General features: G+C 32.0%; 1 protein-coding gene and 1 long non-coding RNA gene across 3 annotated transcripts; one reads left to right on the top strand and one right to left on the bottom strand.

Annotated features, from left to right (window-relative positions):
• The first annotated feature begins 27,181 nt into the window (after positions 1 to 27,181).
• On the top strand, positions 27,182 to 27,925 carry LOC105774363 (uncharacterized). The gene is made up of 2 exons (XR_001127330.2): positions 27,182 to 27,318; positions 27,640 to 27,925. It is a non-coding gene; the product is annotated as an uncharacterized LOC105774363 (long non-coding RNA).
• Positions 27,926 to 36,911: 8,986 nt separating this feature from the next.
• LOC105774362 (very-long-chain aldehyde decarbonylase CER1) lies at positions 36,912 to 42,661 on the bottom strand. Of its 2 annotated transcripts, none has more exons than XM_012596849.2 (10): positions 42,333 to 42,661; positions 42,001 to 42,224; positions 41,656 to 41,888; positions 41,073 to 41,292; positions 38,584 to 38,959; positions 38,365 to 38,472; positions 38,028 to 38,228; positions 37,738 to 37,839; positions 37,472 to 37,645; positions 36,912 to 37,346 (listed from the first exon to the last, which is right to left on the bottom strand). In XM_012596849.2, the coding sequence occupies exons 1-10, from the start codon at positions 42,531 to 42,533 to the stop codon at positions 37,170 to 37,172; spliced, it is 2,016 nt and encodes a 671-aa protein (XP_012452303.1). In that variant the 5' UTR covers positions 42,534 to 42,661; the 3' UTR covers positions 36,912 to 37,169. The 2 variants fall into 2 exon arrangements, with proteins under 2 accessions (XP_012452303.1, XP_052488468.1); XM_052632508.1 differs by having other exon boundaries at positions 42,001 to 42,196; positions 42,333 to 42,656.
• Between the last annotated feature and the right edge of the window lie 29,428 nt (positions 42,662 to 72,089).

The raw sequence follows: 72,089 nt of genomic DNA, 5'->3' as shown, positions 1-72,089 counted from the left end.
TCAGGAAGTTAGAGAATTTTTCGAGAAATTTCAAAACTTGTCTTAGGTGTAAGGGACACATGCCCCTGTGGCCAGGCCGTGTGGGCATTCAATGTGAGGCACACGGCCGTATCCCAGCTCGTGTCCATTCTCATTTAACTCTCTGACTTGGGTCACATGGCTAGTCATACACCCGTGTGCTAGGCCGTGTGGACAATTTAATTTTCAAAAATTAGGTGCAGGGGGCACACGGCCAAACCACGTGCCCGTGTGTATGGTCGTGTGTCACACACGACTGAGACACACGCTCGTGTAGACGAAAAATAGGCCATTTTCAGGCCACTTTTCTCACCCAATTTGTCTTTCACCTACAACATCATCCAAACACAATCACAAGCCAATTCATAACCCTCAAATCAATGTTAATACCAAGTTTTATGCATGATATATTATCTCATATGTGCAAGTGTTTAAACTTACGAAAAACACATTTATGCTTACAAGCATACTTTATCAATTATGCTAATTCAAAAACCATTCATCTATAGATTTGTATACTTCCCATCATATTACCATTTGATCACACATCAAAATTTATAAGGCTTTATATAATTGCATCAAAATATGCCTTACACTAGCCATTCCAATGGCTAGTTACAACCAAAATATTTCATCATTATGCCTAACTTAGCTTATACATGCCATTATACCAAAAGTTAGCTTGCTTTATATACCGAGAAGTCCAAGGGATAGTGTGATGTGTCTTCGACCAAGTTCCAACCTTCACGAGCTTCCGAGTACTATAAAACAGAGGAAAGAATAAACCGAATAAGCATTTAATGCTTAGTAAGTTCTTACGGAATTTAACTTACCATTCATATTCATTTAAAGTAACATAGATAATACATCCAATACAATATAATAAATAACCTAAACACACAAACATCATCATCAAACATGTTAGTTACATAATTCATATTAATACCAAGAAATATAGAAGAGCACATCACTGTCTCATTTCCACATACATGTATTTATCATTTCATGTTTCCAAGGAACATGTACATATCATATTTTTTCATAACAAGTATTCTCATAGTATTTCATTTTGAATTCATATTGTCATTTACCGGAACGTTACTCGTTGAATCATTTAAAATATCGATGGATACATGGGCAGTACACAGAAAGTTTACAATATGGTAAATCCGTCAACTCATATTCAGGAGTGCTTATAAAAGCACATAAACGGGAAGCTGATCTGGGCTAAAAAAGGAAGCTCATAAGAGCTATATTTAGGAAGCTCAAGTGAGCCATTAATGGGCAGCTCCAAAGAGCCATTTATCGGGGAGCTCTAGATAGCCATATATATGAAAGTTCAAGTGAGCAATATCGAAAAGCTTTCAAAGAGCCAATTAACGGGAAACTGACGAAGAGCCTATGATCAGGAAGCTCATAAGAGCTAAGGTGTATCCACAACACATGTAGGATCACAACCTATTGGGATGCTCCGAAGAGCTTTAAAGGGAAGCTCGCAAAAACCATATAACAAGAAGCTCACAAGAGCTAATAATGGGATGCTCTTTCGAGCTATGGTATGCCTGCAACATATATGAGACCACAACCAATATAAGAGCCCTGTATCCAATCGATTTTCATGTATTCAAACGAGATTTCATATTTATCACGCATTGTCGGATTTATAATTAATTTCATAACATATCAATGATACAACTCACATTTACAAAATTTCATTCAAGCATGTAAATTTACACAATTTAGTTACACGAACTTACCTCGACACTTGTTCGTATACAAAATTTCATTCAAGCATGTAAATTTACTAATCGATACTTTTTGTTTTCCTTGATCCAATTCCGTACTAAGTCTATCCAGATATATACGAGTAAATTTAACTCAATTTAATGAAATTCATATTCAATTCAATCAAATTCATATTTTAGGAAAAAGTACCATTTTGCCCCTATACTTTTAATTAATTTTTAATTAATTTCAATTTCATCCCTAGGCTCAAAAAATGAAATTCATGCAATTTAATCCTTATTCCAAGCCTAGCCGAATTTTTCATATAACAATAACAGTCCATGTATTTCACAAAAATTAGAAATTTTCCATGAATTTTACATTTTTTCAATTTAGTCCCTAAATCACAATTTCATGAAAATTTCCTTTACAAAAGTTGTTTATCAATCAACAACCTTTCATTTTCTACCATAAATTTCAAAATTTCAGCATACTCCTCCATGGAAAATTTTTAATACTTTGATAACTTTACAAATTGATCCCCAAAATAGATAGATTAGGTTATTACGATTTCGGAAATGTATAAATTACTAAAAATGGGACATGATTACTTACCCAATTAAGCTTGCCTAAAGTTCTCTCTCTTAGCTAGGGTTTCTATAGAAAATTTTGGGGAAGATGATGATATAAAATGATATTTTGTCTTTTAATTTAATTATCATATTTTATTCTTCCACTTTCCAATTTAGTCATTTTCTTTTCTTAAATTTCCATGGATGAATCATCATAAATATCTACTAACTTCTTTTAATGGTCTATTTTCCTTATAAGGACCTCAAAATTTGAATTCCATAGCTATTTAATCCCTCTAGCTATTAGAATTTAACTTTTGCATTTCATGCAATTTAGTCCTTACTAACAATTAAACATGAAATCGATAAAATTTTCTTATCAAAATTTTCATACTTCTTTCCTATCATAATGCAGACCATGCAATAATGTTAAAATAAACTTTTTTGTGGTCCTGAAACCACTATTCCGATTTTACTGAAAAATGGGCTGTTACACTAAAGGTTTTATCGATCCGAAAGATGCTTGAAAGATATGCAAACTACAAAGATTCATTTATGGATTGAAGCAAGCTTCTCAAATTTAGAATCTTCATTTTAATGATGCAATCAAAGAGTTTGGTTTTTTCAAAAATGAAGATGAGCCTTGTATTTATAAAAAAACTTACTGGGACCACTATTGCATTCCTAGTACTGCATATAGATGACATATTTATCATAGGAAATGACATACCTACCCTACAGTCTATTAAGACATGGTTAGAAAGTTGTTTTCCTATGAAGGATTTGGGTGAGGCTACATACATCTTAGGAGTCACAATCTATAGAGATAGATCAAGACGACTCCTAGGAATAAGCTAAAGAACATACATACATAAAGTAGTGAAAATGTTCAGCATGAAAGAATCTAAGAGAGAATTCTTACCTATGAGACATGGTATTTCACTCTCAAAGGAAATGTGTCATTCAACTCCACAAGAGAGAAAACGTATGAGTAAGATTTCATATGCTTCGACTATTGGGTCTATCATGTATGCCATATTATGTACTTGTCCAGACGTATCGTATTCTTTAAGTATGACGAGTCGATACCAAGTAGATCCCGATGAATGTCATTGGGTTGCAGTTAAAAATATCATTAAGTAATTGAAAAATACTAATGATACATTCATTATATATGGAGATGAGAAAAAGCTAAGTGTAAAAGGTTACACTGATGCTAGCTTCCAAACAGATAAGGATGATTCATGATTGCAATCGAGTTTTTTGTTTTGCCTTAATGGGGGCGTTGTGAGTTGGAAAAGTTCAAATCAAGATACAATAGCTAATTCTACAACTAAGACCAATTACATTGGAGTTAGTGAAGCTGCAAAAGAGGATGTTTGGATCAAAAAGTTCATATTTGAAATAGAGGTCTTGCCTAGCATATCAAATGCTATAAAACTTTGTTGTGACAACAACGAATTCATTACATAGGCAAAGAAACCCAGATCTCACCAACGATCCAAACACATACTTAAGCGTTTTCATCTCATTTGAGAAATGATTGATCAAGGATATGTGGAAATATGCAAAGTACCAACAGATGACAACATCGCTGATCCACTGAAGACGCCTCTGACACAACAGAATTATGATTGTCACACTAAGTCTCTTGGTATTAGATATATGATTGATTGGTCTTAGTGCTAGTGGGAGATTGTTAGAGTATGCCTAAAAACCAATCGTGAGATTATTGTAATTACATAATTATTTTACCTTGTTGTTAATATAAGATATTTCCATTGTTATTTCAGTTTCTTTTTCTGTGTGTATAAACAAATTGATTAATAATAAAGTCATGAGAATAATATGATTATTCTTAAAAAGTCCTTAGTTAAATATTATTGTGGGCTTGGGCAATAATAATACATTGAGACTAATGTGTAATTGATTAATGACAAAGTGTTGTCATTGACATAAGAATGTCAAAATCAATACATGAGTATGTGTTAGTGAACAACATATTGGACTGACCCACTGTGAGTATGTTTGTTGAATTATTATATAATAGTTATAATATTACTCATAGTGATAACTATGTATATGATCCTCAAACTTGAGATCATCATTGTTTTAACATCGTAAGTCATATATTTTGATGCAGTCAAATGTCTACCATAACAGGTTGTACTATAAAGATTGATGTTGGATATACCACAATCCATGTAGTGGGATATGATTGATCAAGATAAGATTTGTCCTTCCTATATTATGGGAGTAATATCTTGGGCCACTTGATGAAGTGAGACTAGAAATGCATGGTCATGCTCAAATAAGTTGACATGAGATATTACACTTATTTGTTTAACGTAGTCTACTCAAAATATTAAGAAATGTGATATTGGACTATACAAGTGTGAATATTCTATGACTTGTGTCCAATCTAGATATAAAAGATAAAATGATATAATACATGAAAAATTTATCACAGAAAGGTTCTGTCGAATCAAGACTGCTTGTAACTTGGGTAGTAATGATGCATTGCTAGATGCCACTCATTACTTGTAACATTAGAAATGTTCTAATATTACTACTAACATTACAAGAACCTATAAGGTCACACCCTATGGTTAAAGCCAATAGATTTCACGCAAAATACAATGGGTGTATACCATCCTACATACATCAATGGCAGACAGTATCGCATGGCAGACATGACTCACAACTACTTTCCAAGAGTTAATATTTATGGAAGTTAATATTCTTTTGGAAAGAATATAAAATTTTAATACCATCCATAATTTTCTCTAGAAGTAAAAGTGAATTATTCTATTTTTATTATAAGTGATAAATAAAAGGAATAAGATATCTGATAATGTAAGGAAGGGACTAAGAAAAATTCAAAAGGTCTAGCAGCCATTTTTTGAATTCTATCTAAGAAGGTTCATAGGGTTTTGTTGTTTGTGCTTGACTGGAAGGACTAAGTAGGGGCCAAGATGATTCTATTACGGCTTGGAATCGACATGGTGAAGGAAAGCAGATCCTAAAGGTATATTTTCCACTCCTTTCCAGCCCGATTCGTTCCTCATACATGGATCATTGGTTGATGATCACTGGAATATTTTTTTCCATTACGCTATAGAGCATACCGGCAGTAACAATCTGTTTTTCAGTGGTGTCAAAAACAGTGGTTTTAGGACGACAAATCCGACGAATAAGTTCATGTTATTATTTAATAATTTGAGTCAATTATAATATTATATTGAACTTTAGCTTAATATTTTATTTTTATAAATTGAACGAATAAATAAATATAAGTGGTACAGTCCAAAGGTCAAGTGGTTTTTAAAAATGAGGTATTGGGACCTCATTTTTATTAAATATTTACAGAGTCATATTATAGGTGAATAGAAGTTTGGTCCGGTAACTTTGACGATTGGTTGCTTAATTAAGGTAAAAGGACTAAATTATAAAAGACACAAAAGTGAATTGTTATAGATCTAAAATACTAAAGGGACAAAAATGGTGATTAAACCATGGTCAAAAAGTCCAAGAGGTGGTGACATGATTAAATCCACTAACTTTTGGGTTATTTATTCATTAAGTCCTAATTAGTTTAAGGTTAAATTGAAATAAAGTTTGTTTAGTTGGAATTTAAAATAATTGAATGACCAATTGGGTAATTGGACCCTCCTTAAATGGCCAAATGGTAGGAATTATGTGGAATTCTCTAGATTGGGTTAAATTGCAATTAAATCCTAATTAATTAAGGATTTACTAATTAGTCTATTTTTCGGTACTATCAAAAAGGTGGTTTTGGGGCCACAAATTTGATGTGTCGGCCTGTAATATTTACGAGATCATTAGTGTTGTGTTAAATTTTGATTATGAAATTTTATCATTTAGATAGTTAATTAATTAAAAAGGATTAGATCGTAAAAGTTGCAAAAGTTGATTAAAATTGGTTAAAAGGTCTACATTATTAAATTGAGGGTGCTTTAAAGGTAAATATACCATATGGGTATTAATTGGATGGTATAAGTTCTAAAAATTCATGAACTTTTGTTTGTTTTTAATGGGTAAAGTAGTAAATTGTAAATATTAAGTAAATAAAAGCATAAAGTTAAAGAATAAGTCACCACTTTCATATTTTCTTCTTGGGGAAGCACCGAATAACCATGGCTAGGTGTTTTGACCTTTGGCTAAGCTTGTCTTTCAATTTGGTAAGCCGATTTTAACCGGTTTCTTGTAATTTTTATATTTTTGATATCGTTGCAATTAGGTCCAGTTAAACCGTATCTCCGTTTTCAAAACAGTTAAAGATTATGGATTGTGCCATTGATGAGTTTTGGATATTCTTAAAGTTTTATGATAAATTATTAAGCTTGATTGTTAAATAAGACTATTTTGTAAAGTATTTTTTTTAGTAATTTTAATGTTAAAGGACTAAAATGTTAAAGTGATAAAATTACAAGGACTTCATGTGAAATAACAAAATTATTGGCTGTAATGAGACATTATACAAATCAGCCAAACTTGGAATTGATTGAAAATGGTTAATTTGCAAGTTTTGGGCTTAAGGACTAAATGCATAAAAGTAAAATGTTTGGGGTAATTTTGTAAAAATTTCAAAAGACTTAATTGTATAAAGTGAGTTAATTTCACTATTGGTATTAATTAATTGAATGAAATTATTATTCTAGATTAAGAACATGTTGAAAATCGAGAAAAAAAGTTGCCAAATAGTCATTGTACCTTAATTGTTGTTGCGAATTAGTCATGTAAATTCGTTCAGTTTAAATTTAGTAAATTTTTAAATGTATTATATGAACCTAATTTCATAATTTTAGATTATATTGATGTGTGTAATTGAAAATGGAAATAATGAATTGATACAACGTCAATCATTAATTGAGATATTTTGAACCGTTACTGCAAATCAGTCCTGTAAGTTTGTAACTTGGTTAATTCAATTAATTACTATTTCAATTAATTATTATCTATTTGTGTATATATGTGAATCAAATTTGCTGGCTTGAATGAAACGGATAAGACCATAGTTGAAAGGCACTATGGCACTATACTAGAATTGAATAAGACCATAGTTGAAAGAAACTATGGCATCATATCGGAAAAGAGTAAGACCATAGCTGAAAGATGTTAAGGTATCATACCATAGCTGAAAGACGTTAAGGTATCATGATTTTAACGAGCAAGACCATAGTTGAAAGACTTTATGGTATCACGATTTTAACGAGTAAGACGATAACTGAAAGACGTTATGACATCACGATTCTAACGAGTAAGACCATAGTTGAAAGATGTTATAGCATCATGAATCAAACGAATAAGACCATGATTGAAAGACACTATGACATCTTTCAAACATTTGCTATTCATGAAATATGTTTCAGGTGAGATATGTATAATAAGATTGAATGTGTTGACTAGTATAATTTGTAATGAATATTTATGCCTTGGTATGATTATATGCTATATATGTATATAAATATGTTAACTAATAATGTTTCTGATGTTTAAGGAATTAAATAGATATATGAGTATTTGTCGAGTAGTCAATGTTATTCTATTTGGTTCATCGGGCTTTATTAAAAAGTGGAAATTGATTTGTATTATTATACTGAGCATTTCTCACTTATTGTGAGTTGTGATTGATAGAAATTATAATAATAACCTCATTGACCGGAACTCTGTTTATTAATCTTGTATTTGAATTATTATTATGTTTGATTCCGTAAGCTTTACCGTTTAATCTACGAACTTACTAAGCTTTACGAAAGCTTACTTGTGTTATTTGTCCTATTTCTTATAGATACGTTTTGTGGATCATGAGATCGGGTCAGCTCGAAGAATCACACTATCCGGAGATCATTTGGTAGCTTTTGAATACAGCTTGGCTTATATGGCATGTAATAGGAAAATTTGATTATGTTTGTAAAGGTTCATAAGTACTTATTGGTGTTGTTGTTAATGTGCATATGATGATGTGGTATGAGTAGCTAAGTGAGATGTGCATACTTGATTCCATGGTATAGCATTTTGAGATAGAAAATAAGTTAATTGAATGTGCTTGTAGCTTGTATACTTAGTTAAGGAAATGGATTTTGTAAGTACTTGAAATATGGTGTCACTGATGGCACATTGGTTAGATCTTAGGATGATTGTTTTAGCATGTTTTGAGTGTTATTGAAATGCATTTTGAAGTCTTATAATATTGTGTTGAGTATTGGTTTAGGTACCTAAATATTTGGATGTGAATTAAGTATGTTTTGGGTAATTTTTGGGTACAAATGGCCTAGGACATGGGCTGTCACACAGCTGTGTGTCACACACGGGCAATCCACACGGGCGTGTGCCTTGAACGTGTTAGGTGCAGTTTTCACACGGGATGGCACATGGCCTGCGACACGGTCGTGTGACCCAACATCAAATTGAACATGACCTGCGACACTGTTGTGTGAGGGTATTTCAAATTTTACATGGGCTAGCATACGGCCTGCGACACAGCCGTGTGAAATTATTTTAAATGGTACACAGTTTGTCACACACAACCATGTGAGCCCTTTTTTTCAAAATTTTTAGTTTTTTCTCTGAACATTCTGATTTACTACGAATTGGTCCCTGATTGTTCCTAAACTAATTTTAAGGCCTGTTAGGCTCATTTTAAGGCCCATAAATGTACGTATTACTCCGATCTGAATTATTATGAAATTTTGTTAATTAAATTGGCAAATTGATACTATCTATTATTGATTGTTCTGGATTGTACGGTAATACATCGTAACCCTAATCTAGCAACAGGTACGGGCTATGGGTGTTACACCGACAATCCAACATTGTGAACGTCATTGGGCATACTATGTTAGTACATCCGAATCTCTTTGAAAGGTTGAGTATCTTATGAGCATTTAAGCTTAATAACTAGCGTAATTCTTGTATATTGTTGTGATTATAGTTGGAACTCACTGAGTGCGCTCGAACTTACTTTATTATTTTCCTTCTCATGCAAATTGAGTAGAAATGGGTCTGAAGAAAGGGGCTACGCCAGAGTTGCTGTTGCTAGTGAGCTACTTAATTATTTTTTGAATCATGCATGACCGTCTGGGCGAGTGGCATATAGAACTGTTGTGCAACCAACTTGGTAATAATTTACATCTTCAGTCAACTCACTATTTTTAAAAGAAATTCTACGTACTATTGGGAAATATGTTAAATATTATTGTTTATGATATCATCTTTAAGACGTATACTCCAAACTATTTTAAATGATATTTAACTTCTAGTGATGCACTTGAAACTTTTGTATGGGAAATAACTCACCTTGCATTTTACATAATCATGTCGACTTTTATAAGGTTTCCGCCAAATGTTTGTTTAAACTATGTTTTGATTTACTTGGCATAATGTTGATTTGATTGTTTTGTTATTGTTATACTAGGGCTAACCCCAATTTAGGGGTATACGCTGAGACCCCAAAGCTATAAAAATCTCAAGTGTTTTTATCAAACTCAAATGATTGTAAGTTGTGACATACCATACCCAAATCCGGTGATCGGGTCGGGCGTGGGTGTTATAAAGACCATAACTAAAAGATGTTGTGGCATCATGATAGAAATTTTTAAGACCATAGTTGAAAGACGCTATGACATCCTTTGATAGTCTATCAGGACAGTAAACACGAGGTTATATCGTGTAAGACCAAAGTTGAAAGATGCCATGACATCGTAGATAGTTCGCCAGGACAATAAACACGAGATAGTCTGCTAGAAAATAAACACGAGATAGTCCACCAAGATAGTAAACATGGGGAAATTCGTTAGGACAATTAAGGGTCCTCAGACATAGGGAAAATTAAGGGCAGTTATGTCCATCGAGGTTATACAGGGCTAAGCTATCTAGGTTGGTAAAAAAAAAAGTCCATCAAGAACTAACCTAGGGCGAACAATCCCCTAGAAAATAGAAAAGATAAGAATTTGAAATCGAGAAAATAAAGGTTAGACAACCAATGATCGACATTGGGTCTCCCATTCAAGGTTGTGAGGGAAAAAAATTTGGTTGAGGTGCATCCAGGTCCGTGTTCCTAAATAACCTCTACTCTGAAGAAAATAAGTGTATACTACAAATGGAGGAGAAGTTAGTCAACTGTGAGATGCAAGGAAAAAAAGGCAAAGCAAACGCCTCATTGATATAATATGCTAAATGTTAGGGTTGACCAGAGAGTGGGAAAAAAATCCTTTAAACCTTCAATCCCTTAGTTTTGAATTTTTTTTTATATATGTCCAATTATACAAAATCTCACTAAGTTCAATTAAATTTATAAATGGTTTGCTTAATTTCAGGATAAAGTTGTCGTCGGAACCCGAGTAGAGGGCTGAGTCAGACTCCGTCGACCTGCAGAAAATAGGGAGTGGTAGTCGTAACATGTGTATGAGGGGTGCTCCTAGAGGTTATGCCTCGGGGATTTAGCCTAGCCATAAAATTTTCAAGTTTTATAGCCAAAATAGTGAATAAAGTTGTTTAGCATCGATTTTAAAAGATGTATGGGCTAGTATAAACTATTGTGTATTGTTAATTTTTCGAAAACATATTTAAAAAAATAATAATATTGGTCAGTTATTCAGAATTCGTTTCATCTAGGATCCAGACTCGGTAAGCGGGTCGGGTATGAGTGTTACAAATGCCATCCAAACACATGTAGCATAAAATGGTGAAATTCACCATTAACTTCACTCCCAATAAGCAGTTATGTAGCTTTTCATTTATGTGACAGTTCTGGAATTTTCAGAGCAGCTTATTATCTTTAGAAGCATTCCAACACTTACAATAAATAACCTTTGATATTCTAGACCACCTGCCTTTTTTATGCGATAACTACCACCCATTGGGACAATCTACGAATGGTCTCTAGGTAGGGCACTTTATAACCTACCCCTTGAATGGGGAGGGGGAATTGTTATATCTCTACTCACCTCGGACACATGGCATCACAAGAACCTAACTGGGAAGCACCCATAAATGGTCATCCACCTTATACTATTCAGTTGGTCACGATGTGACCGACCATGAGAAGATCACTCGTTCTTAGCCACCCTCTAGTAGTGGACCTTCTATTAGGTCATTCACTATTAAAAGGTATGCACTCATCAAGAGGAGACCACTATGGGACCACTGAGGCCAAACAACCTCATACTACCTCTGTAAAGGGAATGCCAAAGTTGTACTACCCTTGACGACAACCAGTGTGCAACAGCCTTGCCATCTGGTCGACCACATGTTTGCCATACCTAGAGGTTGTTAGTGATGTGGTGTAACTGGATAGGAACTCCCCGCCTATAAAAATCCCAAGACACGATAATAAATGGATCTTCTCCCTTTTCAACAACCCTAGCAATATACCTTAGCACACAACCTCCTCTTTCTTTCCTTATTTCCCTTCCTCCTTTCCTCCTCCTTCTTCCTTACTTTAGCTCTCTACCTATCATTGGTGAACAAGTGCTTATCAAACTCATTAACTTAATATGATATTGGTCAATAACGTTATTGATTTTTTTTTTTGTATCGGTTGGTACGTACTATTCCTATATCAAATCGGTACCAAATAGTTTTAAGTTTAGTTCTGATCAAACTTTCGATGTGTTTTGACCGTTTTGATGTATTTCAACATGTTTCAATTAATATTGACTTCTACTAGTGTGTATCAGTTAGTGTTAATTGGTAAAAGATTTTAATATTTTAAAGGAATTTTTAATTTTTTTCTTAACTATTTTTAATTTTTATAATTATATTTAAACATAAAATATAATCATTTAATTAAATTATTGAAATTTATTAATAATTTTAAAATTTATATTTACATAAAATATATTTACAGTATATTTACAAATATATATATATATATATATATATATATATAAATAAGCCGAAATATACTTATTTTCAATTACTTATTCTGGATGAAAATTTGTGGTAAGGGTACACAAAAGTATTTATACTTATAAACTATTAAGTTTGACTGGAAAATCCGAAGATCATTGTTGGATATAGATTCTTATACTTTTGAGATTGCCCTATTCCTTTTTATCATGTTGAAATGAAATTCATTTTTCTTTCTCTTTTTATATATACTTTAAAATTATTTAATTTCTTTAAATATTAATATTATTATAAATTCTTATAATATATGTTTTTTTTTATATAAAACCTAAAACTATCCGTAACCATAGTTTATTAGATGAGTAAGTCATAAGCACCAATGAGTAAAAGAGAGGATGCAGAGTGAGTTGACTCACCCATTTTGGCATTACATGATCCGAGTGGGGATTGCGAGCAGAAGCTGAGGCTGGCCCTTCGCCCACTCTCTCACCATGTGGGCCTCTTTCTCCCTTTCTCACAACCTCCTTTCTAATAAATTCCTTTTGCTTTTCTCCCTGTCTATTTCAACAAAATTCAAAATAATATTATTACCACTAATAATTTATATTGTTATGCTTTTCTCTATATTTGATTATATCACATCAATAAAAAAAATATTTAAATGATATGATGAAAATGAATAGTATTTACAAAAAAAAGAAAGATAATTGTCAACTGAACCATAGTAGAAAGATAGTATTTACATAAAAATAATAATTATCAACTTAATCATAGTATACTGATAAGTATGAATTATCTAATGTGAAATAAGAATAAAAATAAGAAAGTAGTAAAGATGAAGTTTTGACGTAGTTGAATTTGTGGTGGGGGCAGATATGTAGTATTTGAAAATTATGGGTTGGTTGGTTGGTTCCTTCCTACTTTTTTTTCTCTCTTGGGGATAACCCCACAACCAAATAAATAAAATGATGAGTGAATCTCTTTGAGAGAGCCCCACCTCCGCAAAAGTCACTCAATTATAATTCACAGCACATATCTCAATTACACACCCACTTTTCTATTCACCTTTTTAATGTTTATTACTGTATATATCTGTATGACATTAGAGAATTAGATAGTGTTGATGTGAATATTGTCTATTATTTGCTTTGGAAGTAAAGACGATCTTTAATAGTCTTGTTTTCTAGAAAAAATAATGTATTTTGATAGAGAAAAGTATTTTCTTGCTTTATAGAGTCATAGTTTAGTTTGTTTTTTTACTTTGTTTTCATTTTTCTTTATTTAGTTGGTATCTGAATTTAAAATCTGTCATATATATTATTTTAATTTATTAATATCATTAATTTTTAAAGATTAACATATAATTTGTTCCTTGAATTTCGTTGATATCTGAATTTATCAAAAAATTATATATTTATCAATTAATTTAAGTCTCATCACATGTCATCAACAAATTGACTACCAATACCATCACGTCAATACAAACTAATAGTATTAATACTGAAAATACCAACCTAAATGACAAAATATAAGTTTCAAATACCAAATTATTTTATAAATGATATTTTGTAGTTACATATATTATTTTTTTTCATCTATAAGGCTTCAAATCGATATTATTTTTAAGAGATATTAAAGACTAGCTCTTTTAGTTAAAGATTCCACAATTACTACTTTCCATGTTAGCTCCTAGCATAACCAGTCAGCAGTCCCCCACCATAAATGAATTATAGAGATGGTGAGCATTGCCATTTAGCAACAAAAGAAAATTTGAAAGATTGAAACTTGAAAAAAAGCAAAATGGCACTCATTCTTCATTTTCATCATTCATGATTCAGGCAAACTGCCAACAGTACTGCTCCCACATGGGGGATGTGTTGTGCTGTGGCCATCATTATTATCCTCTTTTTACTTTTAAGCATTTACAGTCTGCTATCTGCAATTTGCTACATTTACCAATTATGTATGTATTCATTCGTGCCATCCAATTCCAATAAACCCAAATTTTCCTCTTAATTTGTGTTTCATCATGGTTGTTTGAAGCTTGCTTTTGAAATTTGCAGATTATTATAATTCTATTTGTTGACGAAAAACTCTTTTTATTAGCTACTCGTACAGTCGTACGTACACTCCTTTTTTTCACATATATAGGCAACTATAGACTTTTTTTTTTCTTATTTGTTGATCACTTGCAAAGACTCCATTGTGAGGTTTGCATCATTCTTATAAGCAGTTTTTTTTTTGGTCAACTTCTTATAAGCAGGTTAGCATATAAAATAACCCCAAAAGCATTAGCCATTTTCTCCTAGGTCTTGGCTACATCATCACTGCATTATATAAATCTTAATTTGCTGATAAGAAACTGGAATTAATTGAATAAGGCAGCCTGTGTTGCACATGCATAGCATTGCGTGTGCACATGTATACATTTATATATAGAAATAGAAACATCGGGGTAAAAGTATCAGAAAATCCTTGTATTTAGGGACAGGTTGTATTTCGATCTTCTACTAAAAGAATGAGTAAATTAATCCTTATCCATTTTGAAACGTGCAAATTAGCTCATCCGTTAAATTTTTTCCTATTAAATGAGGACATGATATATGTTAGAAAATTATTTTTGTATGGGGAAACTATAAAAATGGTCACCCAACTATATCTTTTGTTCTATTTTGATCACACAACTATTAATTTTTTCAATTTAGTCACTAAACTTTTCAAATTAAATATTATAGTCACTTTAAGTTGATGTAGGCTTTTTATTGGTCTAGTAACAAAATTAGCCCTCTAATTTTTACACATTCTATAATTTGATCCTATATATAAAAATTCAACAAAATTAGCCCTCATTATTTACTAAATTTGTCATTTTAGTTTTAATTCTGAAAAATAAATAAATTTGGACCTAAAGATTTATAAAATTTTCAATTTAGTCCTAACTCTAAAAATTTTAAAAAATATATTTTTTTTAAAAACTCATTTTTAGTCCTTTATAACCCATCGACTAACTACTAATGGCAATAGGACATGAGAGGCAGGGGCAGTTGTTTTCCTGTCCCGATCCCAATCCGATGCTCTACTGCTATGCCTCAACCCGACCCCGAATTTAGAAAAAAAACTAACCTACTCCGAACACAAACCTAAAATTAAGTGTAATCGACTCCAATTTGATCTGACTTGACTTTTTTTTTTAATTTTTTGTAAAAATATGATTAATTATATTTTAAAAAATGAAAGGTTTTGGCACCATTTCTTATTAGATTTTTTTAATTATTTATTTTTGGAGTTGTGTGCTAATGTATATTTAATAATTATTACAACATAGAAGAAAAAAGAAGGAAGAAAGGTTCCTTTAATAAATTATTAATTTAAGAAGATAGAAAATAGGAAAAATAACCTTATAGGGATGAAAGGGGACTAATACGGTGGTAGAATGAGATTTGTAGTGATAAATTTTAGGGATTTTTAATTTAATTAATGTTAAATATGTATAAAGGGTAATTTCGTAAATATTTTAGGGCGAGGAGGGACGATTTCATTCTAAACTCGAGCCCGACCCGACTCGACTATTTTTAAAAATTGATTTGCCTCAACCTCAACTTTAAGAAAAAAACCCGACCCCTATCGGGTCGGATCGACTTGAAACTCGTCAGATTCAGATTTTTTTGTCATCCTTACGGCTAACCCATGTGAGATATTAAAATAATAAAAAAGTACCTTATTTCAAGTCACTTGTAGAAGAGCTTTAAAAAGTTGGGATAAAACACAAAAAAATTTAAGATCTAAAAGAAAATAAATGCATTAAAAACATTATCTGTTTGAGTAATAATCCAACCAATTATAATAGATAGGTTCCAAATCAATTGTTTGGTCTACTATGAAGCCTAAATTATAGTAAAAGAAATTGTTGCAAGTGACTTGAAAAGAGGGTACTCTTTTTCTTATTTTAATATTTAATATATTAAATAATTTTCTTTATAATTTCTTTGTTTGGATAAGACTTCCAATTTTGTTAAGATTATTGATGGTGTTGGTGAATCTATTGTACATTTCTTTGGTGCACTCATTTGACTTTATTTTGAATAGATCATGGTTAAGTGTGAGTAAGTCAATTTTTGATTCCTTAACTTAGCCATTTCCTTCATGGGTGGTGACTAGCTTACCCAAATCTCTTTGACACTTTGAGATTAGTATACATGGTTGTACTCATTTGGCTTCAATGAACAAAAAAGAGTTTGTATGACCTTTGCATGGAGTTGAGCATTCTTTTTACCACTCATCCCAATCATTTTCATCTTCAACCATTTTCAAATCATAGTATGAGATTATCCTCCAAACATGATAATCATTTGCTTGAATGATTATTTGCACAAACTTGGATTCAAGATAAAAGTTATAGAGAGAAAATTCTTGGAAGGGATTATTCTAGAAAATTTCTAGAGATATTTTTCTGATTTAAAACTTGACCCAAATGTTTAGAAAAATTACAAAATTACCCCACTGGTAATTTTTGTGAATTTTTTTTGATTCGAAGCTAGCCCACACTCGGTAGACGTGAGCTTGGGGATAGCGGAGAAGACTACTCGGTCGAAGTGCTCATCTTAGACGAATCGAAAATGTACACTCTTGATTAAGTGTTTATTACTTTAGATATCACAACCAATATCTTGTTTTGGAAAAAATTTTAAAACTCTGGTTTTTGCCTAAATTTATTTTCCGCTGCGTTTTTCAAACCCGTTTTTCCAAGAATGTTTAGGTTTATGTATTAATACAAGCTGTCTTTCCGTACTACAATCCGACCACCTAATACCGCTTAGTATTGGTTAAACATTTAGACAACCAATGAGCAACATTTGTTTCCATTTTGTTTTGCGTGCAGAACCACATTAGGACAATTATACAAAGTATATTAATGTAATCAATGATTTTGTTTTATTAATCAATTTGTTTGAAAAAATTTCAAGTGTATATTGACGAAAATAATACACTTAGGGCACCAGATCCAACAAAGAAAGGGTGAATTGAGATTTTAAAATATCTTCTCTAAAAGATAAGATAGGGTAGATAAGCTTGCATAGTCATTTTAGAGTGATTTTGCCCCAATTCCCTACCTCCACTACCTTATATTTCCACTACTAATGACTACCCAATTCACTACTATGAATTGTTACCTTTTAAGAAAAATGTATAACCTTTACAATCCCCCTTTTTTTGCTAATGATTAGATATAACCTTTCCCTCTAATTTTCCAAGGTTAAACTACAACCTGTTTAGTTTTTGTGGCTCAACTAGAAACACTCCTAATTCACAATTGGTTAAGTAAAGTTAACAAATATAACCTCTAAAAGGTAATTATTTGGAAATTTTGGCTCAATAAAAACTTAAAGAAAAAGGGTTTTACTATTGAGCACTAGAAACTATGTACAAGAGAATAATGAAAAATGAAGAACTAAGGTTCACATTTAGTCTTGTTATGATCAACAAATTTTTTTATCATTATGGTCAAGATGATGGAATTTCAATGTGGAAAATAACTTTCTACCCTCTTAGCTCACTAACAAGGTTCAATTTACCTAGGATGAAGGGTATGACTTCAAAATTTGAGGCAACATATGTTGCATTATAGGCCATAGCTGCTGGAGTTTAGCTACCAAACAAGCTGAGCATGGTAGTTAATAAGAGGATGGTAGCATTACTGTATAAGGTAGTTTCCTTTATTCTTGTTGATCTTGGTTTACTAATTTATGAAATTGTGAAGTACACATAGAGCAAGAATACCATGCATATACTACCTTTTGTTTCACTTATTTATCAAATCTTGCTACAATAAAATAAATATATAGTGGAGGAGGATGAGATTATTGAGCATTTAGTACTTAAATTAAAGTATTCTTATAAGTGGAAGAGGGAGAAACATGTAATTGCAAACACTGATGTTGGAGTGGTTTCATAGGATAATGAGAATCATGTACTAGTTTTTGTTTTAGTTGCAACTAGGTCACCACTTGGTGGGTTATTCATAAGACCAAACTTATGGAGAATTTGATGAAGACTTGGCCTATATTGACAAACAACTATGGCATTTAGAGAGCCAAATGAAGCTTATAAATAGGTAAAAATACTCATTTTCTGTATTATAATGCATGATTTACTTACTCGTGATCTTTGAAGTTTTTGCATTTTTGAACCAAAGAAAGGATATGAATGAGTTTAGATTTAGGGAGTTAGGGGAGTAAGGAGTGGTGAATTTTGATGAGTTGATGATTTGTTTTGCTGGTGATGAGAAATGTGTTTTGGATTTTATTCTTTGTTTGGTTTGATTTGTTAAACATGTACTTAAATTGGTTTTGACTATTGCTATGATATTATGTTTGTAATTATTAATGATATCTATTCTTTTTGTATTATTGGTTAATTTCACATTACTTTACATGGATGTCTGGATTGTATTAAAGGGGAGTTTACGTTTTCGATCGCATTTATCTTGTTAGGGTTAATTACTTTTTGGTTTTGGTCAAAAATGCCAAAGGGGTAGATTGTTAATGCAGTTTCACTGTCCAAATGCAACTCTAGATGCAACTTAACTTGGATTTGGCTTGCTAAGTAACTTGACATATATGTGTTGCCATTTTTTTGAACAAAAAACTTTGGACTCTTTAAAACATATCTTTGAGGATTTTAGTAGTTGTCTATTAAAGTAAAATGTGAAGAAAATCAAGTTGAGCAAGCACTCTTTGAGGACTTCCAATGTTATCAAGTTTCCTTAATTGAAGATATCTGTTTTCCTAAGAAGATTATTACTAGAAGATCTTTATTATTTGACTCCGTATTGAAGATTTACTTGAACTAAATTCAAAGTGAACAAAGTTCACATTGATTGTAATTTTGACACTCCAATATATGTCTATTTAAGAGAAGGTTGTTGGTAGTTCATGAACGAGATTGAGAGTACTTATTTTGTTTGTTGTAAGGAACTTATTTTAGTGCAAAATCATTGTAAACAAATTGTTCTTTCTATTCAATTTGTAAGTAAGCTTTTTTTTGGGGGGGGGGGGCGGGGGATTCTTGGTGGGAAGAGTGATCTAGATAATGTATAGGAGTGATGTTGTAACTTGGTGAGTGCGTTTAACTTAAATCATATCTTATATTTTAGATTGATAGTGTATTACTCTTTAGGTAAGACCCTGAAAATATATGAAGTTTCTGAATTGTGTAACCAATTTCTATATTCATCTCAAATTTTTACCATGTTAGTAAGACCATTTGCATTTAAATGTTCAACTAAAAAGCAAAATCAACCAACTTTCGATATCTTCTTCACATTCATTGAGGCTACAGTCTAGTGAAGTGAAAGATTAGTGAACAACAAATTTGTATGGCTAAAATCTAGGCATAATGGCTTATTTGACTATTCAACTTTGCAAAAAATTCATTTAAATTGTTCTTTTGATTTGCTTTTTTTGGTCCTTAAGCTTGCACTATTTGTTAAATTACCCAAAAATGGATGGAAAAGTTAACGTTGCTAACATGGCATACACGTAGATTGCCACGTGGATACCACATAAGGAATTAATTAATTTTTTGAAATTGAAAAAATTCAAAAAAAAATAAAGTTATTTAAAAAATATTAAAAATATTAATAAATAAATAATTTTAATTTTTAAAATTAGTTAATTACTAACGTAGCATACATGTGGATTGCCACGTGGATATCATTTCAACAAAGTTAATAGACATTAGTTTTTCCATCCATTTTAGGTGATATGATAAACAATTCAAGTTCAATGATTAAAAGGATGAAGAATTAAATGAATGATTAAAATAACTATTTTTGTGTAAAATTACAAGGTTAAATAAATTATTATGTCAAGAATAATGTAAACTTAAATTAATTAAAACACCTTTTATATTCTATAATAATATGATACACATTTCGTTTTCTATGTTAATTGATTTATATTTGAGCCAAAAATTAGCATACAAATAGAACTGCCGTTCCATGGATCTCCATCTTTCAGTTTAAAAAAAATGCACGTATATATAATATTTACTACCATAATATACAATTGTACAATGTTCGTATCCAAACACACAGTGAAGAGAGAATATATATAATATTTGAGGAAGGAAACATTGAACAACAAAATAATACTTAACAACATTAATTGGAGGGCTAGAGGAATGCATCATGTAATAATAATAGCAATACTAATAACTTAAAGAAGAAGACGACAAATAAGCCAATAAAAGAATCTTGATTTTATAAAATGAGTGGAAATATATGGAGAGGGGAAAGCCTTGTTGGAAAGACAATATGTGTAAACTAAAACTAAAGAGCCGATGAGGGCTTTGTTTTCGAGAATAATATGGAAATATTTCAAATTGACATTGCGGATAACTATTTGTGGCAATCAATAATTAATACGTTGATTTGAGATTTTTATGCACACTCTAAATATTATCTACATAGAAAATCGCCCTTTTCTTTTCCTGCACTTTCCATGTCTGATTTATTGGGCAATCTTGAGTTAAATGAAAAGAAGCAGGTAACATAACTATTAACTGCACAAGATTCTTAATATTTATGTTGTAAAAAGAAGATAGTATAGGAAAACGATTTTGAACCACAAACCAGAGAAGCAGGTTATTGGTAATTGGAGCTCTTCCAAATACAACACTGCCCTTCCTAATTCGAACAAGCTCAGCAGCAAAGCCATGTTGACCTGGATAATATGTGAACCCTCTTACTGCACTTCAATTCAACAGCTCTTTGGGCTTTAGCTTTACAAAATCAGCTACTATTGAATTCACCCCATTAAAACCTTGAAATTTATACCTCCATCTGATCTCTATTATTTCTATTATATATATATATATTTTATACTTACATAATTGTTAAGGGGAAAAATACCTTGACTCTCGTTGAACTGCCATCAAGCAGATGAACAGTAGAAGTAAACCGTACACTTATTCCGGTCCTTGATTCGCGTGGGGAAAGTGCAAGGAAAAGAAAGGGGAAAATTTCTATTCTCTACTTCTACACTTTTTCTTTTGCAATAATATTTGGATTATGTATGGGTACACCAAATTGACATGTCGATTTAGGTTTACGATCTGATCATGTCTTATTCTGACAAAAAAAAAAATGCATCATTGTCACCCCAAATTGTTAGTCGTCATGTTGATTTGGGCTTTCCATGCACAATTCATATTATTTCGGTAAATAAATTTTCTTTTCATATTAGTCTAAAAAAAAGCCACTGAGAAGGGAGATAGACTCAGGGAGATGACGGTCACATAACACATGTGGACTGGTATCTGCCTGCATATCTTTATCTCTCTTTATATTTGCATAATTGGTAAAAGTACTATGAAGGTATTTGTATTAGGAGTCAAATTGCATTTTATAATTAGTAAATTAGTTTTTGAATATTAGATCGAAGAGAAAAATGGTTTTTTTGTTAAGAATTTCATATATTTCTGCTCTTAAAAATTGGTTCATGTACGTTAACACGATGTATACGTGGCACGTCACATGTCACTGTTTAATTATTTCACCAACCACACTAATTTTTAACAATACATATGAATGAAATTTTAAACAGAAAAAATTAATTTACACTTTAATCTAATATATGAAGACTAAGTCAAACAAAATTATAATTTGAATTCTAATAGAGGAATTCCATCCTACTTTTACCCTGTATAATTTGTCTAGGAATGGTATGATGAAAACCCATGTTTTGTTTGTTAGCTTGTTTATTTATGTCACGTCTTTCTATCTCATACAATATGATATCATATGAGTGCAGGGCAAAGGCAAATTGGCAATTCAATATTTTCAAGTGGTGGGTGTGGGGTGTCTATTCTTTAAACCTTGTATTCAATTCAATATTGTCTAGGTTCTGGATTGGATGTCACTCTCTCTGCACTGTTCAACCTGTCTGCTGACATCCTTTTGTCCTTTCCTTTTCTTCTATTTTTAATTAAATTTCCTCCATATTTATATCTGCAACGCACGCACATCGTCTTACAGGCCTGAAAACTCTTTACTCAACAAAAATAGACTCCAACAGTCATCAAGGCCCTCCACAACAAGCTAGATGGAGGTCTAATATGAACTATGGAGGAACATTGTAGCCCAGATAAAAGGGGTCTTTTGGACCAATATGAATCCGCCTTAGCATTCAATTCGGCTATGTCAACCGTCAGGGGCCCAAAACAAATGGGATATGAAGAGGAATCTCCATCCATTCCCATTTATTATATAGGCTAGTCGAGATATTATTCCGACGAGTAACGATGACGTTGGGGTTTTTATCAAAAATTATTTTTCAAAATTATTTATTAAAATAATTAGTTTTCTATATTATCCAATTGTGTCGTCTAATTAGCGTGCGAAATCAATCCAAAAACTACATTACAATCATTTAATTTTTAAAAATTAGATAATAATCACTAATATTATCAAATTGTTATATTTTTGTCATTCGATATTTAACTTTTGTTAAAAAATATAATTGCACTTTGCTAATTTGATCTCTGAGCTATAGTTAAAAATTATTTTGATATTTTTAAACTTTTCTTAACAATAATTATAAGAAAAATTTAAAATCTTTAAAAACAATTAAACTAACATTTCTTGCAAATTTTAATTATGTAAAAATATTAAAAATTTTAAACTAAATTCCATTTGTTTTCCACCATTGAACACCTTCAATCACATTAACAATTTAATGTTGTTTTACTCGGAATTTGTTTTGTAAATTTTGTTTTGTTTTTTTTCTTTCTCAAAGCCCTAAAAGCCCTAGCAAAATATATTTCAATGCAAGATTTAGATTCTATTATTAGATCAATTGTTGCTGCTCTAGTTTTCAAGAAATAAAATCTAGGCTTGCAACATTGCTTGTTTTATTGAGAATCATAAAATTTCTACCATTAATGGCCTATGTTAAAATGATTTTTAATTTTTAATTTTTTAAAAAATTTTACAGTTATTGTTAAGAAAATTTAAAAAAATACCAAAATGAATTTTTAACTTTAGCTCAAAAATCAAATTAACTATTAATATTTTGAATTAAGGTACAACATTTTTAATAGAAGTTAATAAACGAGTGATAAAAATATAACAATTTAATAACATTAATGACTATTATATAATTTTAAAAATTGAGTGATTAAAATATAATTTTATATAAATTTTAATGGCAATTAATATAGTTTACTTTTTTTAATAGGTGTCACCTACATAACATTTAACACCCAATTGATTTAACCAAAAAAAAAAATTGTTAAAGGGGTGTCAACTACTTGACATACAACATCCCACTAACCATTTTTTCCTTCAGTTTTATTTTTTTGTATTGTTTGTCAAAAGTGCAACACCCTTTTTAAATATATAATTTAAAATTTTACAGTTATTGAGTAATGATTGAGTAGTTTTGGAGCTAGAATCGCTTTGAGATAGGCGACATCATTTTCTACAGTAGAAATTGTACAATTTTAGTAAATAATGTTGAACTTCTAGTATTTTGGGAAATTATTTTATTTTTATATTATTTTGATAAAAATCCCAACGATGTTGGTAGGCCAATATTAGGACCAAAGCTATCCAAAACTGATGACTTAATGCATGTTCAAACAACTGTTTAAACACAACGTGTTTAAATAGTTGTTTAAATATTTGTTCAAATAAGCATTTGGGATAGCTTGAATATTTTAGGATGTTGGCATTTTGACTTAGACTTGTATATATGTTTTGTCATAAGCAAATGGGTTCGTGGAATATTTTATCTCATCTCAAAATTACGTGAATCACATGTAATGGTTGATGGAAGATTGAAGATTAATATGCTTTTATTAGATAAGGCTTATGCTTATCCTTTAACTGATACATGTGTCGATTTTATGGAGATTACCAAGCCTTATCATGAGACAAGATTTGAAGATTATTTATCTAAGATTATTTTGGTGTTAAAGAAGTATTTATCTTTACTTAAGGTTGTCATATTGAGCCTATAAATGGGCAATTGGTTCATATATGAAGATGCATGTTTTTAGAGAGTGTTGTACTAGTTTGTTGAGTTCCTTTCTATTGTTTTTTTTCCTTGTAAGTTTGCACTCATTTATTAGGCTTTACTTGTGAGAGATTGAACCGTTCGTAACATGCTATTCTTCAGTATTAGCATTGGCAAGATGTTCTTCTTTTATTGTCCATTGAACCTTGGATTTAGGCATTCTTCCATCTTCAATGTCCATCATGGGTGGCTCCCGTCCTAAAAGGATCAAATGCCAGGCCTTTCACCAATAGATTTGATATAAGCCTTCATGTGAGCCTTCTAATAAGTATAATAGCCAAATTCCAACATCGGGAGACATGAGGTTGATGATCCTTCCATAGCTTGTAGTTAGCAATATTAGGAATCTCTAATAGATGTGTTAAGTGGTAGGTTTTGATACCAATTATTGACTCAAAATAGTTTCTAATAAGTAACAAGAAAAGTATGAGTAGAAGTGGCTGTGGAAGTGAACATTTCTGCAAGCACTGCGATAGCGCAAGGCAGAATAGGAGACAACAAGATTTGTTTATGTAGTTCTATTTTCCTACGTCTATGGAGCCTAACTCAGTGAGAATAATCTATTATATTTATATATTTTTAATCCTTTTAATTTTTTAATAATTATGAAAATTTGGATTTTCAATAAATATTTTGAAAATTTAAAAATTATTTTGAATTTTTGAATTTTTTAAGTTGTTCATTCTCGAAATTGATAAGGACCAAAGTATATTTAGACAAACATACTATTTGAGTTATTTGAATTGTACAATTTAATTCGACTCGAATCTCAAAATTAAATTACTTATTCAAATTGACTAAACAAAACCAAAAAATTATATTCAATTACCTCGAAATAAAAAAAAAGTTAAATCACAATTGAAGCTTGTAAAAAAAAGAATATATATAGCAACATGTGGTAGCACATTAAAGAAAATTGAGGTTGTCGAAACCACTTTTTAAGTTTGAAAAAACGGGGATCTACTTTGAAAATAAAATGGGAGTTGCCACCGATCTTTTATTAAGGTGTGATCGGTTCACCATTAAAAATTTTAGGTCTGCGAGATTTGAGAAAATAGGTCCGGGAGTCGGTTACGCACGAGGAAGGGTTAGTGCCCTCATAACGCCCAAAATTGGTACCGAATCGATTGTTTAATGTCTTAATGTCGAAATTTTGAAAAGATTTTAAAATACGATCCTTTTATTTTGAATAAAATGAATTAGATGGTGAGATTCACTTATTTCAAAGAAATAAATCGTCACACTCAGTAAGTTAGAGTGCAACATTTTAAATCCTCAAAATTAAATTTATCTCTTGACTTTTAAAACCTATGCGTTTTGAGAAGGATATCCGATTATTTGGGTCAAATGAGAAAATCAAAACCCAGTAAGTTAGGGTTTGATTTCACAAAATTCCTAAATATTGAATATTGCCTTTATTTTTATTTGTTAGAAGAATCCTCGTCTCGAGAAAATAATATGTCATATCCAATGCGCTAGGACACAACGTATCGAATTCCTGAGAATGAGTTTCTTATTTATGTGTTTTGATTAAAGAAAATTTTCGATTATTTAGATTCAACGAGGAAATTGGAACCCAATACTTTAGGGCTCAATTTTTTCGAAGATTCCAAATGTCGAGTATTTGCGTTATCTTGAAAGACTTTCGTATAAAATGATTTTGGTATTTAAACGATATGAAACATAACCTTTTAAGCGAATAAAATGCTATAGAATAATAATTTACAATGCGTATTGATAATTCGTAAAGTGAAATGTACACCAACGAACAATAAGCAATTAATAAGCAAAATACCATATTTATAAGGGCAATAGCTACGTAAATATCATATTTAAAAATAATGAATTAAAATCAATAATTTATAGAGATATATATACACATATATGAAAGTTTAGAATAAATCAAAATAGAATTGAAATAAATACTATACAAATAAATTTTAAAGAAAACCTAAATGCATAAAACACATATGTATTAATTTGAACAAATCATACATACAAAATGATAATCTTAACATAAATAACAATATATATTCATATATACAAGAGGTTGAAATAAACAAAGAATGTAATAAGATAGGGTTTTGAAAAATACAAGACCAATTTAAATAAGTAAATAAATAGTACATGACAATGTGTTTTAAATGACTAATATAAATTGGTTTAAAACCGATAGTATAGGATAATTTTTAAAATAATTAATATAAAAATAAAATAATGCACAAAACAACTTAACATAATAATTTACAAAGAAAATTGAAATAATCATGTAAAAGTTTAAAGTAATATATATGAGAAATTAAAAAACCAATTAAAGATAAACAGAGGAAGAAACAAATTTTCAAATTAACTAATATGTATATGCAAAAAATGAATAATATGAAAAGCCGTATTTAATCTAAATAATGGGATACTAAGTAATCAAATAGATTAATAAGTAAAGTTTAAATAAAATAACAGTATAATATAAAAGTAAAAATAATATTAGCATAAAAATATTAAAGGGATTGATAAATTATAAACAAAACAATTAAAAGGACTACATTGAAATCAAGACTAAATTACAAGGAAAAAATAAAAATAAAGCGAAACGGAGGACCAGAGTGTAACGCGCGAATAACATGGGGGTCAGATGGGAAATACTCCCTTCCCTCAAAACGTGTCGTTTTTGCGCTGGTCAAAGTGAAACCACACCAAACATTCAGGACCGATTTAGAAAATTAAAAAGATCAGATTGAAACCCCTAAACAAATCAGAAGGGCCGATGGCGCAAATGTCCCCTCCAAGACCAAAACGCGCGGGTCTGGCCACGCTCGGGTCGGGTCATCGGGTATGGCCATAAGTCTATACGGCGCCATTTTAATAATCTGCCTAAAAAATAAAAAAACCCCTAAACTAACCTAATCTGCCATTTGAAAGAAAAAAAAAATAAAAAAAACTAAGCACTCTCTCCCTCTGCACCGCACGACGGTTCATCGCCTTCTTCGAAGACTCCCCGAACCTTGCCCCAGACTCCGATGACGACGGAGAGAGAGCCAAGATTGCACTGCCAGGTACGAGTTCTAACTCTTCTTTTTCTTTTATTTGCTTTGCTTATGTATAAAAAACGAATCAAAAAGAAAAATGAAAAGAGAAAAAACAAAAGACAAAATTTCAGATTTTTACCTTTAGAATCACTCTTTTTTGATCTTTTGTTTTTTATTTCTTAAAATGTGTATCCCTTACAACGTTTGTATTGGCTCCTTTATAGCCCCAAATTACAGAAAATCAAAAATAAAAAAAATCCTCCCTCGAATCCCTCTTTTTTTCTTATTTTCTGCTATTTTTGCTGTCGTTTTCTACCTTTTCTGCTTTGTTGCGTTCGTTGTGTGCAGGTGTACGGGCGTACAAGGGCCAGCTGGGACGTGGCGCAGCTCGTGTGAGGCATCGTGCGTGGTGGGCACGCGAGGAGGCGTGCGGCGCTGGGGCTGGGTAGAGGCAGGAGCGGCGCCCTAAGGTTTGCTGAAATGTTTATGTTGTGGGCCATTTGGGCTGAGTCGGGTTTTGGGCCATAGGTTTAATTGGGTCTGTAATCTGGGCTTAATGGGTTGTGTTTAGTTTGGGTCGTATTGAGCCCAGTGTAAATGGACATTTAAAATGGACTGTTTTTTTATTGGTTTATTTTTTGTGTATTTATTTCTGATTTGGGCTGGGCAAATTTGGGCCATTACAGAGGTAAGTGTTGAAGGCCAATTTAAGTTCCAAGTGGCAGTTATTTTGGATGGTAATATGGATAGAAAACAACTTAATATGGATGGCAATTAACTTATGATCTTTGGTGGCTAAGGAATTATACTTATATTCTATTTCTAATTATTTTAAGGTAAACATTTTCGTTAACCTTCTTAAATAAGGATGGTTCTTGTTTTGATTATTTTTATTTTGTTAACTTTATCACTTCAACGTTAAAATGGTAACAAAAGATTATTAAACTGTGCATTTCCACGTATTATTTTGAGTGATCAAAATAGAAACGACTTCTATTTAGAGTGATTAATGGATGATTTATCCTAAATTTAGATTGACCGAAATAGAAGCGACTCCTATTTAGAGTGACCAAAATATGAAATGCACAGCCATGTATTTTGTTACTATTTAATGGTTGATCAATTTTTTTTTCGAGTGACCAAATTAATAAAAATATTTTGAATGATCAAAATAGAAACGACCCTATTTAAAGTAATTATCATGATAATTTACCAAATCTAAGTGAAGCGGTATTATCTTAATATAAAAACTCTAATAAAAATCATATATAATTGGTATTATCTTAATATAAAAACTCTAATAAAAATCCTATATAATTAAACTAAATAATAATGCTAATACATGTCAACACAACACACACGCACTATTCATGCTAATTTTCAAAAAAAAAAAAAGGAAGAAGAAGTTAGTTACGTGCCCGATTAAAACTTAAAAATCAATTTAATCTATAAAAAGAAAATCAAAATTCAATTTACTATTAAAATTTAACAAAAAAAATTCAAATAAGTCCATGATCTATAAAAAAAAAAAACTAAAAATCTAAATTTTATTCTTTCATCTGAAATTTCTAAAATATTTTATCTTACCAATATTATAAGCCCATGATCTATAAATGTGACAACCTACACCCGACCTGGTCGTCAGATTCGAGTATGTAACATCACATTACGTTGTCAAAGCAACTTAGACTATTTCAATATAATTTCACCATATTTAATTCACATTTACCAATATATAACAAATAAATCATTTAACAAAATCATTCATATGCATTTATAAGGTTTAAGATCTTATTTCATCTTATTATCGGGTCATGCTAAGTCAAAATCGGAGTTAGGACACAAATCCAAACTCACTTGTCAAAGTTCCAGGTTATGTCTCGAGACAAGTCATAAATTATTTTAGAAATTTTAGCTTCAATGTTTACTTGTCTCGAGACACAAAAGAGTGCATATCGAGGCAAGGTCCTTTATGTCTCGAGACTAGGTCTCGAGATCAACCTTCCTTGTTTTCTTATTTTTGCTTCGATTTTGGATGTCTCAAGATAAGGGGTTTTTGTCTAGAGACCCGGAGCAGGGCAATATCTATTCATCTTTGATGTAACTCTCTCTTAAGACAAAGACCACTTGTCTTGAGACCTAAGATCAATTGTGTTGCATTAGAATAATAATTAATGGACTAATAAAACTTTCACAAGGGAAGTTTTGCATATTACTTTAGAAGTTTCTAAATAATACGGTAACCCAAAACATGACTATTGTTTAGAATATACCAAGTTTAAAAGTTGGAAATCTGAGAAAGAAGAGTCTAAATTAAGACTTTCTCTTTGGATTTTGTTGTCAAAAACATTGACTGAACAAAATGACGAGATGTCGTGTTGGTGATAAGGCTTCAATAGACGGGCAAGCGATGTTCATCAAGTAATAAGAAGATGTTTCCGTGGAGAAAAAAAATTCTTCATTTGTGCATAAGCATTTGGTATGACACCTTGGGAATGGGGTAAAAGACCAAAGAGCTTCACATTCTGTATCCTTGAATGATGATAGGAGAAGATTGAGAAAAAGCCAATTTTTTCTACCCTTGGGTTACAACGGGAGAAAGATGGTACAAATGTTGCATCCCAGTGGATTGAACTTTGAAGTTCACCGTGGGGGGCAATTTGATTAAGTATCTTTTTGAGATGCTAGCCGAGCAAGAAGGCGTTGTAGCACGCCAGTGATAAAATCTTGATAAACTTTGAGTAATGACAACCTAAGCGGGATTATTCTCGAAAAAATGATATTCTACATTCATTCAAATGTCATTCATACACGTCTAGTTATGAGCATTTGATTCATTTTGATCATGACATCCTAATCACTAGGCATAATTAGGTTCATCAATTGAATTATACAGGTCATGTTCCCCAGAGAACAAACCGGTGAAACCTCAACTTTATCTCATTGAGCAGCATTGGAGTAGTTTGAAAATGGCAAATCTTTTCTTCCTGTATTGGCAGCGAAGTAGATTGAAGACCCCAGCCTTATCTCCCTGAGCAGCAATGGAGTAGGTTGAAGATAGCAGATCTTGTCTTCCTGTATTGGCAGTGAAGTAGATCGAAGATACCAGCCTTGTTTCCCTGAGCAGTAGTGGAGTAAGTTTTAAATAACAGATTTTGCCTTCCTGTACTGGCAGCGAAGCTGATCGAAGACACCAGTTTTATCGCCTTGACGTTGCAATGGAATAGATTGAAGCCATAACGTTGAATCTTACTTCCCTGGCGTTGCAGCAGAGCAGATTGAAGCCACGACGGTAATCTTATCTCCCTGGCGTTAATACTTGGATTACCTAAAGTGGAGCGGATTAAAGCTGTGGGCAGCGAATCCTATCTCTTTGGCATTACAATTAAAAAGATTGAAGCCACAAAGACGAATCTTACTTCCTTGGCGGTGTAGTGGAACAGATTGAAGTCACGACGGCGGATCTGGTTTCCCCGATATTGCAATTAAAAAGATTGAAGCCACAATGGCGAATCTTACTTCCTCGGCAGTGTAGTAGAAACAGATTGAAGCCACGATGGTGGATCTGGTTTCCCCGACATTGTGATTAAAAAGGTTGAAGCCACAACGGCGAATCTTACTTCCTTAGCGGTGCAGTAGAGCAGATTGAAGCTGCGACGGCTAATCTAATTTCCTTGACATTGCAATTAAAAAGATTGAAGACACAACGGCGAATTTTACTTCCTTGAAGTGTAGTGGAACATATTGAAGCTACGACGGCGAATCTTGTTTCCCCGACATTACAGTCAAACAGATTGAAGATGGCGAATCTTATCTCCTTGAAGATGCAGCGGAGCAGATTGAGGCCAATAATCCTATCTCCCTGAAGTTGCAGTGGAGCAGATTGAGGATAACAAGTCTGATCTCCTTGAAGTTGTAGCAGAAGTAGACTGAAGATAATAAATCCTATCTCCCTGAAGTTGCAGTGGAGCGGATCAAAATGATAGATCTTATCTCTCTGAAGTTGCAGAGAGCAGATCGCATCCAGTCTTATCTCCCTGAAGTTACAGTGGAGCAGACAAAATAAACCAATCCTATCTCCCTGAAGTTGCAGTGGAGCGGATTAAAACTTTAGATCTTATCTCTCTGAAGTTGCAGAGAGCAGATCGCATCCCGTCTTATCTCCCTGAAGTTGCAGTGGAGCAGACAAAATAAATCAATCCCATCTCCTTGAAGTTGCAGTGGAGCGGATTAAAGCCACAGATCTTATCTCTCTGAAGTTACAAAGAGCAGATCGCATCAAACTTATCTTTAAAGTTGCAGCATAATTAGTTGAAGTTACAAGTCTTATCTTCCTGAAGTTGCAGTGGAGCAGACTAAAGATAGCAAATTTTATTTCTTGAGAAGCTACAAGGTAAAAGTCCTATCTCCCTGACGTTGCAGTGGAGTGGATCAAAGACCAAGTCTTATACCTCTGAAGATGCAGTAAGATGGAATGAGGCTACTTGAAGAAGAGGAACACCAAGATCCAGCATGACCAGACAAAATTGGTCATTTTTAAAGTCTTTGCTCCATTCCCGTTGTACAACAACGAGCAAAGAAGGGCAACTGTAATGCCCAATTTTTGCCCGGGCCCATACATGAATAGACATCAAAAAAATAATAAAACCATAAACACCAAATTAAAACTAAACCTAACCTAAAACCCAAATTACACCCGAGCCCACCTAGACTTAACCCTAGCCCAATCACAGAGTGGCCTAAAACACAAGTTTTCAAAGATCAGCAGATACCCTATGCGGCCTTCTTCCCAACCTTAGTGCCGCAGCAACTGTTTCTACGCACGAACACACAACAACCCTGTATGTCGCGCACGTCGCCCTCGCACAACCCACATACCCTAATCCAGTAGACCTGCAAACCACGAATAGCAAAAACAGTAGAAAATAAGAAAAATGTAAAAGGGGGGTTAGTTTTTATTTTCGGCTATAAAGCCAAATAAAATCTGTAAGTTTTTTTTTGGGGGGGGAGACAAATGTTGTATTGAAAAATACTGAAATACGAAAACAAAAGGAAAATAAATATTTTTTTTGAAGGTGATTAATTTGCTCCGTTTTTCTTTTTCTTTTTATTGTTTTTTTATTTTCCTACTTGTTTCTTAAAATACATAAGCGAAGAAAAGGAAAAAGAGAAGTATACTTACCTGCGTGGAGGAGACGACGGAGCCCCGTTTGCTCTACCCAAATTAGAGCTGGAGGGAGGCTTCAAACCCCTTGAGGTGGTTGCGGCGGCTAGGGGTTTGGGTTAAAGAAAACCTTAGCAGAGAATTTCCCTCCTCCCTCCCCTCTGTTCTTTAAAGAAAATGAAATAGAAATGTTTTTTTAAAAGGAAATTTTTGATTTTAATATTAAAGAAAAGCAGTGTCGTTTAAATGCCATGGATTTGCGTTTTTTTATTCCAATGGTCTATTTGCGCAACTGGTCCCCTATTTTTACAGTGTTTTTAAATTATTTTTTATTTCTCTTAAATTTTACAACATGTTTTATAATTGTTTCAATTTAATCCGTATTGCTGCACGGTGTTTTAGAGGGAGGGATTAATTTCCCTTTTGGTCCTCTACTGTTAATTGTGTGTTCTATTTGGGCCAATTACATTTTATTTATTTCAAATTTATCCCAAATTTCTGTTTTAAGTTTAAAATTAGTCATTTTTTTATTATTGCTATTAAATTAGTTAATTTCAATAGCTATTATTATTATTATACATATACACACGCATATTTTTTATAATATATATATTTTAAACTTTTGTAAACACGTGTACATATTTTATATATATATATTTATTATTTTATTTTCATAAACTTTTATATATATATATATATTTTATATATAACTTATTTAATGTATACATACATATTCATATTTTTTTATAATTTGCAATTTATATACATATCTATATACATTTTTTTCCTCACGAATATATATACATATATTTTTTTAAAACGTACATATATGTACATGCATACATTCTTATAATATGTATATACGTACCTTTTTTAGAATTATTATAAGTTTTTTTTGTATTTCATGCTTTTTATATATATATATATACTTATACACGTGTTTTAATATATGCATATACATATTTTCAAAATTCATTTATATATTATACTTATATATATACATTTATAATTCTTATTAAAGTATTTGCTTCTTGTTGCATATTAACGCTTTATCATACTTTTAAAGAAAATATGTTTGATTTCGCTAAAGCATTAAAACCATTTTTGTTCAAAGGCTTTCAAGATTGTAATATTCGATATTTGGGATTTTTGAGAAGATTGAGCCCTAACGTATTGGGTTCCAATTTTCCTAATTAACCCTAAATAATCGAGAATACTTTTTTTCAAAACGTATAAATAAAAGTCATTTCGGGAATTCAACATGTTATGTCTGAACGCATTGGGTATAATATATTGTTTTCTCGAGATGAAGATTTTCCTAAAAGAATAAAGGTAATATTCAATGTTTTGGGATTCTGAGAAATTGTACCCTAACGTATTGGGTCTCGATTTCTTCATCTGACTTAAATAATTGAATATCCTTTTAAATTTTATCGCTTAAGTTTTTTGGACAAGCTCATTCTTGAGAATATGAAATATCATGCCCTAACGCATTGGGTATGACCTTTTTTTTTTCTCTGGATGAGAGGGTTCTAACATATAATTTGATTTATACAAGTTTTTAAATACAATGATCGTATTTTAAAATATTTTCAAACTTCTTACACTAAGGCATTAAACAATCGATTCGGTGCCAGTTTTGGGCGTTACGAGGGTGCCAATCCTTCCTCGTGCGTAACTGACTCCCGAACATGTTTTCCCAAATTTCGCAGACCAAAATTGTTTTCAAGGTGAGCTGATCACACCTCAATAAAGGATCGGTGGTGACTCCAATTTTTGTTTTTAAAGTCTGCAACTAGAATTTTTGTTTTTTTTCAAAAAATGGTTTCGACATAAACATTTTTATCTCATTTTAGTTTCACATATATATAATAAGTAGTGTTACATTTTTAATCCTTATTATCAAATTCAAGTATCTTATTACAAATCACATTCAATTAGTTTATTTGGCTCTTATAAACTGACTCAGATTAAAGGACAGATACACGGATCAATCCACCAACGCACACCAGTATACACACCGAAGTGCTAGTCAGGCATAACCAACACAACATGCATAAAGCACTTAATATAACATGCACGAGGCTGTGACTATAACACACATATAGCGCTGAATGTAACACGTACAAGACGCTAAATATAACACGCGTAAAGTGTTGAAACTCCCACCTATCAGATGGACCCTATGACATGCCAACTATACCTGTGACTCTATCCAACGACGTTAACATGACAAAGGCCATATATCATCAAACAAGCATCTGTGCATACGAATCACATATCAACAATCACAAATCACTTACTCAGGTATATGTACCTTTCATTATTAATTTCCATAATTATGTTGATAGTTTGCTATTTCTGATCACTTAACAAGTCAAACAAATACATTTAGATATTTAACGAACTCGAATTATAAGAACACAAACCATATTAGCTATTTGTCTACGATTTTGCCTTTCCTTTTGTTTTTCGACATCTTGACATCCTCTTTAGCTATGCGAGGTAAGTTTTGATAAAAAAAATCAATTAATCACACAGTTCAAATACAAATCAATACATAATATACATGAAATCATTTTATTCGATTTAGTCTCTATATACCCAAATATCTGAAACACTCGTTTTTCACAATTTACCTAATCGAAATTAAATCCGACTTAATACATATAGTACAGGGACCTCCTACAATTTAGTCCTTAGCAATCGATTATTTATCAATTGATTCAAACTAAATTCTTTAATTCCTATTAAATATCTAACATATTTTCCATCACTTAACTAAATCCTTGCATGTATTCAAGCTATTTATATCAAAATTTGAAATTTTCTAACAATGAAAACCTAACTCAAAGCTTATTAATTTCATAGATTTATGATACGGGCTTCTAAAATCTAACATTATTAATCAACAATTTTTTTAAAATTAAAGAAAACAGCTCACCTATCCTTCTAATTGCAACTACCACAATGGAGGAAATGAAATGAATTTTTTTTTCTTTATTTAATGGATGGTGAAAGAGGGAACGAATGAGCTTCATATTTTTCTCCCTCCCGCTATCAAAGCATTTATATGTATATATAGAGAGAGGGGTAATTAACAAGTTAATTAAGTTAATTAAGTCACTAATCAAATGATTAAATTAACTTAATATTCACTTAGTGGAAAATGATGACACTCCACTTAGTTAAGCACTAACATGAAATTAAAATGGTTTAATTGCTAATTAACCTTTTTAATTTCTATTTAAGGAACTTATGAATTTAAAATCTCTTTCCTTTCACTTTAGTCATTAATCAATTTAGTCCTTATGCTATTTTTATTAACCAATTCAGTTCAATTACATTCACTCATTTGACCTTTCCGATGCGTTTTTGACATGTAATTATTTTAATTTAATTATCTACTAATTCTATTCAATAAACTTGTCCTAAATCGAATTTTCTGATACTGTTAAAAACCACATCATTACAATAAAATATTCAAAAAAATTAATTGAATTTATCTCGATTCAACATGAAATTCGAAATTGAAAATTTTAGGGCGTTCTAGAACAAGCCTCTTGTGCATATATGTCTAACGACTTGTTTAGGTTAAAAGGTATAAACTATAGAGCACATTTATTTGTCCGATTAGGAATTGTGTTTTTTAGTGCAAAAATTGTGAGTAAACTGAATTGTGTTCATTAAGTTACATGTAAGAAAAAAAAATCTTATCATCTATGTGATAATAGAATGTCGATAATGTCAATGTATCGTAAAGAAAGAATGAAAAATAGAACACATAAATTTTACGTAGAAACCCTTTCGGGAAAAAACCACAGGTAGAGGAGAAGAAAATTTACTATGTCGAATTCGAATGATACAAGAGGAGAGATGACTACGTCTATTTATAGGTTTGTAAAACCGTATTCTAGTCAATGTCAAATAGGAGTAATGCAGGAAGATTAAAACATCTTATCTAATCAACATCAAATAGAGATAGTATACTTCTATACGGATTTCATTTGTGCAGCCTGTATTTTTTTTATTGGCCTTCGCCCTCGTTGATTCCCGTATCTTGCCACTTATATTTTATTTTAACAAGAATTTAGGTCACATATCTTTCACAACTTATATGAATAGGTTTCGTAAAATTTTAAAATTATATAATTATTCTTTCATACATTAATTTAGTAAAACTTTATCCATAAATTATGTTAGAAAACTTTCTTGCAACAAAATTTATAAAAATATTTTAAAACTTTAAAACTTAATGTTTTAATGGTAAGTTAACAAATTATGTTTTAATTAGATGGAATTATTTTATTTTATGACATATTTAAATAGATAAAATTATTAATTTAAATTTAAATAATTTAAACAAAATTTTATATTTAAATTTATTAATGTTGAAGTCAATTAATATAATGTGAACTCTATTTTGAAATATTAATTAATCTAAGTTTAACTAAAATTAGATAACATAATTTTATTAATTTTAAATATTTAAAGGGTATTTAGATGTTTCATTTAGTAGTTAATTTGAAATTCATAGATGATATATGCAGAGTTTTAACTCTGAGATCTCCTAATACGAACTATGGAGGCATTGTAGAGGAACCTATAACTCGCTAGAGACTCGCATGATGAGTCCTAAGGATAATAGTATAGGTAAATTGCTTATACATAGAAAATATAGCACCAAGTAGATAGATAAATTGCCAAATGTGTTCTAGGATTTTGATTGAGTTGGGACCGTCAGAGGCTGAAATCCGTGCTTGAGGCATGCTTCCCAAACTTTGTCAATGTTAGAGATGGTGTAACCACATTCATGCTCCTCCCATCCTTCCAGAGCATGCAATATCCCAGCTATGCGCCATACGCTCATCACTCTCCTTGGCAACCAATTCTGCTACATGCATTCATGTTGTTACTCTTTAGGACATATATTTTAGCAGAGTAGAACAAAAGATTTTGAAACTTTTAATTAATTTTAGAGATAACGGGACATATGGAGTAAGTTTCAAGGCCAACCTCGCAAGAATCCACATTCTCAAGGGCCTTCGGAGCCTGCATTGCTGGTGTTGTGTGATAGAAGCAGTCTTTGCGCAAATTTTTCAGTGGAAATTGCGAAAAGGGAATAAATAGTGTTCCTTTATTTGCCTTTCTTTGCTCTTCTTCGGTCAAGTCATCTCCCACTAACCATACCTGCAACATATAAATAATTCATCATCACTTGTTAGCCATTTCAACTATTTTTATTTGGAAAGGCCTAGGTTTGAGGCATGAGACTTAATTACCTTGCAAGAGCTATAACTCTTTGAGATAACCAATTTACCCTCAGACTTGGTGCCTAGTGATTTATCAAGCTTCTCATATTCATCCTCACGCAATACAGTGACCTACAATGAATTAAAATTAAAGATTATGATATCATAAAAGAGGAAAATGATTACGAAAACAATGCAATAAGCAGTTAGAGCTTCAAATTTCCTTAGAAAAAGTTAGACAGTTGAGAATTTGGCAAGCTAGGCACTGCTTATTTATGTGGCTATCTAATTAATGAGTAAGCAATGGGATGGGATGGTACCTGAATACCCTTTTGGCATAGGGAAAAGGCGACTGCAAAAGCAACTTTAGTTAAGTTGCCTCTAAGAAGTACTTGGGTTGTTCCCTTTGGTATGCTATTTAGAAGAACTGCAACTGCCAAGCTGCTCCCATCCACTAATTTCACTTTAAGCTGGGGATGTTTCTTCACATACACCTCACCATATCTGTTTAGCTCTTTACCCTACATAGTGTTCATTTTACCATCATACTTCGTATTTTCTGTTAAAAATTATTTTTACCTTTTCTTTTAAAAAACATTTTTAATGTAATTTTCCCGCAATGGTGATTGATTTGTGGGAAGAGGGTGAAAAACTTGCCTGATTCATGAGGCCTAGACTCAACACACTAGTTCCTTTTTCCTCAGCCTCTAATACGGCTTCCTCAATCATGTTATTGATGGATTCCTTTTGCCATTTCAAGTGGTACTGAAAATTAATTGCAACACTGTTAACTACTAAGACTATGCATGTATGCATGTATTCATTTTTAGTATTTGGTTGCACCAACTCACTGCTGCACTAATAAAGCTTCCTTACCTGTTCTCTGAAATTGGGTATGGCCCATGTCTGTAATCTAAGTTGACGGAATCGGTTCCTTTCAACAACAAAAGTGCGACGATAAATCCTGGTAAGCATCATGAACCACAATGTAACAGGCCAGAGCAACCACAAGTACCAAGCTGATGAGTATGGTTTAGAGGCCAAGTAGGCAAATCCAACGCGGAGATGATAGATCGACTCAGGTGTGGTTAGGTGCATTAGATGCACCACGTTGGGCGTTTCCTCTTTTCTTTGGAGTGAAATTTCATACAAGGTATCCAAAGATTTGTCCACTGTGCCATAGATATAATCATAGATTGGCATAAACAATGAATAGTTGTTCCTGAACTGTGTGTGGTGCAACGAGTGAAACCTGCCCAAAAATTTAACATTATTTTTATGTATGTCAAATCATAAGTAGACATTTAAGAGTTGTTAAATTATATATGTTTTGCTTTAAAATAAGTTGTCAGTTTAAGAAAAAGGTTTGCATGAACCAGTTACTTCATGTATTATTTAATTATCACATATGATAGTCTAATAAATAATAGACTTTCTATATAAATGTGATTATGTAGCATGATTTAATTAAGGTGGCTTTTTTAAATGAAAGTGGTATGTTGATGTTATGTAATTGTTTTATACAATAATTTCTTGTGAGGCCTTGGTATAGTTGGGAAAGCTAGAGGCTGCGGGTCTTTTGAACCTTAGTTTGAGACTCACAATGTGTAATTATATGTGTGGGTTAATCCAATTAGCTGATTTTAGATTGGATTGTTCCAATTCTTAATTCGTTTGCGTTGTAATAATTTGATTCTTAATTCGTCAGGGAATAAAATCACATCCATGAGAAGTCAACTTAAAATCTAACTAAACTTAAAATCTTTTGTAAAAAATATTTTAATAAATTTATATGTATGTTATAGTTTTTTTAGCTTTCATGTTTATGATAATTTTTTCTTTAAAATATTTTAAATTAAATTCAATGTTAAATGGATTTTTGGCAATTTTAAAAGGTGTTTTAAGTATAAAAAATCATTTAAACTTTGTAAAACCATAATGGTGGAAATTAATATTTTGGTTAATAGTAGAAGTTATTGTGATAATTATTTTAACTTAAAATTATACGAAAGATTGGGAAAAATAGGAACATAAGTTAATAAAAAAAGGAAATATATGATATACGGAAATAAAATTAAAAAGTAAATAAATTATTGTATAATTTAAAATATAAAAATATAATATATTGTATTAATTATAAAATTTAAATTAAATCTATTAGGTGAATTTCATTATTAATCTTGTACCATGTGTAAGTTGTAGATTTAATCTATATTATTCAATTTGATCATTTTAGTATCTATATTTTTCGATTTTGGACTTTTAGTCATGGCTCAAATAGTAGTCATAAATCCATTAACTAAAATGATGTGGTTTTTATGTGAGTATTATATGAAAATAATAAGGTGATATGATATTACACATGTGGTAATATATTTGTTACATAAAGTTTTGAAAATAATAGAATATAACTTAATGAATTTAACGGTACTGTTAGGTGAGGACTAAAAATCTAAAATTCAAAAAATACAAAGATTAAAAATGATTAAAATTAGAGTGTGGAGACTAAATCCCTCTCGTACACCTAATATGACTATAGCAAATTTTGACCACTAAAAGGATCTCATTTCTTTTTCCAGACCTTTTTTATTGCCATTAATACCACGTGTTTTTTTTAGGTTAATATATATTTTACCCCCTAAACTTGTCTATTTTGTGCCTACTTGGTACCTAATTTTTTTAGGACCTAGTTCATACTAACTTTTATTCCATCACATAGTTCGATATTTCCAGGCTAACATTGTTAATATGTATTGATGTGATATTAGTAGTCAATTCGATAGTGACACATGATAATTTCTTAAAATATTACTAATTAAATATAAATAAAAAATTTTAAAATGATATAAATTAATAAAAAATATAAAATATTTTTCATATCAAAATAAATTTAGACAATATTTATTAATTTATTAATAAAAATATAAAATTTTTCAACATCAAGAATGATTCCAGGCTCATTCTTCATTGTTGATGTTAAATTTTTTGATATATTTTTTTAAAATTTATATATTTTTATGTTTTATTTATGTTTGACACATGATATTTTAAGAGGTTGTTATATGTCACCACCGAATTAGCTATAAGTTCCACATCAACACAAATTAATGATGTTCATGCAAAGGTATTATATTGTATAAAAGAAAGTAAATTTAGATACCAACTAGATAAAAAGAATGGTACAAACTAAATAGAAGTTGATAAACTAGGGGCAAAATATATATTAAGCATTTTTTTGTTAATGCATCTCCTTAAGAAGGAACAATTTACTCGCCGTGTCACGTGCTTGTAATTTTCATGATCCCAAAAGAGTTAAATGGTAGATAATGAAATTGATTATGAAGAGAGGGAGAGAGAGAACGTACGATGGAGTATACATTATGTACTTGAGAGGAGGGAAAATGGAGAAGACCCAGTTGGGGATGAGCTCAAAGTTGCAATGCCCCATGTTGTTCATTAAGTCGATGTAAGTGATGTAGCCAGCAATGGCGATGATGGATCCAGTTCCAGTAAACACAACTGTCGACACTGGTATTGCGAACAGTGCAAAGTATACTATGTGTTCTGCAAATGGATGTATCACAGCTGCAAAACGCACACTTATCATTCTTGATTATTTCTTTTCTCTTAACAAAAACTATATTATATATAATCAAACACTCATTATTACTAAATATAATTGCCCCCCCCCCCCCCCAAAACCAAATTACTATATTCATATTATATATTTATTTATACAACACTTGATCTCATCTCAGAACGTAAAAAGGGTTGATATGGTCCCAATATGAGGGTGTCCAGCAGTACTGAAACCCAAAAATAGCAACACAGCACTACACAAACCATTACTATTTATGCTTTTCACTATCATGTTGAACGTTAAGTTCGAGAAGCAGTTTTGGAAAATATTAATTAAGAAGTGGATACAGCACAGACAAAGCTGCTTACAAGTAATAGGCTCAGTGACAATGGAGGAATGATGATGAGAATGGTAGCGAGAGTAAAGATAATGATGGTGCAGAGCTCTATGAAACCAGTAGTAAAGGAACTCCACTGGACCGGCATGGAGCAGCATGGTTATAATCACACCATCCGTTCTCCATATAGGTATGTGTGAACCTCCTGGAAAGTATTTGTTGCCCAAGTAAAAAATGATTGCATTGAACAATATTTGATCATCCCTGCAATGTTCATGGTTCATCCCCAATCCAAACAAGTATACCCACTTTAAAAATTAATCAATTCTCGGAAACCAAAATTTAGCTTTATTTGTTACTTGGGCATATTAATTACCAGTTCCTTTCCCTGTCAACTTGGTCAAATTCGATACCCTTGTCCACAATCCTGTTGGTGCCTTTGGCAGTTCGATAACGAGAAAGGCTAATCCAAAGCTGGCTGTGCAACATTCTCCATAACATGAGTGGGAGTATCGTAAGGTTGAAAACATCCCACCCTTTTTCATCGCCAACTATAATCGAGTATATGCTCTCTGTGATCCAAGGAGCCAGAATTATGTACTGTAAATACCCATCCAACAACACAACATAGATGAATGAAAATGCATGAGAGAATTGACTCGATATGGGAGAAAATTAATATATAAAAAAGGAAAGAGACCATCTTACCTTAAAGCTTCCAAGAGGCTTCCATGGCCAGTCAGTGAGAATTCCTGGTTCAGAAGCCATGCTTTGGTGAACTACTAGTTTCGATGGATAGCTGCTAATAGCTTTGGAAGGGGATCTTATTACTAGAATGAAGCTGAGCTGCTTTGTTGTGTAGGGGGTGGTATATATAGTGCATTCAAGCTCTAATGTAGCCAGGTACATTAAAAATATTTCCAACCTACTCCTAACTAGAATAAATTCCTAAGACCTCTCATAGAAGTCGAAAAGTACCGATTTTAAACCAAAACTTTTAATAAACGTACAGTTTTTAAATCAATTAAATGAACATTTTCTTCTTCATTCCACCCTCCCATAAATAGCCCAACATTTACTCTTTGCATTTTCGAAGTGCCATGTTTGGTTTCTAATGCCATGTTTGGTTTCTAACTTTATTTTTGGTATATTTTCTTTTTAGAATAAATTATATTAGGATGAGATTAAAAATATAGTTTTAAGCACCAATAAAATAGTGTCACGTCATTAAATTTTAAAAATAATAAAGTATTATTATTCACTCATCCATATTTAATATATTCTTCATCTTAATTTAATTTTAATTAAATTACTTAAAATAATTAATTTTTAAATTATAAATAAACATATATATTTTTTACAAATTTTAATCATTTTAGTTTTTTCATAAGTTAATATTTTTATTTTTGTGCAACTAATTTTTTAAAAAAATAATTTTGTGCAATTTTTTCCATGTCATTAACACATAAAAAATAGAAATTTTCTTCTTGATAACATGCAGGAATACTGAAGGAAGATTTACCTTTAGGCTGTTAGCAAAAAAAAAAAAAAAAAGGATTTACCATTAGAAGATAAGAAATTCACTGGACATAAATGACAATAGGCCTTAACAAAGTGAGACACATCTCAAACAAAGATTCGAAAACTTAGAAGTGGTAGATGTTGGAAAAATTGTAATTTATAGGAACTTTGAGGCATACTCTCAATAAATAAAGGTGGAGAGTTGAATAATACAATGATGGTTTCATATTCTACTCCATGAGAACTTTACAATGGTATATCATATGCTCAAAATGGTTGAGTGATGAATGAGAAATTGATGCTCAAAGTAAGCTACTTAGAAATATTTGTTGAGGAAAAGTAAAAGCTTACATCCCACATTGGTTAAATACCAAGTGTGAGATGTGTATATATATGGGAACCCCCTTAAAAGGCAATTGATTGATTAAGTTTGAGATTTATTCCTGTTATTTAATAAGTTTTATTCGATTTTGTTTCCAAATTAAAAGTAAATAAAATTTGATTCGGGATTTATTCCTGCCGATCAACCGGGTTTTATTCAAATTTTTTATTTTATTTCCAAAAGGAATATTAAAATCAAATAAAATCTGTTTTGAGATTTATTCTAGCCTTTCAACAGACTTTATTTCATTTTGATTTTTTCCGAAACAGTATTAAAATTAAATAAAATATGTTTGAGATTTATTCCTACTATTCAACAAATTTTATTTCATTCTCGATTTTAATACCAAACGAGAAATTAAAATTAAATAATATCTGTTTCGAGATTTATTCCCGCCGTTTAACAAATTTTATTCGATTTTAATTTGGTTTCCAAATTAGAATTAAATTGTATAATTTGTTTCGGGATTTATTCCCGCCATTTAACAGATTCTATTCGATTTTGTTTTATTGTTCCCAAATTAGAATTAAATTGAATAATCTGTTTCGAGATTTATTCCCGTCAATTAACATATTTTATTCGATCTTGATTTTGTTTCTAAACGAAGACTTAATCAAATAATTCTGTTTCGGGATTTATTCCTACCGCTTAACTAGTTTTATTTAATTAAATAATTCTGTTTTGGGATTTATTTTGATTTTGTTTCCAAACAATATTTAATTAAATAATTTTGTTTGAGATTTAATCTCGTCATTCAATGTAATTGATTTTGATTTTGCTTCAGAATTTTAATTCTACAGTTTAAAAAAGTCAAAGGGAAATATAAATTGGAAATTAAATTTTCTATTTATTGTGGCCTTAATTGTGGCCTTAATTGTGGCTTTAAATTATGAAAGTTTAATTTGTATCTTCAAAATTGTGACATTAAAGGAAAAAAAATTTGTCAACAGTGAATTAAAAAGACAATATGAGAGTGCATGTCTAGGATTGGTTCTTTGAAAGACTTGGTATTTAAGCGTGTCAAGTGCACTAGGGGTGAGCATTCGATCAAATCGAATCGAATCGAATCAAAAATTTTCAAGTTAATCGAGTTTTTGAATCTCATTTTATCATCCTAACTTTATTTGAAGTTTTCTCGAATCGAGTCGAGTGAGATGGAATTCGAATCGAATCGAATCAAATATATTTGTTCGAGTTAAATTTTAAAAAATAATTTTGAGTCCTTGTAACTATTGTCACCCATCGTAATAAAATTTGTCCACCTTAATCAATTTTTTTATTAACTTTCATCACCTCATAATTTATTTATTAATTTTTTATATATTGATTAGCTTCTTTGCTTGCTTAGTTGTTTCAATTATCTTTAGATTCTTGTCACTATGTCTTTTGGAATTAAATAATATATTAAATGTAAAAATATGATTTTTAATAAAAGTTATTTTAAAATAAAATGTGAAATTGATACCAATATAAAATTTTAACACGAATATTTTATGGCATAATTAATAATTCAATTTTAATATAAATATTCAATATAACTAAACAATTCAATAATATAAATAATATAAAATGTGAAATTTAATTTAATAATATAAATAGTAGATATAAATAAAATTATTACTATTTATGTTTAGCGATTTTTTGGATAATTTTGATTTTTATTTGAGAGTAAAGGGTGAGAAGTAAAACTTTAGGGGAAAATAAAAGTTTTGGGGAATAAAAGTTTGAGGAAAGTAAATAGGGGAGTAAAATTTTGGAGGAAAATATTAAAAAAATTGGAGGGGGGAGGGTTTGGGGTAGATGGGAGGTGGGATGGGAAGGGAATAAAAGTTTTAGGGGAAAAGTGGGAGGAAGCAAAAATTGTGGGGGAAAATAAAATGTTTTGAGGGTTTTTTGGAGTAAAATTTTGAGAAAAAGTAAATGGGAGAGTAAAATTTTGGTGGGAAATGGATTTTGGGTAGATTGGGGGGTTGGGAGGGGAGGGGAGTAAAAGTTTTGGGGGAAAAGTGGGAAGGAGTAAAAGTTTTGAGGGAAAAGTAAAAAGGTTTCGGAGTTTAGGGTAAAAATGTAAAATATTATAGTTTAATAGTCGAATTATTCGAATTATTCGAGTTATTCAAATTCAAAAACTCAACTCGATTCGAACTCGAAATTCGAAAAAAATTCGAGTTGATTCGAATAACTCGATTAACTCGAATAACTCGATTCGTTTAACTCGAAATTTGAATTTTTTTCGATTTTTTCGAATCGAATCGAGTTTTGCTCACCCCTAAAGTGCACCACCTCTCTTTCCGGGTTACCTCCTGGTGCATTGCTTTATTGTGTTTTCGATTAAACCGTGTAAACTTTTGTTTCGAGTTTTACTAAATTCATGTCGTCTAACAAAAGTTGATAATTTTTCTAATTCAAACTGTTGAAAGAAGCACAAGAACCACTTGATTTAATACATAGCGATGTTTGTGACTTAAAGTTTGTTCAAACAAGAAGAAGGAATAAATATTTTTTATTACCTTCATTGACGACAACACAAATTATTGCTACGTGTATTTGCTTAAGAGCAAAGACGAAGCTATAAAGAAATTTATTCTGTATATGCAGGAAGTTGAAAACCAACTTAATTAAAAGATTAAGACGGTAAGAAGTAATCGTGGTGGTGAATATCTTGAATCATTTGGTGAATACTATGCACAACATGGTATTATTTATGAAGTGACATCACCATACTCTCTTCAATCAAATGAAGTAGTTGAACGAAAAATCAAACTCTAAGGGAAATGATGAATGCCTTACTAGAAAGCTACGGGTTATCATAGGAAATGTGGGGAGGGGGGGGAGACTTCTCTATCAACTAATTACCTTTTAAATAAGGTGTCCCGCAAAAAAAGGTGTAACAGATCGATTTTCAGTGGTGATAGAACAGTGGTTCGGGACCACAAATTTTTGTCACGTGGACTCGTAAATATTATTTTTAGAATATTTATGGAGTCACTAAAGTCGTATTAAAAATTGGTTTGGAAATATTAACGTTTAGATAGTTAATTAAAGAAAAATGACTAATTTTAAAAGGTGCAAAACTTAGTAATTATTGTATTTAGGTATTTAATAGCTTAATTATTTAAATGGAAGGACAATAAGACAATAAGAAAAAATTAAAGAAAATAGGTTTAATGACAATTTTGTAAATTATTCAAAAATTAATGAAACAAATTGAAATAAAAGCTTTATTTTTTTCTCGTTTTCTCTTCTTCTTGGCCAAACCTCACCATTGATGACTTAGGAAGATTTTTTCATCTTTTTTCCTTGCATGGTAAGGAAATTGAACCGTTTTCTTGTAATTTTTATGTTTTTGAGATTGTTGCAACTAGGTCCAGCTAGCTCGTACCTTCGTTTTTGGTTTTGTTAAAAATTTTGGAAGTTGCCATTGATAAATATTGATTTTTTTATGCATACCATGTATTTGGAGCTTTGATTATGTTTTTTTGATGAATTTGTAAAGCGATTTTTGTTAGATATTTTATTTTAGGATTAAATTGTAAAAATGTTAAAATTTTATGGTTTGATAGTGAATTTAATGTTCATGTTCATTAGGGACTGTTTAAGGGCCTAGTATATTTGGATAGAATTTTAATTTGAGAAAAATGGTTAATTTGATGAATTTCGGGTTAAGTGACTAAATTGCAAAAATTATAAAAGTTTAGGGTAAGTGTGTGAATTTGAAAAATAAAAGGGTATTAATTGTAAAATGGATTGGAATGTGAAATGTAAGCTGATAATTGAAGAATTTTATATTTTAGATCAAGATCCCGTAGATACTCGTGGAAAAGGAAAGATAGCGGAATAGTCCCTAAACTTTTGCAACTATTACAATTTAGTCCAAGTAAATTCGTACAGTTTAGGATTTAATATCTATAAGAAATTTTGAGTGGAATAACATGGTACAAGATATGCATATATATTAACTACTGATAATGAATGATTATTTGAAATATAATGTTTACTTAAATTCTCAATTTGGATTGAACGCGGGATATAGTACAATCGTGATTTGGTGTGTTACGGGGGTTTGGAGTGGAGATGGTATTGGAGGGATATATATATTACTATAGTAAACTGAGGTTCAACATTTGTTATGAACTCTCGTGTTATACTTTTTGTTTGGTGTGTTTTGGTTGGACTAGCTCTTATGAGCATCGGTGTGTTTTGGAGGGATTGGCTCGTGTGAGCATCTAGTGTGTTTTAGTTGATCTGATGATGTACTCTTATCCGTAAGTCATTCTTCGGATTGCAAATCTCGATAAGGTAAGTTGTTAAGTAATTTTGATGAAATCTATATACATTTGAGCTTTGAATTGATCGTTTATGATTTACCAATTGGGATTGTGGATGACATGATACTTTCATGGTTGTTATTACTTTCTGAATTGTTATACTTCGGTAAGATTTGTTTTAGTACATCAAACTTACTAAGCTTCATTGAGCTTACTAGTTTTAATATTTGATTTTGTAGATACTTGGAAGGTTGGACGATCGGATCTGTACTGAAGTCATATTATCCAGCTTAATTCGGTAGTTTTTGGAATGTTTATTTGAGATTATATGGCATGTAGTGGGTTTGAATGTTGATATTTATGTTTTGGATATGTAAAAAGTTAAGTATGAACTTAGTTGTGTAAGTTGTTTGGATGTCCCCTTTTTGGTACTTTTGATATCTTAAAAATATGTATTAAGTAGTTATGTAATGCATGTTAAGATGACCAAATTAGTATGCTATGAATTGAGTATAGTATAGCTAAGATATGGTATTGAATCTAGAATGGTATGGCTGGAAATGAATTAGTTGATGAATGGCTAAAAATGCATATGTTTAGGTATGTTTAATGTATATGTTTGAGGTGCGTAAATGGCATATTGGTTGTATGGAATATTAGTCTATTGTATGTGTCATTTTATGCAAGTTTTAAGCATGTTTTGAAGCTTTGGTCATGTGTGCAAATATACTTAGGCTTATGCTTGAGAAGGGTGAAAGGAATGACTTGATTTTGACCATTTTCTTGTCCACACGGTCTAAGACACGGACGTGTGTCTTAGCCGTGTGTGACACACGGCCATGTGACACGGCCGTGTGTCCCTTGTAGGTTTTAAAGGGTTATAGGTCAGGTAGTTACACGGCCTAGCACATGGCTTGGCACACGGGCGTGTGAGGCCATTTCGAGAGTTACATGGCCTGGCACACAGGCGTGTGGCTTGGTCGTGTGACCCAAGTCAAAGAGTTACACGGGCACGGACACAGGCTAGGACATGGCCGTGTGTCCCTATTTTGATTGTTACATGGCCTGAGACATGGGTGTGTCTCAGCCGTGTGAGTCACACGACTTGGCCACACTGCCATGTGACCCCTACAGTCCAACTTTTTCAACTTTTTCCTAAACTTTCCAAATGTTTCTGATTCAGTTCCGGATTGATTCTGTTGTATTCTTAGGGCTTCGAAGGCTCGATTAAGGGACATTATGAATCTATTTGAATGAAATTAATTTATGTTTGCATAGATGTATGAATTGAATGATTTACTATTCTGTTTGTTTGGTAGTACTCTATAACCCTGTTCCGGCAATGGATACGAGTTAGGGGTGTTACAAAAGGGACAAAACACCATATGAATTATGGTAAGGAATAAAACCATCCTACAACCACTTGAAAGTGCAGGTGTGTCTTACTAACGTAATGTGTAATGATAAGTCGAGACATATGTGTCGTCAACATAATACCATTAAACAACTGATCTTAAATGGAGTTATCTCTATTGATTTTTTAAAATCAAAAGATAACATTGTAGATCTGCTAACTAAAGGCTTAAATCGAGATCATGTTAATAAAACATCGAAAGGAATGAGACTAAAGCCCATGAAAATAAAAGGTGGTATGTGAAGGAAAACCCTACCTAGTTGACTAGAGATTCCGAGATCTAGGTTCAAAGGGACAACCTAATTGCATAAACCATGTGAGGTCATTGTGGGGGTTCTTATCCTAAGTCCATTCCTGTAATGTAAACAGTGATTGAAAATGGCATAGGTTAAACAATGCTTTTAATGACCGTTGTGTGTTTTGGTGAGCCAAACAACATAAGTCACCTATGTGAAAGTGAAGTACGGCCGCTTCGAGGAGACTATTGGGGCATAGTTCTCTTAAACTCTTTTGAATTAGGAGATGTTCATGGGTGTATGAACATATCCATGATAACTAAAATCTTGCTAGGGAGGTAGTTGTGTGAGGTATATCATCATTTACACAAACGACAGAATAGTTCAAAGACATCACGTCTACGGGTCAGCTAGTAAAGTAAATATACTTTCACAAGGGAAGGTTCAATGGTAGATACCTACCAATCTTTTGCAACTTTCGATCGTAGATTCTATCACTACATGGAGTCAATATTTTTCGATACAACTACTAATTTTCATTCATCTGGGGGGTTGTTGGAAAAATTTTAATTTATGGGAACTTTGAGGCATATTCTCAATAGGTAAAGGTGGAGAATTGAATAATAAAATTATGGTTTCATATTGTACTTCATAAGACCTTTACAACTGTATATTATATGCTCAAAATGGTTGAGTGATGAATGAGAAATTGAAGTTCAAAGTAAGCTACTTGGAAATATTTGTTGAGGAAAAGTAAAAGCTTAGATCCCACATTGGTTAAATACCAAGTGTGAGATGCATATATATAAGGGAACCCTTTTAAATGGTGATCGAATGACTAAGCTTGGAACCCTGCCTCGCGCGCAGGGGGAAGCAGGTCCAAACCTGTTGGGGTTGGGGTGGACGCGAAATGTTCGGACTGGTCGGGCCCAAAAGGGGACTGCGGATATTTTAGCTGAACACGAAAATATTTTTCCTCAGCAGACAAAATTTATTTATAAAAGGACATTTATCTTATTTTATTTGATTCAAATAAAATTTATTTAATTTTTAATGAAATTTATTTGTTGGCTCATTTAATGGCAGATTTTGTGGAAATTTCCAAAAATTCCACCACCCTGAATGCCTAAAAAAGGCTTTGAATTCTAAAGGATTTTTAAACGCTTAATCAATCTCTCACACCGAGATTACTTTCTCTCCAAAATTCTTCTCTTTTCCTCTCCATATTTTCCAACGTTCAGTGATAGAAAAAGACATCGTTTGTTCGTTGATCACTGCAAAGGTGCTACTACTTTGATCATCGTGTTATATCCTAGGAGACATTCGATCAACGTTTCTCCAAGTATTGTAGGAGTGGCCGAATCTGTCTTAAGGAAACTGTGTAAAACAAGCCTCGACATCTAGTAAAACTCATTTCTTCTTTGTGATTTTTGCTTTTTGTTATGTTATTTATTGGCTTTTTATATCTGATAATTTAAATATAAATTATTCAATTTATTTTATTATATAGAAATATTCTTTTATTTATATTTATATATTTTTGTTCGCTAACGTGTTTTGTCTAACAATATTAAGACAGAGCCTATTATTTTTTGCAATTCTCTAATCCGAGACAAACGAGACACCAAGGCGAAAAGGAAAGAAAAAAAATATTTTTATTTAAAAATAAATTTTTAAATTAAATAAAATCTGTTTTGGGATTTTTTTTTCCCGCTGTTCAATAGATTTTATCCTCTATTTTGTTTTTATTTCCAAACAAATATTAAAATTAAATAGAGTTTGTTTCAGGATTTATTCTTGCGCTTTAAAAGATTTTATTTGATTTTAATTTGGTTTCCAAATTAGAATTAAATTGTATAATTTGTTTTAGAATTTATTCTCGCCGTTTAATAGATTTTATTCTATCTTGATTTTGTTTCTAAAAGAATACTTAATCAAATAATTTTGTTTCGGATTTATTCCCACCGCTAATGTGTTTTATTTTGATTTTGTTTCGGACAATATTTAATTAAATAATTACATTTGAGATTTGATATTGTCGTTCAACAGAATTGATTTTAATTATGTTTCAGAATTTTAATTCTATCGTTTAACAAAGTCAAAGGGAAATATAAATTAGAAATTAAATTTTCTATTTATTGTGACATTAATTGTGGCTTTAAATGAAGTTGTAGCTTCAAAATTGTGACATTAAAGGAAAAGAAATTTGTCAACGGTGAATTAAAAAAACAATGTAATACCCATATTTTTACGTGGCCCACAATAAATAAACAGTCCAAATTACAAATGGCCTATATGGCCCAGACCCAAAATACAACAGGGGCCCAAAGCTCGGTGGCCCAAATCATTTGCGGAAACCCTAGGGTTTCTGAAGAAGCCTTCGCGCCGCAGCCGCAAGTCTCGCACCCTTCGCACGAGCCGCCTTCCGAATCTTCATCTGCACATCAAAACAAAAAAAGGAAGAAACAAACAGATATGGAAAGAAATTGAAGATTTGCAAATCAAATCAAAGATTTGTTTCTTTATGTTGTTAATACTTCGGCTATAAAAGAGCCATTCATATATTGTAATAGGCCCGGAAAATTAAAAATAAAAAAGGCACGATATTTTACAAACATAGAATCAACCAAAACTCAAAAAGGTTGATATTTTATTTTTGCATCGATTATTTCTTTGTTTTCTTTTATTTATTATTTATTATTTTTACCTTACTAAAACACAATAAAACGGAGAGTAAAGAACTTACTTTGGTTTGCTTCTGAATCGCCGTTGGAATGGCCGAGGTTCGTCTCCAAGGATAGACGATCGGAAGTCGAAAGGTTCCGAGGGCTTTTAGGGTGTTTTTGTCGCTTTTTCGAAGGGTTTGAACCCAGATCTGAGCTGGGAAGGGCTGGAAGGTTTAAATAGGAGATTTTCTCCTTTTCCGGCCACCGCAGACGACGGTGCCGTCGCCGGAGGCCGGTGGCCGGCGCGGTGGCCGGTGCGGTGGCCGGTGACCGTCCGATGACCGATCGATGGTCGGAGGACTGAGGAGCTGAGAGAGTTTTTTTTGAAAGATTTGTTTTTTTTTAAATGTTTTGAAATGTAATTTTTGTTTTAATTTCGGCTTAAATAGCCAATTGAAAACGGCGCCGTTTTGAGGGAAGGATCCGCGTGTCAACCCGACCCGGACCCAGGATCCGCGTGTTTTTTAGCGGAGGGGCAAATTGCGCTTTTAGCCCCCCGCCTTTAAATACTTTATAATTAGGTTTTTTTTATTTTTTAAATTCGCTCTTTAATTTATTCTAATTTCAATTTAACCCTTCTTGAACGACACCGTTTTAGAGGAGAAGGGAAAATTTCCCTTCCAGCCCCTCTATGTAATTTGTGTATGCAATTTAGTCCTCCAGACTTTATTTATTTGCGAAATTACCCCATATTTTTATTTGTAATCCAATTTAGTCCTTTTTTCATATTTTCTTCAAAAATCAATATTTTTTTGATAATGCAATTTTTTTTATCTTATCTTGTAACTCTTATATGTAATTATTATTATATTGTATATATGTTTTTTTAAAAACATGTAGTTATGTTTTTTTCAAATTAGTATTTTTCGTGCACTTATATATATATATATACTTGTTTTATTTATTTAATTATCTTTGATATTATTTATTTCAAACCTATGTATTTTTATGTCTACTTGTATGTATTTTTGTTATTTATTTTAATTATTCGCTTATTAATTTATGTTTGCATATTTTATGCTCATTTATTTAATATCTTTTGCATGTCATTATTTATATTCATTTGTTTGTATTATTTCTATGCTATTATTGTACTTGTTATCATTGTTATTATGACATTTAGCATATAAAATAATGTTACATCATTTTATTTTTATTTTTTTAAAAAATTCAAATTTAAAATATAATTTTCAAAATTGAGATAATACTCAGATTTAGGATTGCTCAAGGAAATTGAGCCCTAACGTATTGGGTTCGATTTTTTGAAAATCTAACAATCGAGGATTGCTCTTTAAACCAACTAAAAACTCATTATTGGGAATTCAACACGTTGTGTCCTAACGTATTGGATGTGACGCATTGATTTCTCGAAATGAAGATTTCTTTTAAAAATAATAAAGGAAATATTCCGAGTTTGGGATTTTAAAGGAATTGTGCCCTAACGTATTGGGTGTGATTTCTTAAATCTTGGATAAGTGGATGTTCTTTTAAAGTAAAGGAAATATTCCGAGTTTGGGATTTTAGAGGAATCGTGCCCTAACGTATTGGGTATGATTTCTTAAATCTTGGATAAATGGATGTTCTTTTAAAGTTTTATTGCACAAGTATTTTGGCCCAATTCATTTTTGGGGAAAATTAGAATGCTGTGCCCTAACGTATTGGGTGTGGTATCTTCTTTCTCTGAAATAATAAGGGTCTTAATACGTAGCCTTTTAAGTTTTGCTAAGGATTACGTTTTTCCAAATTCTCGACCTTAAGACATTAATCAATTAACTAGGTACCAATTTTTGGGCGTAATGAGGGTGTTAATCCTTCCTTATACATAACCGACTCCCGGACCCGTTTTTTCTAAAATTTGTAGACCAAAGTCATTTTTTAGGTGACCCAATCACACCTTAATAAAAGATTGGTGGCGACTCCCAATTTTCATTTTTTGAAGTCGACAACCTAAAAATTTTGTTTTTCAAAAGATGGTTTCGACAAACAATATGAGAGTGTATGTCTAAGATTGGTTCTTTGAAAGACTTGTTATTTAAGTGTGCCAAGTGCACCACCTCTCTTTCATAGTTACCTACCTGGTGCATTACTTTACCGTGTTTTCGATTAGACCGTGTTCGGGTTTTATTAAATTCCTGTCGTCTTATAAAAGTTGATAATTTTTCTAATTCAAACAGTTGAAAGAAGCACAATGTAACACCCTGAACCCGTGTCCGTCGTCGGATTAGAGTTATGAGGCATTATCAATCAAAACCCAACTCAGAGCTGTCTTCCATTTTATAATTTATTCATAAATTAGACTAACTCAATCACAAAATTTTATTTATTTATTTATTTTGATCAAATTCAAATAACATTCATTCACTCGCTCGATAAGTCATCTTATAAATATATAAATATATATAAGCACATAACTAATTAAAATCAAACATGCATCATTAATCAAATTACATATACCAACCATGTTTCAAAATTCAACCATATCATTATCATTTACCTAATCAAAATTTGATATCATTCAAATTCTTAAAACATTTCCAAACATATTTGGTTATATATATCATAAACCAAGCATAGATCAAAACATCTATTCGTACACATTTATTTCATTTCAATTACTAACTATACTACATATTACAACATAGGTAATCTACCCTGTTTGGACAGCTCTTATACACAAAAATCGGACAGCATTTATACACCAAAATTTGACAGCATTTATACACCAAATTGGGCAGCATATATATATATATATATATATATATATATATAATTGGACAGCAATTTTACACCAAAATTGGACAGCATATAGACACCAAATTGGGCAGCATATATATACCAAATTGGATAGAATTTTTTCACCAAAATTGGACAGCATATAGACACCGAATAGGACTTGAATCGAATCATAACAATCCACATTTGCAAATCCTACCACAAATATATATATCATGAAGCATAAATTTTTCCAACATGAACGTATACCATGACCGAACATACAAAAAAAAAACATAAACATCATTTGTAGCCATTTTCGCATGGCTTTATATTTACAATTTCAAAATCAACCAAGACAAGTACTAGCCTATACATGCCATATGTTCAAAATTTAGAACTTTCAAAATACCGAGATAGAGGTCGATAGTGTGACAGACTTCCTTAACGATCCCTGAGCTCGTAACCAACTTTCAAAATCTATAAAACAAAGAACAAACATACACACATTAAGCTTCTACAGCTTAGTAAGTCATAAGCAAATAAGACATTTAATCTTATACATAATTTAGTCTAAATAAACAATAATAAGCCATCATAATTTCATATATATATATATTTCCAATTCATAATTTCATATATCAAACATATATAATTTGCATCATTTTTTTTACATAGGCTGAATGCATAATGAACCATTAACATAATCAACCTTTGCTTCTACAATAATAAAAATAAATATCATTTGGTGAATATATATGTTCACATATACATACACATAATTCACATTAATATATGATACGATATCATCAAGTCATACATTCAATTCACCATATTTTTATAACTCGAATAAATATATACTTGAGCCCTTCTAATATGAATTTTTATACTCGATCCTAAGTTATTATAGCCCATTGAACCATTCGGAATTAAAAAGGATACTCAAAAAATTGAACGTTTTGTACAACGCCATCGTCCCAGATGTGGTCTTACATATAATCACATATCGATGCCACTGTCCCAGACAGGGTCTTACACGTAAATCACAAGTCGATGCCAACGTCCCAGACGTGGTCTTACACGACAATACATAATAGAATTCTATGTCATGACATACGTATCCTAGATATTCTTAAGGTTCATACGGGACTTTCGGCCAATACAAATTATATTCATAAAATTTAATTCAGCATATAAAATTTCATATATTCGAAATTAAAAAAAAACATTTATATGCTTATACACTTACCTCGGATATCGACAGACGGAAATAAACGACTATTCGATTATTTTTGTTTTCCCCCGATCCAAATCCGATTTCTTTAGTTCTTCATCTAAAAATATTCAAATTAAACTCATTCAAACATCATTCTATTCAATTAACCCAAAAACACATAAATGAGCAAATTACCATTTCCCCCTAACATTTTACACTTTTTACAATTTAGTCCAATTTGCACAAAACACAAAACATGCAAAATTTGCACACACCATTCGTAGGTTGAACCTTCCTCATGTTCATTCCAGTCCATGCATTTCATTTATTTCACATTTTAGTCCCTCAAATTTTTTTTTCACAATTTAGCCCAAATTTCTCAAATTCATTAAAAATCCAAAGACAAAACAATATAATCTATCACATATCTTTTATTTCCTATCATCAAATAAAAAAAATCGCAAGCTATCATCAACAGAAAAACACAAAATCATCATCAAATTCAAAATTTAGAGCATGGGTTTTGTAGTACTCAAAGCAATGATTACAAAAACGTAAAAATTATTAAAAATCGGGCAAATGACATACCAAATTTAAAGCTTCAAAGTGTCGATTCTAAACAAAAAAATGACTCCCTTTCTTCTTCAAGTTTCGGCAAAAACAAAGAAGAATGTATGGCCATGTTGTGTTTTATTTAATTAAATTATATTTTATTATACATTTACCATATTAACCTTAATGATATAGCTTTAATAATTAACTATGCATGTCCATAAAAGTCCACTCATGATTCTAATGGTATAATATCAACATAAGGACCCCGTATTATAAAATCCATAACAATAAAACACTTTAACAAATAGCTAGCCACTTTTGTATTTTACGCGATTAAGTCATTTTTCACAAATCGGCACACAAACGATAAAATTTATTCACGAAAATTTCACACATGTCAATTCACATACTATAAGCATGGGAAATAATATTAAAATATTTTTTTGACTCGAATTTTTGGTCCCAAAACTACTGTTAGACTTGGGTCTAAACTGGACTGTTACAACTCTCCCCCCTTAGGGATTTTCGTCCCCGAAAATCTTACCGACGAATAGGTTTGGGTATCGTTCTCTCATAGAATCTTTGGGCTCCCACGTAGCTTCTTCAACCCCTTGTCGATGCCATAAGAATTTTACTAAAGAAATTTTCTTATTCCGCAATTCTTTCACTTTCTGATCTAAAATTCGAATCGATTCTTCCTCGTAGGTCATATCAGATTGAATCTCGGTGGGAGAAATCACATGTGATGGGTCGGATCGGTATCGTCGAAGCATCGAAACATGAAATACATTATGGATCTTTTCCAACTCCGATGGTAACAACAATCTGTAAGCAACCGGCCTGATATGCTCTATAATCTCATACGACCTAATAAATCTCAGACTCAATTTGCCTTTACGACCAAATCTGAGTATTTTATTCCACGGCGAGACTTTTAAAAACACTTTGTCCTTGATCTGAAACTCAATATCTTTACGTTTTAAATCTGCGTACGACTTCTGACGATCTGACGCAGCTTTCAGACTATCGCGAATCACTTTCACGTTCTGTTCAGTCTCTTCGATCAAATCGACCCCGTATATTTTATTTCCACTGAGCTCAGTCCAATACAAAGGTGTTCGACATTTACGACCGTACAAAACCTCGTAAGGTGCCATTTTGATACTTGATTGATAGCTATTATTATACGCAAATTCAATTAGTGATAAGTATTGCTCCCGCGTACCTTCAAACTCAAGAATGCAACATCTCCACATATCCTCGAGTATCTGAATAATTTGCTCAGATTGACCATCTGTCTGTGGGTGAAAAGCAGTACTAAAGTGTAATTTCGTACCTAATGCATCTTGTAGTTTCTTTCAAAACTGCGATGTGAACCTCGAATCTCTATCTGAAACAATAGAAATAGGTACTCCGTACAATCTCACAATCTGAGAAATATACAATTCAGCAATTTTATCAAGCGAGTAATCTGTGCAAATCAGAATAAAATGAGCCGATTTAGTCAATCTATCCATAACAACCCAGATTGCATCTTTCTTACTAGGTGACAAAGGCAATCCTGATACAAAATCCATCGTAACTCTGTTCCATTTCCACTCGGGTATCATAATCGGCTGAAGTAACCCAGACGGTACTTGATGCTCGGCTTTAACTTACTGAGAGATTAAACATTTCGAAACAAATTCAGAGATGTCTTGTTTCATACAAGGCCACCAGTAAAGCTGTTTTAAATCATTATACATTTTCGTACTACCCGGATGAACAGATATCCGACTGCTATGAGCTTCATTCAAAATCATTTGGATCAACCCTAAATTTTTTGGGACACACATTTGGTCTTTAAACTTCAAATAACCTTCAGAATCAACTCGAAACTCAGAATTGGTATTCGCATCATATTGAGCCCGTTTTGCTATCAATCCGTTATCAACTTTTTGAGCCTCACAAATCTGTTGTAGAAATATCGGTCTAGCTTTTAATTCAGCTAGAATAGATCTATCATCACATAACATCATTTGAGTGTTCATTGCCCGCAAAGCAAATAGGAACTTTCGGCTCAAAGCGTCAGCTACAACATTAGCTTTTCCCGGATGATAATCAATTACAAACTCATAATCTGTGAGTAACTCAAGCCATTTCCGTTGTCACAAATTCAAATATCTTTTTGAAATCAAATACTTTAGGCTCTTATGATCTGTAAATATTTGGCATTTCTCACTGTACAAATAGTGTCGCCAAATTTTTAATGCGAAAACTATTGCAGCTAATTCAAGATCATGTGTCGGGTAATTCTTCTCGTGTGATTTCAATTGTCAGAAAGCATAAGCTATAAATTTTCCGTCTTGCATCAATACACAACCCAGTCTGTTTAACAATGCATCGCTAAAAATCACAAACTCTTTACCCGTTTCAGGTTGAACTAACACCGGTGCCTCTGTTAACAGTGCTTTCAACTGTTCGAAAATTTGTTGACACTTATCAGTCCACTCTAATTTCACATCTTTTTGAAGTAATCGAGTTAACGGTACTGCAATCATCGAGAATCCTTTTACAAATATCCGGTAGTATCCCGCTAATCCCAGAAAACTTCTGATCTCAGATACATTTTTTGGTGGTTTCCAATCCATAATTGCAGATATCTTGCTCGGATCAACTCTGATGCCTTCCGCTGAAACGATATGACCCAGAAATCTAACTTCCCGAAGCCAAAATTTACATTTGCTGAATTTAGCAAATAACTGTTTATCTCTCAAAGTTTGTAACATGATTCTCAAATGTTCAATATGCTCCGTCTCATTACGAGAATAGATCAGAATGTCATCAATGAACACAACAACGAATCTGTCTAAATACGATCTGAAAGTACGATTCATTAAATCCATAAATACTGCAGGAGCGTTAGTCAAACCAAAAGGCATAACTAAAAATTCATAGTGTCCGTACCTTGTTCGGAAAGTAGTTTTCGACATATCAGAATCTTTAACTCGCAACTAATAGTAACCCGACCTCATATCTATCTTCGAAAACACAGTAACACCTTTCAACTGATCGAACAAATCGTCAATCCTGGGCAGAGGATATTTGTTCTTTATAGTCACTTTGTTCAACTGACGATAATCAATACACATTCTCATCGTGCCATCTTTCTTTCTCACAAACAAAACCGGAGCACCCCAAGGTGAGAAACTAGGTCTAGCAAACCCTCTATCTGTCAATTCTTGCAACTGAGACTTTAATTCTTTCAATTCGGTCGAAGCCATTCTGTACGGAGCTATTGAAATCAGAGTTTGTTCCCGGTACTAATTTAATACCAAGCTCAACCTCTCAGATTGGCGGCAAACCCGATAACTCTTTAGGAAACACATCAGGAAACTCACAAACAACAGACACTGATTCTAATTTCTTATCTGTCACACTCGAATCAATCACATAAGCAAAATAAGCTTCGCATCCCTTTTTCCTATAATTCAGAGCTTTCATTGTTGATATCACAGTGGTAACCCGTTTAGATCACTGGACTCAATTCGAATTATCTCGCCATTCTTGCATCTCAAATCAATAGTTTTCTGTTTGCAATTCACAATAGCATCGTGCAAAGTTAGCCAATCCATACCTAGAATTATATCAAATTCATTGAATGGTAACAACATCAAATCAGCCGAAAAACATAAATCTCGAATCATCAACGGACAATTCTTGCATACTCTATCAACCAAGACACCCCGGCCGAAGGGGTTTGATACTTTAATTACAAACTCAATAGACTCTACAAGAAAAGTCTTACTAGATATTGAAGTCTCACATACATAAGAATGAGTCGATCCAGGATCAATCAATGCAATAATAGTAGTATCATAAATGAGGAAAATACTGGTAATGACATCTGGAGATGACGCTTCTTCACGAGCGCGAATAGCGTATACTCGAGCAGGTGCTCTGGCTTCAGACTTCACAGCTGTATCCTTGGTTATTCTCTGACTCCCACTCACATTCCCTACACCTCTGGGTGGTCTCCCTCTAGTTGTAGTATTACTCGGTCTCATGTTTTGTACTATATTTTGTTCAACCAACTAATGATCCACATTTAAAAAAAGCTCGATCATTCAATCTACAACTTCCCAAATGTCTTTTACCGTAATGCTTGCACTTAGGTTGATCGGATCGAACATTTCAAACACTTGCAACAGAAGTAGGTGGAGCTTTACAGCTCGAATGCGATCTAGCACGGTCTCTGTTCGAATGTCCCACTTTAGCTTTTGAACGGCTAAAATCATCTCGAAATTTCTTTGGTGCAGACTGAAATGATTTACTCGAGAATCTTATTCTTGCATCTCTAACTTCTGATTCAGCTTTCCTATTCTCTTTACCTAGTTCTTTGGCTTTACATGCTCGATCAACGAGCACAACAAACTCTTTAATCTCTAAAATCCCGACTAATAGACGGATATCTTCATTTAAACCATCTTCGAATCTTTTGCACATTATTTCTTCTATGGATACGTATTCTCGCGCATATCGGCTCAATCGAACAAATTCAAGCTCATATTCTGTAACAGATATACGACCCTGTTTAAGCTCTAGAAATTCCTTTCGTTTTTGATCAATAAATGTCTGACTGATGTACTTCTTTCGAAACTCAGATTGAAAGAAATCCCAGGTAATTCGCTCTTTCGGAACAACAGAAATCAAAGTTTTCTACCATTGATAGGCTGCATCTCTCAGCAAAGAAACAACACATTTAACACATTCGTCAGGAGTACAAGACATTTCATTGAATACTCGGATGGTATTTTCGAGCCAAAATTTGGCTCTCTCAGCATCTTCCTCATTGGTGGCCCTGAACTCTTTAGCCCCAAATTTTCAGATTTTATCGACAGGAGGCTTATTCGTAGAAATCAAATTCATAACAGGAGGTACAACAGAAGACTGAAGGAGATTAGGCGGGGGTGAGGGTTGTTGAACAGCCGGATTTGTTCGTACGAACTCTGTGAACCACTCGTTCATCATTTGGAAGAAGGCTTGCTTAGCCTCTCCCTCTTGGTTACTCGTAGAAGGTCTAGAATCAAACTGCACTGCCCTTGCAGTGGGACCGGGTGCATTACTTTCTACATCATCTGCTACGGCTCTATCAGGATCTATTTACTATACGAAAACACATTTGCAAATGTCAGGAATCATCACACTATCGCAGTATAAAATATGACATGTATAGCTAGACTCACACGCGCTACGTCAGTCCTAGAATCGACTAAATCGTAGCTCTGATACCAATCAAATGTAACACCCTGAACCCGTGTCCATCGCTGGATTAGAGTTACGAGGCATTACCGATCAAAACCCAACTCAAAACTGTCTTTCGTTTTATAATTTATTCATAAATTAGACTAACTCAATCACAAAATTTTATTTATTTATTTTTCGATCAAATTCAAATAACATTCATTCACTCGCTCGATAAGTCATCTCATATATATATAAATATATATAAGCACATAACCAATTAAAATCAAACATGCATCATTAATCAAATTACATATACCAACCATGTTTCAAAATTCAACCATATCATTATCATTTACCTAATCAAAATTTGATATCATTCAAATTCTTAAAACATTTCCAAACATATTTGTCTATATATATCATAAACCAAGCATATATCAAAACATCTATTCATACACATTTATTTCATTTCAATTTACTAACTATACTACATATTATAACATAGGTAATCTACCCTGTTTGGACAGCATTTATACACCAAAATTGGACAGCATTTATACACCAAATTGGGCAACATATATATATCAAATTGGACAGCATTTTTACACCAAAATTGGATTGCATATAGACACCGAATTGGGCAGCATATATATACCAAATTGGACAACATTTTTACACCAAAATTTGACAGCATATATACACCAAATTGGGCAGCATATATATAGCAAATTAGACAGCATTTTTACACCAAAATTGGATAGCATATAGACACCAAATTGGGTAGCATATATATACCAAATTGGACAGCATTTTTACACCAAAATTAGATATATAGACACCGAATTGGGCAGCATATATATACCAAATTGGACAACATTTTTACACCAAAATTGAACAGCATATAGACACCAAATTGGGCAGCATATATACCAAATTGGACAGCATTTTTACACCAAAATTTGACAGCATATAGACACCAAATTGGGCAGCATATATATATAAAATTGGACAGCATTTTTACACCAAAATTGGATAGCATATAAAAACTGAATTGGACTTGAACCGAATCATAACAATCCACATTTTCAAATCCTACCACAAATATATATATCATGAAGCATAAATTTTTCCAACATGAACATATACCATGACCGAACATACAAAAAAAAAACATAAACATCATTTCTAGCCATTTTCGCATGACTTTATATTTACAATTTCAAAATTAACCAAGACAAGTACTAGCCTATACATGCCATATGTTCAAAATTTAGAACTTTCAAAATACCGAGATAGAGGTTGATAGTGTGACGGACTTACTTAAAGATCCCTGAGCTCGTAACCAACTTTCAAAATCTATAAAACAAAGAACAAACCTACACACATTAAGCTTCTACAGCTTAGTAAGTCATAAGCAAATGAGACATTTAATCTTATACATAATTTAGTCTAAATAAACAATAATAAGCCATCATAATTTCATATATATATATGTATATTTCCAATTCATAATTTCATATATCAAAGATATATAATTTGCATCATTTTTTTTACATAGGCCAATTCATAATGAACCATTAACATAATCAACCTTTACTTCTACAATAATAAAATAAACATCATTTGGCTGAATATATATGTTCACATATACATACACATAATTCACATTAATATATGATATGATATGATATCATCAAGTCATACATTCAACTCACCATATTTTTATTACTCGAATAAATACATACTCGAGCCTTTCTAATCTGAATTTTTATACTCGATCCTAAGTTATTATAGCCCGTTGAACCATTCAGAATTAAAAAGACTACTCAGAAAATTGAACGTTTCGTACAACGCCATCGTCCTAGACGTGGTCTTACATGTAATCACATATCGATGCCATTGTCCTAGAAAGGGTCTTACACGTAAATCACAAGTTGATACCAACGTCCCAGATGTGGTCTTACACTACAACACATAACAGAATTCTATGTTATAACATACGTATCCTAGATATTCCTAAGGTTCAAACGGGACTTTCCGACATTGTAACTTGATCGAAACAATCTCGTAACCATTTTTCCTAAGTTTATATACTTTCGGCCAGTACAAATTATATTCATAAAATTTAATTCAACATATAAAATTTCATATATTCCAAATTAAAAAAAACATTTATATGCTTAAAGACTTACCTCGGATATCGACAGACGGAAATAAACGACTATTCGATTATTTTTGTTTTCCCCCGATCCAAATCCGATTTCTTTTGTTCTTGATCTAAACATATTTAAATTAAACTCATTCAAACATCATTCTATTCAATTAACCCAAAAACACATAAATGGGAAAATTACCATTTGCCCCTGACATTTTGCACTTTTTACAATTTAGTCCAATTTGCATAAAACACAAAACATGCAAAATTTCCATACACCATGCTTAGGACGAACCTTCCTCATGGTCATACCAATCCATGCATTTCATTTATTTCACATTTTAGTCCCTCAAAAATTTAATTTCATAATTTAGCCCAAATTTCTCAAATTCATTAAAAATCCAAAGACAAAACATTATAATCTATCACATATCTTTTATTTTCTATCATAAAATAACAGAAATCGCAAGCTATCATCAATAGAAAATAAAAAAATCATCATCAAATTCAAAAATTAGGACATGGGTTTTGTAGTACTCAAAGCAATGATTACAAAAACGTAAAAACTATTAAAAACCGAGCAAATGACATACCAAATTTAAAGCTTCAAAGTGACAATTCTAAACAAAAAAAATGGCTCCCTTTCTTCTTCAAGTTTCAGCAAAAACAGAGAAGAATGCATGGCCATGTTGTTTTTATTTAATTAAATTATATTTTATTATACATTTACCATATTAACCTTAATGATATAACTTTAATAATTAACTATGCATGTCCATAAAAGTCCACTTATGATTCTAATGGTATAATATATTAAAATAAGGACCCCACGTTATAAAAGCCATAACAATAAAACACTTTAACAAATATCTAGCCACTTTTGCATTTTACGCAATTAAGTCCTTTTTCACAAATCGGCACACAAACGATAAAATTTATTCATGAAAATTTCACACATGTCAATTCATATACTATAAGCATGGAAATTAATATTAAAATATTTTTCTAACTCAGATTTGTGGTCCCAAAACCACTGTCCGACTAGGGTCTAAACTGGGTTGTTACACACAAGAACCATTTGATCTAATAAATAGCGATGTTCGTTGTAATAGGCCAATTTAGCCCGGGATCATAAAAAAATAATAAACCCAAAATAATAAAACAAAGTCCAAAATTATATCATTTGGCCCGATCGGGATGGCCTATTACTTGAAAATGTTGAAGGTCTATCTACAAGCTTGATGCATATGGAAACATAATCTTCAAGGATATGCAATCTTAGATATGATATGTAATCTTAGATATGATATGCAATCTTAGAAGATATGATTTTGTAATCTTAGAGATTTAATTTGTAGAGACCTTTTAATCTTAGCCGTTGATGTAATTAATTTGTACCGTTGGATTTGGGGAGGCTCAACTATAAATAGATGCCTCTCCCTTCGTTGTAAAAGAGGGAAGTGGGGAGTAATAATAATTCTTAAGAGTATTTACTCAAATTTCTCTCTCTCTTGCGTTCTTATTTTGTTGATTTGTGTATAATTTATTTATTGATTTGTATATTGTTGATTTCAAATCTCTTTGTCCCTTATTATTCATTTTCAAATTCATTATTTTCAAATTTTTTTACATTTTATTTGGCCTTATATTTTTTTATTTTATACTCTTTGTTTTAAATTCATTGGTCTTTGATTATTGATGCTATTTAATCATCTATTTGTTATTTTAGTTTTTATTATTAAATTAATTATTTTAATATTATTAATACTATTATGTGGCATCATTAATCTTGTATCATTATTATTTATTATTTTTTATTTTTATATTCATGCATGCATCGTTTTTATGTAATATATATATTGTTTTATATATAGTATACGTATGCTTATATATTTTTATACATATGTTTTTATTTTATTTTACTTCCTAACTTTTATATACATATATATACTTTTATATTTAGTTTCAATTTTTTTTACTTTTTATATATGTACATGTTTGTATTTATATATTTTTCTAATGAATATATATATATATATATATATATATATATATATATATATATATATACATGTCTATGTTTTTATTTGCTTAAATACAAACTTATATTTTCAACACCTATGTTATAATATATATATATGTATATTTATATATTTTCTTTATTTTCATAAATGCATTATATATATTTTGTTATAAATTCTATAGTCCAAAATTTTATATGTAAACCCATGTGCATGTCTTTTATTCTTTATAATTTCATGTATATATTTTGTACCTTTTTTCTCTTTATATTTTTTTGTTTATTTCCTTCATTTGCTTATTGATTTATGTTTTCATTTATATTTTGTTCATTTGATACTTTACATGTCGTTGTTTTTATGTACATTAATTTCGTTTATTTCTATGCCATTGTTGTATTTATTATTGTATTTTACACTTAATGTAGCATTACATCATTTTTTTACTCGATTTTAAAATTTTCAAAATTGAGATAATACTCGTATTTAGGATTTTCAAGGAAATTAAGCCCTAACGTATTGGGTTCCAATTTTCTTCGTTAAATCTAACAATCGAGAATTGCTCATTAATCAAAAAATAGAATGAAAAGCTTGTTGTCAGGAATTTAATATGTTGTATCCTAACGTATTGGATGTGACGTATTGATTTCTCGAGACAAAGATTTTTTAAAAAAAATAATAACAAAGGAAATATTCCAAGTTTAGGATTTTGAGAAATTGTGCCCTAACGTATTGGGCCGCGATTTCTTTATAAATCTTAAACAAATTAATATTCTTTTAAATTTTATTACATGAATATTTTGGACTAATTCACTTTTGAGAAATTAGAATGTCGTGCCCTAACGCATTGGGTGTGACATTTTCTTTCTCCGAAATGATAAGAGTCTTAATAAGTAACGTTTTTTAAGTTTTTATTAAGGATCATATTTTAAATTTTCGACATTAAGACACTAATTGATTAACTAGGTACCAATTTTGGGCGTTACGAGGGTGATAATCCTTCCTCGTACGTAACCGACTCCCGGATCCATTTTTCTAAAACTCGTAGACCAAAGCTATTTTTTAGGTGATCCAATCACACCTCAATAAAAGATTGGTGGCGACTCCCAAATTTTTTTAAGTCGACAACTAATTTTTATTTTTTTCCAAAATAGAAGTTGGTTTCGACAGCTTGGCGACTCCGCTAGGGACTTTTTTAAAAAATAAGAGAGTCGAGCCACAAAGTTGATTAATTTTTGTCTTATGGTCGAGAAAATATTTTTTTTAAAAAAATCATGAGATCCTTCTGCATTCATTATTTTCTTGCTTAATTGATCTTTGCATTATACATTACATGAGTTGAATGATTTTACCCTTTTAAGTGGGAGTGAAAAACTATTCCTTCGTTAGGTTTTCACCTCCGTATAGGATAGTGGATCGCTTTTGGAATACATCGGAACCTATGCCTTCGTGAGATTATCATCTCTGTATAGTCATAGGGAAAATGTGTTCCCCTGAACCGAACTTGATCTATATGAGCCTATACTGGGTGAAGATCGAGGAATTTGCTGGTTCGGGTACCTTACTTTAGAAACCAAACCACATATAGTGAACCTTAGGAACTTGCCCTAGGTAGAGCTATGCCAAACCCCTAGTGGTCACCCGAATAGGTTTTCTATTTATTCTTGCTTTAGCTTTGTACTAACCTATTTTCTTTTTGGTTGCGATTGCATTGCATTTCATCATAAAAAAGAGGTGTTGATTCACGTTCAGTTGCTAAATAGAGAGCTTGTCACAAGAAAATGAGTTTCTTGATAAAGTGGATGACAATATGGTTGTTCGAATATGATCCAAGAAAACATGATAAGAGAAGGATGATAGTTGAATGGAGGACTACATGATTATGGTTCCGTTGCCCAAGGATTCAAGATGACAAAGATTATTCGAGAGCCACTGAACTTTCTTAAAGAGAATCCAATGAGCATCATGCGGATGAGTAAGCAACGAGTTGCGACCCGGGTCGAGCAAAAAGGAGATAGAAGAGACGTCCTTTTTGAAGAGTTCGTGAGATTTATCTTAGCGCTCGAATGAATAAGAGGATCGAATGTTTCTGTCCATGAGGGCAAGGTCGTATAATTATCTATTTTATTTAAAGAGATTTGTTTTCTGGAAAATTTTTCTAAATGTAATTAAATCAGAATCAATGTCTCTTTAGGCATTCATTTCATACATCTGCATTACATGACATCATATGCATTGAAAGAGTCTAATTGAGTAAATTTATTTCAGTTAATCTGGAAACCAACCAACCCACCAAACAGCGCCATGGTACTCGATCAAAAACTAAGAACATGGACCAAAGGATGGAAAGGCTAGAACAGGTCCAAAATGAGATGCAGGATCAACTTCAACAACAAATGAATGAACAGCTTGAGAAAAATCAGCAAAAAATGATGGACAAAATGATGGAATCTCAAGGGTGTATGATGGCTCGATTAACTCAATTGTTGATCGGAGGAACTGATAAAGGAAAGGGCTCTATGCTCAATGTTGAAGAAGGAGACAGTGAGGGACCTGTTTATTCCCCAGGCTTTACCCCTCAGTATGTTAAGGTATATCCGCACAAATCTTTTGGCACCATCAAGCCTCAGCAGTTTCAGACTAGTGCTGTAACACCAATGAATTTTCAAGCTGGATCAGGCTCTAACCCCGGAGACAACCTTGTTAATCGTGCTATCCCTGACTTCGACGAAACAGCTGAAAAAGAGAAAATGAAGGATGAATTGCCAAAACAGCTAGAAGAAAAGTATAAATGGCTGGAAGGGAAATTTAGAGCAATGGAAAGTGCTGAGAGCTATTATGGGATTGATGCTAAAGAATTAAGCTTGGTTTCTGATTTAGTACTCCCTTACAAATTCAAAATGCCCGAGTTTGAGAAGTATAATGGAACTAGTAGTCCCGAAGCCCATATTACTATGTTTTCTAGGCAGATGACTGGGTATGTTAGTAATGACCAGTTGCTGATACATTGTTTCCAGGATAGCCTCACAGGGGCAGCGTTCAAGTGGTACAATCAATTGAGTCGTGCCAAGATTAATTCATGGAAAGATTTAGCACAGGCCTTCATAAAGCAGTACAATCATGTAACTGACATGGTACCTGAGAGAATCACTCTACAAAACATGGAAAAGAAGTCCGGTGAAAGTTTTAGGCAACACGCACAGAGGTGGAGGGAGGTCGCCGTCCAAGTTCAGCCACCGCTCCTGGAAAGGGAAATGACAATGCTAGTCATAAATATATTGAAAACTCCATCATTACACATATGTTAGGGAGTGCCACAAAAAGATTTTCTGACATAATCATGAATGGTGAAATGATTGAAAGCGCCATAAGGAGCGGAAAGATTGATGCTGGAGGAAATAATAGAAGGCAAGCCTCAAAAGAAAAAGGAAATAAGGTGAACAGCGTGAATACATACAGCATATCGATTGTTAATCAGCAGGGTTCATCAAGACAAGAATCATGTGTGAAGCAAGGTACTGAAAAACTCTAGTTCACACCAATTCTAATGTCGTACAAGGAGCTGTATCAAAGCTTATTCGATGCGCATGTTGTTTCTCCTTTACATGTGAAGCCTCCACAGCCTCTGTATCCCAAATGATACGACGCAAGTGCACAATGCGATTATCATGCGGGAATTACAGGACACTCAATAGAGAATTGCATTACCTTCAAAAAGCTAGTTGAAAAATTCATCAACATGGGTATTGTCAAGTTGGATGGCTCATTTAATGCAGAAAATTCGCTACCCAATCATGATTGACAATGAGGTGAATGCAATATATGAGGAGATGTTAGGAAGTGTTCACATCAATGACATATAGGGAGACACAAATGAAATGGGGACCTTGTTAGATATCCGCCCTTATAAATCTGGGAGTGTTCTAAGTAATTGAACTGCGAAGAAATCCCTGTAATTTTTAGAGCTTATTTAGAGTAATGTTCAGAACATTTTTGTTGTTTTTAGCCTAAAAATGATAGAAATTCCTTTGTGAAATAGGTTCATGTCTGAACGTCATTATTCTAATAAAATACATATTTGCATTCATTTTTAAGCCAATATTTTTTTCATTCTTTTTGAAATAATTATTCTTTCATTCTTTTGGATTTTCTTCCACATCATTCTTTCATTCATAATTATATTGTACAAATAGTTATTCATAAATACATTCTTTTGTATATTCTTTTATATTGGGTCTCCAGATATTAATAATATGAGTGACGATGCTACAGGCTTAGAATTTCCTTTTGAACGAGGCATGTGTTTAGAGGGATTTCATGACTTTGAAGATGACATAGATTGTAGCCTATTTTCAGACTTGTTAAGGATGGTAGAACAAGTCGAGAAACATATCTTACCCTACAAAGAATCATTGGGATACATGACTTCTCCTTATATGGGGCATAAAGGTCATTTGGTCGATCTCGCCAAAAGAGTCTGATGGTCATTGATTCATCTTTATGATCGTCAGTTACTTTACTAAATGAATGGAAGTTGCTTCATATGCCAATGTCACAGAGTCGACAGTTAGCAAATTCGTGAAAAATCATATGTCAGTATGGAACGCCAAAAGGATCATATCTGACAATGTACTAAATTTGAACAACAGCATAATATCAAAAGTTTGCAGTCTGTTCACGATTAATGCCATATTGCCCAAAAAAAAAGATAGCGCAAAAAAAAAAAAAACTCTGGCGGGGTAATGCCTTTCTCTTGGGCCCATCGCGGTTTTGCCTATTGAAGACAACATTCTTTCTGAGTTTTTGAATCCGATTCCGATTGAAGAGGAATGTTCAAAGTTGTTCATCATGGTCAAATGCGTCAAAAGCAAATGATGCAAGATCACAAAAAAGGTCTGTCCTAGAGAATTCCTTGAGAGGGACCTGGTATTGAAGAAGATCCTTCCCATACAAAAAGAACTTCATCCCAAGCTGGGAAGGACATTATGTGGAAGGCCTTATTTGGAAAAGCATCGATTTTGATCAAAAAGGATAATAAGGACATGTCTAATCCTATGAGTTTAGATTCAATTAAAAATATTTCAAAATATAAAAAAAAAGCAAAAAAAAAGAGAGGGAGAAAAAAACAAAGAAAATGGAGAGGCCAAGGTGAAAACCCGCAAAGGGCGCCTTAAGACCCAAAGGGGATTTGAGTTGAAAACCCGAAAGGGGCAGCTCAAATATTGATCAGAATGGGGCATGAGGTGATCAGAGCAGTTCAAATTTTGATCAGATTGGGGCTTATGATGATCTTGAATCAACAGGAAAGGGTAGACAACATCTTGGGACATCGACAGAGTACTGTAGATCTCATAAACACATGTCAAACTCAGAAAGTTTGTATAGAGAAGTTCAAGTTGCGATATCTGGGGCATCCAATTTTTATATTGAATTTTCTATTCTTGGAATACTTTATTCTTTTCCAAGATACACATTCCCAATCAATTTCTTTGTTATCCTTATTTACTATTTTTTGATAATCTATTCCTTTCGAGCTATGCTCAGAACCAATTGTATTCTCATCCATCGTTATACCCTTTTTGCAAGCATGTTGCATTGGAATAATGATTAATGGACTAATAAAACTTTCACAAGGGAAGTTTGGCATATTACTCTAGAAGTTTCTAAATAATATAGGAACTTGAAACATGACTATTGTTTAGAACACACCATGTTTAAAGGTTGGAAATCTGAAAAGGAAGAGCCTAAATTAGGACTTTCTTTTTGGATTTTGTTGCTAAAAACATTGATTGAACAAAATGACAAAGCTTAAAGCAATGATCACCTGACAGTAGGAAGAGGTTTCCTCGAAGAAGAAAGCCTTCATTTATGCATGAGCCTTTGGTACGATACCTTGGGAATGGTGTAAGGGACCAGAGAGATTTAAATCCTGTGTCCTTGAATTGTGATAGGAGAGGATCAAGAAAAAGCCATATATTCCTATCTTTGGGTTACAGTGGGAGAATGATGGTACAAATTTTGTGCCCCAATGGATTG

This window comes from Gossypium raimondii, chromosome 6, assembly GCF_025698545.1.
Source record: "Gossypium raimondii isolate GPD5lz chromosome 6, ASM2569854v1, whole genome shotgun sequence".
Taxonomy (NCBI): domain Eukaryota; kingdom Viridiplantae; phylum Streptophyta; class Magnoliopsida; order Malvales; family Malvaceae; genus Gossypium; species Gossypium raimondii.
This window is presented reverse-complemented; position numbering and strand designations above follow the sequence as displayed.

Coding starts and splice junctions, on each gene's coding strand:
- LOC105774362 (XM_012596849.2), bottom strand. CDS start 42,533: ATGTACCTGGCTACATTAGAGCTTGAATGCACTATATATACCACCCCC. Junction 42,225..42,332: donor AGCCTCTTGGAAGCTTTAAG/GTAAGATGGTCT, acceptor GGGTATTTACAG/TACATAATTCTGGCTCCTTG. Junction 41,889..42,000: donor GTTGACAGGGAAAGGAACTG/GTAATTAATATG, acceptor TGAACATTGCAG/GGATGATCAAATATTGTTCA.